Source organism: Babylonia areolata, chromosome 35 (assembly GCF_041734735.1).
Source record: "Babylonia areolata isolate BAREFJ2019XMU chromosome 35, ASM4173473v1, whole genome shotgun sequence".
Lineage (NCBI taxonomy): Eukaryota > Metazoa > Mollusca > Gastropoda > Neogastropoda > Buccinidae > Babylonia > Babylonia areolata.
The window spans coordinates 1,653,884-1,725,526 of record NC_134910.1 but is presented as its reverse complement, the minus strand read 5'-3'; the positions used below and the strand labels follow the sequence as shown (position 1 = coordinate 1,725,526).

Sequence of the window (71,643 nt, the reverse complement as noted above, 5' to 3'; positions counted from 1 at the left end):
AATAAACCAGGGGCCTATGTGCAGCATGCACTTAGCATACTTAGAATAAAAACTTTTTTAAAAACATGGCACCAAAAGGGGTTGTCCCTGGCGAAATTCTGTAGAAAAATCCACTTGGAAAGGAAAACAAATCCGCCTACTGGCAGAAAAAAAAAAGCAGGTGGTGGCGCTGCACTGTTCAGTTGCAACATGCTCTCCCTTGGGAAAGCAGCAGGAATTTCACAGAGAAATACTTCATGATACAAAAAAAAGTAATACAATATACTGCATGTACATTCATATATAATGTCCATGGAGTGGTGGAGGCAAAATGTTATCACCACACCACACCCCACCGAAGCATACTAAGACAAGAAACATCCTTGGGGTCATTTTTCAGTGAATGTTGGTTCTGATGCCAAGATTCTCTGCCAGTGCAGCGCGACTCACCTGTTTGAGAGACATGACTTGATGGAAGAAAGCCAACGACGCCTTCCGCACCCGACAACACCTGTGCCTGCTCTGCACCTGCCATGCAGGAAACCACCATCAACATCACGCATCAAACACAATACAAGATACAACAATTCGTTTTTCTTTTTCTTTTTTTTATCATTGCAAAAAGAGACACTGTTGACACATTCGCTGACAGAAAGGCAACATATATATGCACAATGGTTGAGACGCTTACCTGCCAAAACAGTGTCCATGACAGGAGAGTCTGAGATCATTTCCCACTCTCGCTCTTTCTCCCAAATTTGACTGGAAAATCAAACTCAACATCTAGTCAAGCGAATGAGACAATAAACTGAGGTCCCATGTGCTGCACTCACTTGGCGCACAGAAAAAGAACCCATGGCAACCTAAGTGTTGTCCTCTGGCAAATTTATGTAGGAGAAATCTGCTCTGATAAGTACACAATTATATCTGCATGCACTCGAGGCCTGACAAGCGCGATGGGTTATGCTGCTGTCCGGCATCTGCCTGGCAGATGTAGTGGAGCATGTATGGATTTGTCTGATCGCAGTGATATTTCCTTGAGAAAATAAAACTGAAAGTGTTGCACATTTGCCAGAGTGATTCTTTATTCATGTCAGTAGGTGTTTGTAAACGAGTTTGCACAAGTATGTGCACATGGACGTGTGCATGTTCATGTAAATAAGCATGCACTTTTGAGTTTGTGGGAGTCTGTGCTTGCGTTTAAGAGAGTATGATTCACATATTCCTTCATGACTTTAAAAATAAAATAAAAATGTGTGTTGGTGTTTGTGCCCATGCTGTGTGAGTGACCTCAAAGGACAGGGAAATGGAAACCCCTTCAATGAACAGACAGTAACCAAAAAACTAAAGTTCATGCCTCATCCCAAACAAGACAAATATTCAGTTTTCACCTGCTGTCAGATTTGGAGACACTGCCATGTAGGTCTGGGGACCCTGAATATGCAAGCCATAGTTTCCATCTGAAAAGAAAAAAGCAGAGATGTTATTTGTTATTGAAAAAATACAATAATAATAACAATGATAAAAATAATAACAATCTTCCCCTTCTCCCTACTATTATCTTCATTATCATCATCATCATCACTGCTTTTGTTATTGTTATTATTATTTTCATTCTCATTATCATTATTACTATCAGTGTTATCATATCATTATCAACTTAGTTTTCTTCAGCGCCTTTCCATGTAAAACATGTTCAACAGTGCTGTACATTGTAAAAATTGATGAGTAAATCATGCATCCAAACAAGAAAATGACTCTTTGCAAACAAAACCCTGTAGTGTACAGACATCCAAAAACCAAACACTAACAGAAATTTATGTGCCAGTATATACACGCACACAAAACCATCACACACCACGCTAAACAAACATACATCAAAACATCTAAATGACAAAATCTCATACCACAACAACAATATCTTAACACTTAAAAAAAAAAATAAAAAAAAAACCCATCATTAATGACTAAATCTCTTATCACAAAAACATCTAAACACTTATGCTCATAAACCAAATCTGAGTATTGTATTGTATTTCTCTTTTTTGTCATAACAGATTTCTCTGTGTGAAATTCGGGCTGCTCTCCCCAGGGAGAGCACGTCGCTACACTGAGAGTGCAACCCATTTTTTTCCTGCGTGCAGTTTTTATTTGTTTTTCCTATCGAAGTGGATTTTTCTGCAGAGTTTTGCCAGGGACAACCCTTTTGTTGCCGTGGGTTCTTTTACATGTGCTAAGTGCATGCTGCACATGGGACCTCAGTTTATCGTCTCATCTGAATGACTAGCGTCCAGACTACCACTCAATGTCTAGTGGAGGGGGAGAAAATATTGGCGGCTGAGCCATGATTCAAACCAGCACGCTCAGATTCTCTCGCTTCCTAGGCGGACGCGTTACCTCTAGGCCATCACTCCACATTGTTCACAATTTAGCCAGAAGCACAGACCTGAGTTGTACAGAGAGCTGACTTGTGACTGTTGGATCATGGCAGAAGGCAGATGGCTGGCCGACATGGCTTTGAATGATGCTTCACTTCTGAGGACTTCTCATGTTCACTCTTTAAACATCTGTTAAATCAACATCTGCACACAAAACACATTCCCATTCTCTAAGTTAAATCAATTACCTGTTATCAACATCTGCACACAAAACATTATCAGTTTTGTAAGTTTAATTCAACATCTGTCATCAACATCTGCACAGAAAACACATTGTCATACTATATGTTTGATGAGATATTTGTTTTCAACATCTCCGCACAAGACACATTAACATTCTATAAGTTAAATTAAATACCTTTTATCAACATCTGCACACAAAACACGTCATCATTCAATAACTTTATGTAAAAACCTTTTATCAATATCAACACACCAAACACATCATTGTTCTATAACTTGTGTAAGTAACAAACCAAAATAGTAAGAGTGATACATGTATCAATACATGGTTTGTAAATCATTAATGCCAGATTTTTAATAAAAAAAATTATAAAATCAATTTAAAAATCAATGTGCCGTAATCAAGTAATATCATAGCCTTTATCAAGTATGCATTAAATTAATCTAACCTTGGTCCACATGTCTTGGTGAAGATTTGAAAATGTTTATCCCTTTTTTCTCTTAGTTTTGATCTAAGGGTTAAAAACAATTCCAGTCCGTATATGTGCAGTTGCAACTAAGCATCATAACATAATAATCAGTACTGATAGATATTTCTAAGAAGAGCAAAAATGGGCTGACAAGTTCATCATTTTGCTCTGCTTGTACTACAACTACTACTAATACTGATTTATAATACAGACTTTAAAAGGTCTTCGGCTAATACAGTTCAGTAATGTAAAGTTTTATATTACTGACAACATTTATCTGTATCTCATGAACTGATAAAGGATCAAACCTTCAAGTCTCTCAGTTTCAAAACACACACACACACACACACACACACACACACACACACACACACATGAACACAAACACATTCAACACACACAAAAACATAGACACAACACAGACACAAGATACTCACACACACACACACACACACACACATTCTTTGACACAGTGATAGTATTAAAAAAAAAATGTATTACCTCTATGGAAAATAGTTCACATAAATCTGTGTTTTATGTCTGTATCATAGTCATACTAAAAATATATGTACTTAAAATATTGTGTACCAAAGACCAAACAGATTCAAAAGTTCAGGTTTTGAAAACAACAAGAACAAAAATAATGCCCAATCGTAATTCTTTTAAACTGAAAATAGCCGAATCCCAACTATTTAGTCCTGGTAACTAATATTACTGTTGTTTCTTTCTGTCACACAACTTACATAGTTTTACATAGTGCTGTGCTTGTCTGTGTGTGTGTGTGTGTGTGTGTGTGCGCGCGCGCACATACATGTGTATGTGTTTGTCTGTCTGTATGTGTCGTCTGTGGCTATTGATCTGTCTGTGTTATTTCACCAGTTGATAATATTAGGGATGAACACTCATCATCATCATCATCCATAGTGTCCACAATCATCAGACTGATTATTCTGACACTTTTAACTCAGTAGTCAGCAGGGGCCCGTCAGCAGTACTGTAGTCGTGCTGGTCAACATTATCATTATAAATAGTAACAGATGAACACACAGGAGTAGTGTCGATTATCATTACTATCATTGGTTACAGCAACAGCAACAGCACGACCATCAATGCTGCTACAACAACGCCATCCTTGTTTATTTGCTCAACGCATTGCCCAAATCAGGGCACTCGCTGATTCAGTTTACTTACGCTGTTCTTCTTTAGATTTGTTTGTTATATTGCTACGGTTTGCTCTATACATATATCCGCCTTTCGGAAAAATCTTCATTGCATGGAATACATTTTTGCAAGAAACTGACTGCACTGCAATCAAGTTCCCCCACCTTTTCCCATGCGACAGTTGTGGAAAGTCGCCATCTTGGCTTTCAGCTTAAATGGGTATGCTCATTTGGTTTAGTTCGGATTATCTCCCTTGCCTACACTCTCCCAGTCTGCCACAAATACTTTCTCGTTCTCCTTCTTTTCTTCTTGCTGCAATGTCCATCGGCTGTTAGTCCGGCTACAATTGACATGTGGGAGGTGCACAGCGCGGAGAAGGAGAAAGAAAGAGGATGAAAATAGAAAAAGAAAAAAAAGGGAAAAGAATTTTGGTTTTAACCGTTAAGGCGCAGCGAAAAGGGATTTTGACCCTAACGGTTTAGTTAAGGCGCAGCTGTATGCAGTGCTGCACTCAGGCCTTCAGGCCCAAAGTGAAGCTGCAGGCCCGCAAATCGCCACACCACCGAAACAAAACAAAAAAAGGCAGATGGGATCAGTATTTACTGTGATCTGTACACCTTCGGGATGAAGGTGTCCAAGGAGGGGGACTGGACGGTCTCAGCAGGGAGGGCATTCCAGTCACGGATGGGTCTTTGGAAAAAGAAGACTTGTGGCTTGTTGTCTGTGGTCTGTTTCCAAGGCATTCATTGGATGCAAGTTATTATAAGCCTATTTAACTTAAGAATCGGTCATACTGGGGGGGGTTTTCTCACGATCCAAGAAATCAAGCAGTGATTGAACCTTATTTCCGGCTGGTTTTGTTTAGCATTGGGTTTATTTATTTGTATCTTTGTGTATGTTTCAGTTTTCATGCCACATACTGTAAACACACATTAAAGCACTATAACATTTCATCGACTGAAAAAGCATATCTCATACATGCACACACTTATGAGGTGGTTGTTTCTTTAAACCAAGACCATGGTGGATTATTGAAATTATTCATTTATTTTAAAGATTTGTATGTATGTATATATATATATATATATATACTATATATATATATATATATAGTGTGTGTGTGTTGATTCTCATTATGTACTGTTGTCTGTGAATTGTTATTTAGGAGGTGCTTACTGCTTACACGGACCCGATCACTGAAGTATAATCTCAGTGTTGTGACCGCAAAATTACATATCATCAAGTTATCACAGTATCTGTTGAGCCAGAAGAACTTGAAAAAATCGTCATTCTTCCAACGACCATGCACGTGCTACATAAAATTCAACTGAGCCGGCAAGACACTGGCACACACACACAAACACACCCGGCGCGCGCGCGCACACACACACACACACACACACACACACACACACACATACAGAGTCTTAGGGAGAAAACAAACGTTCGTAAGCGCAAAAGAAAAAAAACCGTTAAAAAATGGTTTGATAGTGAATCATGTTATGAACACAGCCGGGAAACTGATCTTAGATCAATACTTAACTTGTACCATAAATAGGCATCCATATGTATTCAGTTGACTGTTTCTGGGTCTTTGTGACGGAGAGGGACGTACTAACGAGCCGGGCCGGGACTATCGGGCCGCGGGGGACTATCGACACAGGGGACTATCGGGCCGCGGGGGACTATCGACACAGGGGAGTATCGGGCCGCGGGGGACTATCGACACGGGGGACTGAGTATCGGGCCACGGGGGACTATCGACACAGGGGAGTATCGGGCCGCGGGGGACCATCGACACGGGGGACTGAGTATCGGGCCGCGGGGGACTATCGACACAGGGGAGTATCGGGCCGCGGGGGACCATCGACACGGGGGACTGAGTATCGGGCCGCGGGGGACTATCGACACAGGGGAGTATCGGGCCGCGGGGGACTATCGACACGGGGGACTGAGTATCGGGCCGCGGGGGACTATCGACACAGGGGAGTATCGGGCCGCGGGGGGGACTATCGACACAGGGGAGTATCGGGCCGCGGGGGACTATCGACACAGGGGAGTATCGGGCCGCGGGGGACTATCGACACAGGGGAGTATCGGGCCGCGGGGGACTATCGACACAGGGGACTGAGTATCGGGCCACGGGGGACTATCGACACAGGGGAGTATCGGGCCGCGGGGGACTATCGACACAGGGGAGTATCGGGTCGCGGGGGACCATCGACACGGGGGACTGAGTATCGGGTCGCAGGGGACCATCGACACGGGGGACTGAGTATCGGGCCACGGGGGACTATCGACACAGGGGAGTATCGGGCCGCGGGGGACTATCGACACAGGGGAGTATCGGGCCGCCGGGGGACAGTCGACGGCGGGGACTAGTCGAGCTGACCCCGTTCAATATCTCTCCCCCCCCCCCCCGCCCCCCTCCGTCCCCCTCCCGGCTCCCCTTACTGAGTGATTTTTTTCAGTTTAGTCATTTCAGTTCAGTTATGCCCACAGCATTGCGGACAGCATGTCAATCAATTGACATCAGACATCACGGATTAAAGATTTACTACAGGCGCGGCAAATTTTCGGCAACGTACAGGTTGTTTGTTTTTTTTCCTCTTCCCCCGGCAGTCAAGGTAACATAAACTGCACCCGACAAGATAGTAAATTAACACTGTACCTATAACACGAATTTACACAGGGTAATTTTTTTAAAAATTTTATCTTATCTGATTTGATTTCATTTTTTTAATTTATATTTCAATGTCAGCGGGAAAACAACTTATTTTGCCGACGTTCAGTTGCCGGCCGGGCCAAAGTTTCGTTAGTCTTCACTTTGTCAACCTGTCGTCTGCGTTTCAAACAAAGTTTGTGTTTAAATTTTTTTTTTTTAATATATATATAAAAGGCTATTTTCTGAGAACGATGCACAAATTCATTTGACATATCGTTAAACTACAAGTTAAATCTCAGTTATGTTTTGTTGCATGCCGATACTCAAGTCCTCACAAAGCGGCGCGTTGGGTTTTCAAGTTCTGCCGGGTATCTGCCGCGCCAAGCAATGTGGTGTCGCGAATACGGATTTGTCCGAACGCAGTGACGTCTCCTTGAGAAACTGATACTGTTGTTTCAGGATCTCAGCTTTTTCGGTTTTGATCATATTCAAAGATTTCCAGAACTTTCTAAAGAAAAATACGGAGGAGAGAAGCAAATTCGGTTTCGATCGATTCCAGAAGGTTTCGGCCAGTTCCGGTAAGTCTCGGTTTACCTCGTGAAACAGAGGAACCGGTATGACGTCACAGATAATCGTGGAAGCTTTTTCGGCCTCGAATATTCTCGAGAGCACGAGGTGAAGAAGGAAGCTTGTTGCAAGCTTATTTACAAGTCATTTTGCCTTTTTGTGGGCATTCGACAGGTCAGGTATGTATGTTATCAGAACATACAAACTGTAATCGAGATATTTAGACGATTTAATTGTGTGGTTTCATTTGATAAAGGAATGGAATCTGTTGCTAAGATAACCTTTTCGGTTTTCTGTCGTTTTTCTCTCATGGTTGTGGTCAGTTCAGAGAGTGGATCTTCATAATAATAATTTGTTACCTCGGACAGTCAGTAGCAGTTGTTCAATCGTAAATATGTTATATTTTCTACGTTTAATGGGATTAACTTATTCATCTGATGAATAAATTTGATTTGTCATGAGATAATTTATTTCAGTGTTCCAAAGCCACGCCAAACGACACCGTCACACGCATTCATCCCAGTCAGCGTTTTGGGAAAATGCTTTTTCTTGCCAGACCCCAGAACATATGATGCTTGAAGTTGAAACCTCCGGAATATGTTACAATTATTGTTATACCATGTGGACAAAAATAAGCTGTGAAGCTTTTAAACCGTCCTTTTTTTCGTTAGATTTAGATAACCTTTTTTGTCACTGTGTGGTATGAATTAACATAGGTTGGAAACATACGCGGACTGATCTATAGTTATACACTTACACCCAAAATCGTTTTGGCTGGTTCTTTTCCACAAATGGTATTAAGGATTGATACATCTTGAACCTCAGTTCTCAAAGGTATGCAGTGTGTCAATCTGACATTGTGCATCTCACATATTATTTTCACAAAATCTGAAAATACTATGTTCACACACATATCTATAGTTGAAATCGATAATTGAATCCATACTATGTTTGATGAGAAAACAGAACAGTTCTTGTTCAGTGTTTATTCCATAAGTGTGATACATGGCAACTCAGCAGTTGTTAGTGTACACTACAAACTAAATGTCTCCATGTTAGTGCCATGCTCAAGACACCAGGCTTGTTGGGAAGGGAATGATGAATTGTGGGCTTACTTTCACTTTCAGTTTCACAACTAACATCAATTGCTGAATACATCCAAGTCTCTGACATAGGAAGGAAGACTTCACATTTCCTCATCTTGCGGTTGGAGAGTGATGTGGAGTTCCATAGGTCACAAGTTGTTAAAACCATGCATGCCAGGCCTTGTTGATCCATGTTTTGATGTCACCATCAGGTAGACAAGTTACATAGACAAATTTGTCAGTTCACTGATTGATGCTCTCACTTTGGATGAAGAGTTGTCTGACTTGTCATACACAGCTGTTTGATGATGATGAAGTTTGCAGGCATTTCAAGTGGTGCATTAACTTCCAGGTAACATGTCTGTCTTCACTGTCCAAAGATTTCTCAAAGTGAAATTTGTATAGGTATACTGCCACATTTTGTTATTGTTCAATGATAAAGCATAGTATATCATGGTTCGGTATGTGTGTGATTTGTCAAAACGGGCTTGTTCTTCAAGCAGTCTTTCTTGATAGTCTGTCAAGCCATTCAAGTATAATATTGATAATTATACTAGCCTACACTACATTTGGGTCAGAGAATAACAATGATATTATAATATGTTACTTTTTCTGGTTGTTTCACAATGAGTTGTTATTTGCATGTCTGCTTTTAGTTTTAGTGTTTGTTGTGCAGTGCCATCCGGGCCTTGCTACTTAGCCACTCTTCAAGTTTTGGATTGCCTTGGAAATTCAGTCTTGGTTGGTGGATTGAGGTTCATTTCCAGTGGTGGGATGTCTAGGGGTTCTGTATAGGAGGGATTTCAGGATTTCTGCAAGTGTTGGGTCATCATGCTCTCTGACAAACCACTTCTTTTTTTTTCACTGGTTGAGATTGGTTTTTGGTTTTGTTGGACAGATTCGTTATCTCATTCACTGATGCATCCTTTTCATGTTTTTTTATCCAGCAGTTGTTTTTTTTCCACCTGTGGACTGGTCTTTGATCAGATCTCATTTATCTGTTCCACTTTTGCTTTTCTCAGAAATCAAATTCTTGATGATTGGCCTCTCAGTACAGTGTTTAACTAAATTTTTACTTGTCTTCGTCATTTTAGTCAGTTTGTTTCTGCTTTTTAGTCTAGTTTGTTTCTGCAACAGTTTGTTTCCTTTCATTGTGATTGATTTTTTTTTTTTTTTTCTCTCAAGGCCTGACTAAGCGCGTTGGGTTACGCTGCTGGTCAGGTATCTGCTTGGCAGATGTGGTGTAGCGTATATGGATTTGTCCGAACGCAGTGACGCCTCCTTGAGCTACTGAAACTGAAACTGTGATTGAGTAGTGAAAGCCCATGTTTCTGTAGTCATTAGTTACTTTATTCTATTGTTTTTTTCCCCAGAGGACTTGGAAACATGATTTTGTTGTCCATGATATTCAAAGATCTTCCTGTGTGCGTAATCCATTTTCTCTGTCAATCTGGAAAAAGCGTGTAACATTGTTCTTCATTTCAGTTTGGTTTCATTTCACTCTGACAATGTCTGATATTCAGAAGCCTTATCTGTTTTTAATTGATAGTGATGTGGTTTATAAATCTGATTTTCTGTCTTTCCATCTGAAGAAATCCAGGTAGGCTTGTGGATTTGCTTGTGGGGAAAAATAGCCCTTTCACTCTTCCAGTGACAAAGTAATTGAAGGCGCAGATCTCAGTGAAGAGTTGGAGTAAAGTGTTTTTCCCAAGGACAGAACACTAGGCGGAAACAGGGGATCAAACCCTGACAATTGGATCCGAAGTCCAACGCCTCACCGATTCTGTCAGGGCACCTCCATAGCACAGGCTATATGTACACTGCCAAAGCCCGATTCAAACTGCTGTCTTTAACGTTTTCTTTTGCAGTAACTATGTGTACATATGAAAAGTGTACCGTATGCACCATGTAAAGAGGATGAAAAGTACACATTTATTATTTGTATATGTAGGCTTGTCACTGGGAAGTTTGTTCAGTCAAAAGTATTGCAGTGGTATCGGTATTCATAAAATGTTATTGTAGGTACCTGTAGTTGTACCTTAGTTTTATTTGGTTTGTTTTGGCCACTTCCGTACCATGCCAGATGCTAAAGCCAGGATGGGTTTTATGCGGTAAATTAAGTTTCTTCTTTTCATTCACTTTCTCTGCTAATGAAATTTTTTTTTTTTTTTTGTTAATGTTAGTCCATCTCCTCATCTTTTTTTTTTCTTTCTTTTTTTTTTCCTTTCTTTTTTTTTGTGAATTAAAAGAAAAGTATGCATGCATTTACTGGTTGTTGGCAGTGCAGCCAGAAACTGAGATTGACTTGATTATTGATCAGGTGTGATGGTGATATGAATACTTATAATATAGCACTATCGTCGGTCCAAGCTCTTTCCAAACACGGAACCTTTTGCTCGAAGGGCTATCTACCTGGGTAGAGATGACCTGAGAGGTGTCTTTTGGTGCTTATCATTTGTTCTTGACAGGTTTCAGTCATGTACACACTGACTCAGATATATAACTTTTATGTGTTTGCCCCCTTCCTTTTTTTTGAATTTTTTACCCTCACCATGTAGGTAGCCATACTCTGTAGTCTGTTTACGGGGATGTGCGCACTGGGTATGTTCTTTTTTCCATTACCCTCTAAACACTGGTATTGATTTCTCCAGGATCTTTAATGTTTGTAAATGATCTGCTTCTTAAGTATAATTTCTTGAACATGTCAACAGCCTTAGACAGACTAGAGTATTGACATGGCAGAGGTGGACGGATGATATCAAGCCAGCAGCCTGTCAGAAAAATACCTCCTCATCTACCTTGTTCTTTCTAGCTGCATCTTGTCAACTTGAAATTATTTTGAATTTTTATTTTCTGATTTCAGAACCACAACCTGGGAATAAGAAGCGACTGCACTATCTTTGAGACCAAAGTTTGCATCCAGAGTCACTCAAGATGGTCAAAGAAACTGCGTATTACGAAATCCTGGGAGTCCCTCCCACTGCCTCTGAGTCGGAGCTGAAGAAAGCATACCGCAAAATGGCACTGAAGTACCATCCTGACAAAAACCCAGGTGCTGAAGCTGAGGAAAAGGTGGGTGGTTTGAGCTGGGAGCGCTTACAGCTCTTGTGTGTCTTTGTCAGTCTCCTGTATCTTACAGTGCACCTTAGTTCACTCACTGAATGGTTTGAAGTTTTATTGTAGTAAATGATTGGGAAGGGGGAACCAACAGCAGGTGGAGAATGCTTCAGTTTAATGGACAAATTTAAGTTTATTTATGGTTACACAATCTGTTAATATCTGTAGATCTGTGACATGATCAGACCGCCCCTACACCCCTTTGTTCTTCCCACCCCCAAGACACGCACACTGATGAAGAGAACAGTCTACTGTCAGAAACCTTTTGACACAGGATTAATTCCAAACAGACTAGAAAGGAAAGACCCATCTTTGGTAAACACTAAAACAGGTATCTTTGCTGGTCAATTTTTGTTCTTGTTGTTTTGTTGTTTTCCCCTTAACAGAAGTTACTTATGCTTTTTATGATTGGATTAATTGAAACATTTTTCAGGGTACGTTAAGTTTCTGCCTGTGTGTGCACAAAGGAGATTCATGTTCAGGTTGGTCTGCTCATATGTTGACCTGGGTGATAGGAAAACAATTATCTCAACCCTTGACCTCCTGGGTGCAGAAACAGGGATTTGAACCAAGAACCCTCAGATTGCAGATGTTATCACATCAGCCGCTCTGCTGTTTTGCACATTATAAAAACTAATGAACTCTGCCCTCTCCCTATCATCTTCCTCTCTTGTATTAGTCATAGTGTTTTTTTTGTTGTTTTTTATCGTCCTTGCACAGCTTGCTGACTTCATCTCACAGTGACTTGTTTTTGATGAGAAATGGAATCAGATTGTGACTATATCAGTTACTACAAATAATTGTCACACACTCACACTGTCTATATACCAGCTTTACTTCTATGAAAGATGCCTGGCACATTCATAATTTATGTATGTGTCAACATGCACATTTCACAAGAATACTCACACAATATCAGTATGACAAACAATATTGAAACATATACATACTTTTATCGGTACACAAGAAAGCATTCATGATATTAATAGCTGTCATTTCAGTATAGTAATGATAATAAACACATGCACACAAGTTTGCTGGCACATGTGCACACTCGCACACTCTCTTACACACAGACACACATAAATAACCCCACCCTTCACTCACACATTCCAAACATTCAGCCAGTTGCATAAAAATGGAGTTTTGCCTCTGTTTAACTGTTTTATCTTAGTTCTTGTCGCTTCCAAAAGCATGGAGTTGATGAGTAGAACTGCTTTTATTGGTTTGCTCACTTTTTGCTGACTTAAGTTTGTCATGTTAAAAACAAAAAGCTTGCAACATGTTTATGACTGTCACATAGTCTCAAGTTACTGGTATTGTCTGTTCATGACCCTATTTTCATAACTTTTTATTGGCATACTGGTATTGTCAGATTGATGTGGCAACACTCCAGTTTTTCCTTCACAGCAACAATGAAAAGATTTTTTTGGCTGCATATGTATCTGTTCATGTATACATAGATTTGATGAATGGTAATAAAACATGAGATGGCTTTATTCAGATATTGTGATCATTACAGAGATGTTACAGGACTGGTACAGTGCAAGTTCACAGATGTATACACATGATTGCCCACACACAGTATAACAGTAGTGACACTTCATACTGCACAAGAATACAAACATTATCCTGCAAGTAAGCACATAGGAACATATCAAAGCAAAGCATTCGTACCTACACGGTTATGTGTAATAATGTAGCTGCATACACGTATGCAAGCATGCACAGACACAGAGCTGGCACACATTTATTATTATTTATTATTCTGTTTATTCTTTGTCATTACATAGTATTATTTGATATTGAATGTAAATAAATTAAGTAACATGTCGTTGGCTTTTTGGCATCACTTTTTGAAGTTTGACATTCAGTGTCCATAACTCTGTAGGGTGCTCCTCTTCTCTGGACCCTGGTCAGAACTTGAACAGACCACGCCTGCTACCCCACCTGAGATCTTGAGATTGGACTCCTGCCATCACTTTCAATTTCAAGTGTCAGTATTGCTAAACAAAGTTATGATGGGCACAACAGCTGAGTGGTTAAAATGCTGGACTTTAATCTGAGGGTCCCGGGTTTGAATCCTGGTCACGGTGCCTGATGGGTAAAGGGAAGAGATTTTTTCTGTCCCCCAGGTCAACAGATGTGCAGACCTGCTGGTGCCTGTACCCCCTTCTTCATGTGTATATGCATACAGAAGATTAAATATGTTTCTGAAAGATCCCGTAAACCACGTTGGCGTTTGGTGGGTTATGGAAACAACATACCCAGCATGCACCTCCAGGAAATGGAGTATAACTGCCTACATGGTGGGGGTAAAAACAGTCAAAAATTTGAAAACCAGCTTGTGTATAAGAAACATACAAGTGAACATGGGAGTTGCATTCCACCAATGAAGAAGAAGAAGAAGAAACAAAGTTTCCACCCATGGGAATCAGCAGGGTGGTGTGTTTGTGAGTTTTGTTGCCCTGCCTTGCCATTTGGATGTTGCGTGTTGTCAGTGTTGTGTTTTCTGCTGTGTTTGCAGTTCAAAGCCATCAGCCAGGCATACGAAGTCCTGGCCGACCCCAAGAAGCGGGAGATCTACGACAAAGGGGGCGAGGAGGCCATCAAGGGGGGCGGTGGAGGTGGCCACGGCTTCGACTTCCACTCACCCATGGACATCTTCGACATGTTCTTTGGGGGCGGGGGCCCACGGCGGCCACAAGGGCCAAGGAAGGGCAAAGACGTGGTGCATCAGATCAAGGTCAGCCTGGAGGACCTGTACAATGGATCCACCCGCAAACTGGCCCTGCAGAAAAACGTCATCTGTGCCAAGTGCGAGGGTCAGTACTGGGTGTGGGTGTGTGTGTGTGTACATGTGTTCTTGTGGATTGGTTTTCTAGTTCACTTGGCTTTGTTGTTTGTGATTCTGTAGCATAGTAGCTGCAGAAATTGTATCCCTACCCAGGAACTGGTTGAATTAAAAAAGCAGTGGCTTCAGTGCGTGTAATAACGCTCATTATCTGCAGGGTTTTCCTCCATCCCTGTACCCACTATACCTCAAGACATTGCCAGCAATTTGTTTGTATCTAATACTGGCTAAAAGGACCCTAGATTACAACAAATCTATCCAGTTATTAATAATAACGTACTTATTATAATATACTGTGATGAAAGTAATCATCTTTTTCAAACTGGGCCAAATTTTCAAGTTGTGGACCTTCTTTCACTTCAAGTCAAGGCTTCTATAGCTAGGGCTGTGTATGCGATTATACCGTGTGCCGCACTGGTACGACAGGAATGTTTGATGCGCTTTGCTTGATGTTGGCATGCCCAATGATCAGGTCGCGGTGGCAAGGAGGGGGCAGTGCAGAAGTGCGGCAACTGTCGGGGGACGGGGGTGCAGGTGAGGATCCAGCAGATAGGGCCAGGCATGGTGCAGCAGATCCAGTCACGCTGCCACGAGTGTCGGGGGGAGGGGGAGGTCATCGACCCCAAGCTGCGCTGCAAGACCTGCAATGGACAGAAGATCATCAAAGAGCGCAAGATCCTGGAGGTGCACATCGACAAAGGTGAGGTGCTGCCATGGCTGGGGGGGGGGGGGGGGCTATGCTTTTTTCTTTTTTTTTTTTCTTTTTTTTCTCATCCTCTCTTTTTTATTAAGAATGATGAAAGATGAAATGTAATATAATTTTAATTTAGAATTTTGTTTGTTTTGTACTGTCCCCTGAGATATCTGATTGATGACAGTGAATCTTTCATGAAATGGCAAACTGGGTTTGGGATGTTAATTTTGTTGTAGTTGTTGGAATTGTAGCCTCATTTTGTGTATGGTGTAAATTGTTTATCAAAGTTTTCTACCAGCCCTCTTGTTTTTATGTTTTACTGCATACTTACTGTCTTCACCTTTTTTTTTGGGGGGGGGGGGGGGAATATAATCTCGCTCGTAGAAACAAAGAAAGTCCAGCAAGACATAGTTGATAGTGTTTACATGGTTAAATCTAATATATAAAAAAAATAGTTGGGCAGTCCTGGTGTATGGCAGTGTGTGGTCAGCTTGACTGTCAGCTGAACTCTGTCCAATGCCATTGCCTCCCAAGCACTCCCTGACAGTATTATCTGGGTATGAAGGATGGGCAGCACATCTGTTTCTAACCCATCAGCTCTCCTGCTGTTATGTTGTTTTGGTTCTTTTTGTCTTCACCTTTTTGGGGGGAGTGGGAGCAGTGAAAGCAGATTAAGAAGTAAACACCATTGCCCCCTCCCTGGCTCCTTGAACATGTGTATTTTGCAGATACGAAGGACATGTAGCAGATTGAGAAGTGAATGTTGCATCCTCCCTGAACAGATGTTTTTACAGGAATGAAGGACGGACAGCAGATGAAGAAGTAAACACTGTTGCTACCTGACACTCACTGTGTTTTATCCAGGAATGAAGGACTGACAGCAGATAAAGAAGTAAACACTGTTGCTACCTGACACTAACTGTGTTTTATCCAGGCATGAAGGACGGACAGCAGATGAAGAAGTAAACACTGTTGCTACCTGACACTCACTGTGTTTTATCCAGGAATGAGGGACAGAGCAGAATAACAAGTAAACAGCCTCCTCCATGACTCCAACACTGTTGACAAACTCACGAAATGTTTTTATCCAGGCATGAAGGACTGACAGCAGGTGAAGAAGTGAACACCATTGCAACCTGACAGACTGTGTTTTATCCAGGCATGAAGACAGACTGTGTTTTATCCAGGCATGAAGAACTGACAGCAGGTGAAGAAGTAAACACCGTTGCCCCCTCCTTGACTGACTCACGAACTGTGTGTTTTATCCAGGCATGAAGGACGGACAGCAGATCCGCTTCTCTGGGGAGGGGGACCAGGAGCCTGGGCTGGAGCCTGGGGACATCGTCATTGTGCTGGATGAGAAGGAGCACGGGCAGTTCCAGCGGCGGGGCACGGACCTGATCATGCAGAATGAGGTGCTGCTGGTGGAGGCGCTGTGCGGCTTCCAGAAGACCATCAAGACCCTGGACAACCGTCAGCTCATCATCACCGCCCTGCCAGGTAACCACCACCGTTGCAATGATCCCGTTTCAGTACAGTGCCTGTCCTCGGGCAGAGACCTGGCCCTGAGCGCGCGGTCTTGATCTGATCTGATCGGATATGCTGTCTTGATCTGATCTGATTGGATGTGGGTACTTTGGGTTGTACAGCGCCTTTCCTCTGTAAGACACCAAGGTCTAAATGCTTTACAGACACAGCCATTTGACTGATTGGTATGGATGCTTAGTCAGACACCCAGGTGGATCTCAGAGCTGCACAAACAGGCTGCCTGTGTACCTGCCCTCAGTCAGACACCAAGGTGGATCTAAGAGCTGCACAAACAGGCTGCCTGTGTGGGTAGAGCTGTCTGAGAGCTGCTCAAGGCACCCATTCATTTCCTGTGTTATTCTGTCAGGCTTCACACACACACGGACTGTTCGAGTCCCAGACCCCAGACTACCTGCAGAGGGTCACAGAATGCTGCAGGCTCTGATCAGTTGTGGATGGCTGAACACATAGAAAGCAAGTCAACCTTCCAGTCATGATCAGGTTTCTGGGCTAAGAAGTTAGAGGCAAACAGACTGGCCAACCTGGTCACAATCATCTGGGTTTCTGGCCTTGGCAGTGAGAGGGGAAGGGAGACAACTCCTCTTTTTAGCAGCTGATTGTGTCGGGCTGAAGCTCTAGGAAATAGTTTTCACTGTTTTTGTGTATTTGTTTAACAGAATTTTTAGAGCATCGTGGGGACCTGTTTAATGAACATACAGTGCGTCTTTTCTGTTTTGGTTGCGAAAGGCATGCATTTTTATGTCTTGTCAGGAACGACCACTCTCAGAGGCCAGGAAACTTTATTATTTTCTGTCCTTGACATTTCTCTCCATGCTTGCTTGTTTGTTTTTGTGACTTTGTTCTGCGTTTCTTTTTTCATGATCCACAGTGACTTTTTAGGTAACAGTGACAAAGGATTGTTACCTGTTGCAAACAATTTGTTTCTTCATATTGTGGTCTTTTCGTAAAGTTGCTGCTTTGAAGAAATTGTTCCGCAGGTTTCCTTGTCTTTATCTATATCCCTCTCTCTCTCTTTCTCTCTCTCTCTCTCTCTCTCTCTCAATATATATATATATATTTTTTTTTTTTTTATATAGAAATTTAGATTAAAAATTCATTAGTACCTTATCAATATTCACATGAATTTTTTTTTTTTCAGGGGAGGTAATAAAAGACAAAGCAGTCAAGTGCGTGATGGGCGAGGGGATGCCCGTGTACCGTGACCCCTTCGAGAAAGGTCGCCTGATCATCCAGTTCAGCGTTAAATTCCCAGAGAAAATCGACCCAGGGATCATCCCCAAGCTGGAGTCGTGCCTCCCTGCGCGCGAAGAGGAGATAATCCCTGATGACGCGGAGAATGTGGTGATGATGAACTACAACCCTGAGGCAGACCACGCAGGACGAGGTCGGGCAGAGGCCTACGACTCAGATGACGACCAACCAGGAGGGCAGCGTGTGCAGTGTGCTTCTCATTGATGGCTGCTTTCTGCGTAGACCTCTCACTCCATTACCTGTCTGCCAGTCTGTGTGTGTGTGTGGTGGGGGGGGGGGGAATGTGTGTGTGTGAGACTGGTCTGAGTGATGTCATTTGTTCGATTTGTTCTCATCTTAGTTGTCAGGAAGTTTCCAGCATTAGGACCCTGCTTTTGAGTCGAGTATTACAGTCAAGTGTGTGTGTGTGTGAAGACCCCTTCTCCATGCTTATCTCTGGGCCTTTTTCACTACCCCCCTCCCTCCACATACCTTACCCCCTTTTCAGTTTCCATCCACACACACACACACACTTATGTTCTTTTTTGTTGTTTTTTTCTTTTTATGATTTGTTTATTTTTTTAAACAAGGGATGAATGTGTCTTGGGCAGAGATTACATTTAAAGGTGTATTTAACTGATTGTTTTAAAGGTTCACATTTGACAGAATAACTATTTGACTTTTTTTCCCCCTAAGCACAAGAGAACATTTGGGAGGAGGGAGGGAATTTTAATAGGAAATCCCTGAAATTTATAAACCCTGTGCCTACCATATCGACGGAGGTCAGTTGCAAAATTTTCTCTATCTTAATACTGGATCGACCAGGATGGACCGAGGAATACTAGGTCAACTACTTTCACTTTTCTAGAATGCATTTGCGGCTGTGTTGTCTTCCAGTAGTGCTGTTTCTGGCCACCATTTTTGGCTTTGTTGCATTACTTTGGGTCTTCTATTTTCTGCTGCTGTTTAAAGTCCAGCTTATTTTTGCCAAGATATTTGGCAGAATGGCAGATAAAGAGACTATGCAACACTTGGAGATATTTATTTTTTAAAAAAAAAAAGCGAGACAAGTCTGATGTCAATCTTCACCCAGTTATAAACAATGATCATCTGCTGTCCGATATCGAGGATGAAATGGATGCTGATTTGGATGATGATAACAGAGGTGTTGAGTTGCCAATTGCTGCTTGACCCAGGTCTAAAAAAAAAAGAAAAAGAAAATTTAAAGAACAAAGGCCGCTAGAGATTAAGTAGTCAGCAATTTCAGTATTGTTTTTTTTTTCTCTGTAGTAAGAAAAATATCATCCCATATTTGAAGCACTTTCAGTTTCACATATTTCATTGTTAAAGTTGCTTTTCTTCTTAACAAAAGTAAACCAAACGGTGCTCACAGAATGTGAAACAATGACTGTAATTTGTTTCTCAAGGTTTCTGTGCTTTTGTTGGAACTTAGAAAATCACTGTGTACCCCTGAGCCATGACTTTTTTCCTTTTTTTAATGATATTTTTTTTCTTATATACATTTTTGAGAATCAAGAAATGGGATTTTGTCTGTGTTTGATTTTTTTCTTCATCAGTTCATTTCAGGTAGAAAAAATTGGCTGAGTTGGGTGAAGTGATGTCTTCAGAATTTTTTCATCACATTTCTGCAAATGGTATATAAAAAAGAATTCTGTTATTGACTTGACTTTGTGGTCAGTGTGTGTGTGTGTGTGTGCGTGTGTGTGTGTGTGTGTCTTGTGGAGTTTGTTCCCTTGGCATGGCATTCTCAGTCTTGGCTACAGTACAGCATATTGTCGAAGGCACAGGGTTAAAGGTAGGAAAATAATTTTCAGAAGGGAACTGCAGTAAACACCCTGTTACATATACAGCTTACTTAAGCTGAAAGATTGTTCTTTATATATTGAAATATTATGAGTTGTATAGATTTAAAAATAATGCAGTTTTATGAATTTAGTCTACCTGTTTTATTGTCTGTTGCAAACCTCAAAATGATATAGTTATGTCGACTGACTCCAAACAGAGTTTGAGTTGCAGGTGTTGATATTTCTTTTGTTTGTTTTATTTTTATTTATCTTGGTAAATTAACAAATTTCCTATGTGAACACAATAATTTTGATGATGATGATGATTATTATTACTGACAGTCCATCCTGGTATTATAGAAAAACATTGCCACTCCCAGAAGCCACAAATGTGTGGGAGCCCTCTCTGATGATTAGTATTGCTGTATGATTTGTTACCTACGTAAGGAGAGAGGTTGACCAGCTTTGTTTTCAAACTGGAACAACTGTCTGTTAATTTTAAGGTGGTTCTTACTGGAAGAAACTGTATGTTGATTATAAGATTCGTACTGGAAGAAACTGTGTATGTTGATTATAAGGTTCAAACTGGAAGAAACTGTGTGTGTTGATTATAAGGTCCTCGTTCACTGTGAGTATGTGTGGTGGTCTCCCTGCTTTACGTGGCCTGCTCAGTGTGTCCAGTCTCTGTGACTTGTGTTTATTCCTAGACAAGACTCTTCCTACTGGCTGATCTGTACGCTCTGTCCACTTTCCTCCCTCTGTCATACATGTAAATATCTGTAAAGCTGTTATCCTCGTTTTTACAAACCAATCTAACACACTTTTTGGTATAGGTGGTGACTGTGAGTGGATGCCCAGCCTCCCTTTTATTATCTTCACTAAGTTAGGTGTATGTAAAGTGTGTGTGTGTTTTCTACTTTTCCGTGTTCCTGATGGTGTTGGCTGTTCTTTTCCCAGTTGTGTTTTGATGGTAGAGTGCCTGCAGAAATTGAGTGGATGTTGGAATCATTACGACCAAGTTGACCTATGTTTATCATTTTGCAAACATGGGTGTTCCTTTAGGTTAAGATGTATTATTTTGTTTGTTTGAAATAAAATTTGGTTTTGCAGTACACAATAAACTAGAGATGACCAGACTTGTCTTTTGCCTGTTGATTATGTTTGGTGGTCAGCTGTTCATGTTTTTTGTTTATTTATAAAGAATACAAATGCAACAGCTGAGTGGTTAAAGCATTGGACGTGAAATCTCTGTTCTGGGTCTAAATCACAGTCACAGTATCTGGTGAATTAAGGGTGGACATACTTCTGATCTCCAAGTTCAAGAGATATGTGGACTTGCTAGTGCCTGAACCCAATTTGTCTGTATATGCATACAGATGAGATACATGCATCATAGATCCTATGATTCATGTCAGCATTAAGTGGATTCTGGAAAAAGACAAAACCCAGCATGCATACCCCTGGAAAGGTGCCTCTATGGTGGGGTAAAACTGGGCATGTATGTGAACAGCCCTCTCATCTTTTGAAGTGAATCAATGTGGGAGCTGCCAGTCACAAATGCGGAGGAGGAGGAGGAAAAAGATGACAGAGAAGCAACCACAGAAACTGAAAGGGAAAATGCACTGCAAAATGAAATAGTTTGATTTGTTTTTTAATACATATGATGAAAATGCATTGCAAAAGGAAATAGCTTGATTTGTTTTTTAATATATACGATGAAAATGCATTGCAAAAGGAAATAGCTTGATTTGTTTTTTAATATATACGATGAAAATGCATTGCAAAAGGAAATAGCTTGGTTTGTTTATAATATATATGATGAAAATGCATTGCAAAAGGAAATAGCTTGATTTGTTTATAATATATATGATGAAAATGCATTGCAAAAGGAAATAGCTTGGTTTGTTTATAATATATATGATGAAAATGCATTGCAAAAGGAAATAGCTTGATTTGTTTATAATATATAGGATGAAAATGCATTGCAAAAGGAAACAGCTTGATTTGTTTATAATATATATGATGAAAATGCATTGCAAAAAGAAATAGCTTGATTTGTTTATAATATATAGGATGAAAATGCATTGCAAAAGGAAACAGCTTGATTTGTTTATAATATATATGATGAAAATGCATTGCAAAAGGAAATAGCTTGGTTTGTTAAAATGACAAGCAACAGGGGAAAGAAAGAATTTTAACTAACTCCCAACGGAAGCTAAAGTTTTCCCTGGACCCTCCATGTAGAAGGTAGTGTATTGGTGACCACAGCTTGGTGACCACAGCTAACGTTACATGAACTTATTTTGAGAGAATGTTTGTTTTTCCCTTAGCCGTACTTCAGACAAGACCCACAGCAGTGCGAGTGTTATCCCCTGGCAAAATTCTGCAGAGAAAAAAACACATTGTGATAGGTTCACAAATGTGTATGCACACGTTCAAGGCCTGACAATGCGTGTTGGGTTATGCTGTTGGTTAGACATCTGCCTGGCAGTTGTGGTATAGCATAAATGGAATTGTCCGAACACAGTGATGCTTCCTTAAGAAACGAACTGAAACAAGGACAAGATTTGTGACGTGTAATTCAGGACAGTAAAAGGGAGATAAAAAGTTGAGTACAGTCACACAGAAATATTAGAATAATACATAATAACAATAGTAGAAGAATAATACATAATAGAATAATAATCACACACAGTATTCTGGATCAATATGTCGCTTACATCCATTTACTGGCATTTCCTGAGGAAATGTGTAAATCAAGAGGCCTTTACGTTTCAGCATTGAGAGTATTCAACATTTTTGTTTCAAATATACCAGACAAACCCACAAAAGCTACCGATACCAGTAAAAGACAACCAGTTAATGAGTCGCCCACCAAACACGCTCGGAATAAAAAACGGAAATGGCCGCCACGAATATGACATGGTAAGGGAGGCAACTGCTACTCCACCAAAAAAAGTGCTGTTTGCATTGGCTTACTGGATTCATGATGCATGTCCATGATTTAAAAGTAAACGTGTTTGATCATAAACTCTCGGATATTCACTGCCCTGTCCACACCAGTTCCAAATTTGTCACACGCAAATGTATAGAGTACTGCTCTAACTAGAACAACCACATAATTTGTGTATCAGTGCGGGCCAACACTACACAAGACCAGAGGTGATACGTGTGTTAACTCTTGTCAGTTCGTGGACCCACAAGAACATTGAAGTAGTCAGCATTCCCCAGGCTCAGAATCGAATGCCTGCATTTGTGTGTGTGTGCGCGAGCGCGTCAGTGTGTGTGTGCGTGTGTGTGTGTGTGTGCATGCGTGTGTGTGTGTTAATATATTAATTGGCTTGCTAAGCAGCAACAATTTGTGAATCTTTTTTTGTGCGTGTTGAATTATATAGGCTCGGGGGCAACTGATACCTTGTATCTTTTTGTTTTTGTTTTTTTTACGGAAGAGTGCGTGAGAATGAGACTGAACTCGCATGTGAATGTTTGTTGCCTCCTTTTAGTCTTTCATTCTCTTGCGTAACAATGACATTCTTAATCAAATTTACAGCTGAAAGACCTTCAACAGACACCCAATGTGTTAAGAACACTAAAAAGGCCAGGCCACTTGACCAAACATGTAAACTTAAAGAGAAAGGTACAATAAACACAGAAATGCTCATCTGAATGACAGGGACAATGTTATTCTGAAACACTGAAGATGAAACCAGCATGTAAACAGTACAAATCTACAATTCCAAAAGCTGGGTAGAAAAAATGTATATTTATGTATAGTCATTGACAAACAGAAATAAAAACACATGATCCAGAAGGCTATAGGTCTCTCATAAATGGGAAAAATCAAGCAACAACACTTGCACTAAAAAAAATAGAGGATCTCTTTGAAAATTTGTCCCAAAAAAGTAGAGTTGTCCGACTGAACTTACCGAAGAAGAAGAAGTTTACAGATTATTAAGATGATTTTCTGAATCTGATGAAGGAAAGAGAAAACTTCACAGAAACCGAACTCTGTTGTGTTGTGAAAGGGTGACCTCTGTGGGCGGAAGGGTCAAGAAAAGATTACCTCTGTGGGCGGAAGGGTCAAGAAAAGGTGACCTCTATGGGCGAAGGGTCAGGAAAAGGTGACCTATGTGGACGGAAGGGTCAAGAAAAAACGACCTCTGTGGACGGAAGGGTCAAGAAAAGGCGACCTCTGTGGGCGGAAGGGTCAAGAAAAGGCGACCTCTGTGGGCGGAAGGCCGTGTCAAGAAAAGACGACCTCTGTGGGCGGAAGGTCGTGTCAAGAAAAGGCGACCTCTGTGGGCGAAGGGTCAAGAAAAGGTGACCTCTGTGGAAGGAAGGGTCAAGAAAAGGTGACCTCTGTGGGCGGAAGGGTCAAGAAAAAGTGACCTCTGTGGGCGAAGGGTCAAGAAAGGTGACCTCTGTGGACGGAAGGGTCAAGAAAAGGTGACCTAAAGAAAGCTTGCCTCAACCCATCCTGTCAGCACACCGCAGCTGACTGGATATCTACACCCGTGGTTGAAACACAAAGGAATCATCCAAGATGGAAACCGAAAGATCCACCCGCACCTACACCCGTGGCTGAAACACAAAGGAATCATCCAAGATGGAAACCGAAAGATCCACCCGCACCTACACCCGTGGCTGAAACACAAAGGAATCATCCAAGAAGGAAACCAAAAGATCCACCCGAAAGAAGCACACTTCAGGGTCCTTTGCTGCCTGGAAGGAAGTGTCTGAACCCTCCACAAGGACCATGGCACCTGTGCGTTCAGCTGGCAGCACTTTGTTCACCGAGATGAGCAACATCATACCGCGCTGGAACCATCGCTTCTATCAGCCTCCTCACGTCGACCAGCAGCTCTTGGGTGGGTGGGTGTGCGTGTGTGTGTGTGTGCACAGTGACAGTGTATGTGCAGTGTGTGTCAGTAAACGCTGGCGCGGCTCTGACGGCGAGTGTCACGGTGTGTGTGTGTGCATGCCAGTGTGTGTGTGTGCGTGCGCGCGCGCGCGCGTGTGTGTGTGTGACGGTGTGGCAGTGTGTGTGTATGCCGGCTGGTGTCTCTGTATACGGTCACGTGTGTGTCAGTGTGTGTGTGTGTGTGTGTGTGTGCGTGTGTGTGTGCAGTGTGTGTGTGTGTGTGTCACTGAGCGTGTGTGTGTCTCCGGCTGTGTAGTACGGTCACGTGTGTGTCAGTGCCGTGCCAGCGGTGTGTGTGTATGTGTGTGTGTGTGTGTGTGTCTTTAAACTGAACCCACAGTCGACATGAGTTTCGTTCACAGATGTCAGCCGTTCAAAGGGCCCCGGATTCAGTGGTCGGCACAGTGGCCGTGTCCGCCATAGACATAAATGACTGATATATAAATGATTCACTCAGTGGTTTCTGATATATATCAGCCGGTCACAACTGACTGAGTCACAACTAAGCCGGAGAGCTAAACGACTGCCGTGTGGGTCAGTCCAGCACTGCAGCCGGTCTGGATGCAGACGGCGGTCCATGGCACAAATCTGCCCGCTCCAGGAACTGTATAAGTCCAGAATGCTTCTCTTCTCTTCCAACACGCCGGGATTTCGAGCCTTGTAGTAAGTATAGTAGTTGTTATAGCAGCAGCAGCTTAGTGTTTTTGTAGGGTTTTTTTCTGTTTTGTTTTTAAGTTGTGTGTGTGTGGGGGGGGGTGTGTGTGTGTGTGCCGGTGTGCGTACCGATCTGTGTCGTTTCGGTTTTCTGTCTTAAATGTTTATCTGTTTGTTTAGAGGCTAATTAATTGTAATTAATTTGTATTTCATTGCTATTGTTTGTTATCTTGCGTTGTGAATGTAGAAAAGCACACGAGTGTTCATCTGTTGTCCTCGAAAATGGAAGATTTTGTTCTGTCCTGTCCTGTGGCTCGTATCCAACGAAGAGCAATAACAGGTGAGATTGCTTTGGGAAGGAAAGGCAACTCTCGTCAAATTTTGATTCTTTTCCCTTTATTCATCCAGTTTCGGAAAATCCAACCTGGTATAGTATGCGCTGAAATGGTACGGGATGTATACTGGTAAGGGATACTGATTTAAAAAAAGAAGAAGAAAAAAAAAGCCCCATACTAAGATATAAGTCCTGTGTCGTGCATCGATATTGGGTGGGTATTTTCTGATTTGAGCGGAAGTGATTCCCTTCAATGTCGATTGTGTTTTATTCTGAAAAGCGTGCCAAAATCAGTACACTATTTCCGGATTCCTAAACCAGCATCATTCCACAATAGGTAAGAGCCCTGCCCGAAAATCTTGCCGCAGAAATCTGTCGATGTGAACTGACAACAATAATAAGCTAATCAAAAGGCAATATACTTGAGGTTTTCGTCGGAACAAGCGTTGGGTCGATAACATGGCAACTAGTTCGGAGAATGTGGATAGCGATGATGGAGATACACCAAGAGATTTAGTTGTGAAATTGGTCAAACTGGAGGATCAACTTGGCCTAACGAGATGGACAACATGGTCGGAAGGTTGGTAACTTTTTCACGATCATTTGCATTATTAGTGTTGGTCTGGCTAAATTCTCCAAATCCATCAGTAACAAAAATGCTGAGTTTGTGTCTACCTGTGCGTTGTTATTATTGTTTTGCCTGGATTGTTTTTCTTCACTCAGTCACTGTGCCAGGATTTCCCGCAAAAACCAAAAACCACTGTGTTGGTTAAAAAATAATGTGGTTAATATTTTAGTTCAGGGGGCGGTTGTTTGAAATCGACTTGCTTTCTTGGTAGAGCCGCTAACATCGAAGACTGCCACCAGAATATTCTGCCACCAAGTAACCATTTCCAAAAAATTCCAGAACACACCCGAAAGATGAAAGTAATATAACATATTGTTTTGTTTCATTTTAGTTAAGTTTACTTTGACTAGATCTAGTTTGAGTAAGATAGAAAGCGCACATGATTTATAAATCCTGTGAACATTATAAGCATTTTGATACATAAGACGTTTTAAGTTGAAAGGTTTGCACTTGAGCCTGATCCTAATATACAAAGTCTTACCATTTGTGTCATTCGTTTACAGTCAGTGGGAGTTAATATGTTTTGAACAGTTAACAAAGTCTTTGCAGGAAAGTTGTTGGAATATAATTTCATTTTTGTTCTAGGACTTGGAATTCTCCCCTTTCTGTTGTTTTGTCATAATTTTTATACGCTGGAATTAGGTAACAGACCGCTGGAGAGTTCCGTGCATACATGACTTATGCAAGAGGCACATCACATGATCTGTGCTCTCATAGGTGACTGGCTCTCTGAAATTCTGAGCAACAAAATGATCGAGAGAGGCAAAACGTGTAAAACAGCAGACTTTTTTTTTTGTGTGTGCTCTTTTGTGTGGTCTATTGTTTCTGCACGTATATAAATTGTAATACTAATAGTGGTTTAGTATTGTTCAGAATTAGATTATACAAGTTTACAACCATTACACCCAGTAAACTACACTACAGGTTATATAGTGATTTCTAATATGTTTTTCATGTTAAAACAAGTAATGATGTTAAATTTCTGTTAGACTAAAGTAGCACTTGTAGTACATCGGCACACCTGCAATTAAATAAAATTCACTTCAAGAATATACTATGATAAAAATATTTAAAAAATAAAAAAAAAAGTTTAGTTGTTTAAACGTGTGGTAGGTCAACAAAATTCTCCTTACGTGTTTGAGATGGTGTCTTTGCGAAATCTTTGGCTCAACAAAAACAATTGTGGACATTCACCATCATCATGTCAAAAGAGAAGAACATTTTTTTAAAGCTTCCACAGTATGCAAACATGCATACGTATATATACTACTTTACTAGTACTAAATACTAGTGTTGGATTTGGAATTCATGGGAGTGTTGGAGGGGAGGGGAGGGTGGATGTTGGATGGAAGAATGGAGGGTGGGGGTGGGCTGTGTACAGGGAGGAGGGGCTAGGTCAGGTGAGGCTGGAAAGCTTCAGTTGAGGCTGGTGTTGACAGGTGCAATAGCCGAGTGGTTAAAGCGTTGGACTTTCAGTCTGAGGGTCCCGGGTTTGAATCACGGTGACGGCGCCTGGTGAGTAAAGGGTGGAGATTTTTACGATCTCCCAGGTCAACATATGTGCAGACCTGCTAGTGCCTGAACCCCCTTCGTGTGTATATGCAAGCAGAAGATCAAATACGCACGTTAAAGATCTTGTAATCCATGTCAGCATTCAGTGGGTTATGGAAACAAGAACATTCCCAGCATGCACACCCCCGAAAGCGGAGTATGGCTGCCTATGGCGGGTTAAAAACAGTCATACACGTAAAAGCCCACTCGTGTGCATACGAGTGAACGCGGGAGTTGCAGTCCACGAACGCAGAAGAAGAGGAGGCTGATGTTAGTGAATCTGGTCTCTGGTGCTGGATCCGCTTGCTGATCTTTCTTTTTTAAAAATTTTTTCTCTTTCGTTTTTTTCCTCAAGGGAAGAGCATGACCACCAGGTGTTTAGATTAGACTTTGAGCATTGGACTTTTAATCTAATGGTCCCGAGTTCAATCCCACTGGTGGGTTGAGGGTTGATATTTTTCTTTTACTTTCAGATCATATTCTTCCAGGTCAGCAGACAGGCAGACCTACAAGTACAACTTGTGCTAGTGCCTTAACCCCTTAAGTTCGTCAGTTCATATGTATACTGTTTTACATGATTAATACAAATGGTAGCATCATTGTGCACACAGAAGAGATCTAATACACTTTTAAAACCCTGTAACTGATAACTGTACTGATTAATCCATTATTATGCACCAATCACAACAAGCATTATCTTCAAATTGATGTTGTTCATGTTCTCATGATGATGTTATGAAGAAGCCTGGCATAATCCTGTGGCTTGTTTTTTTCTTCTTTTTTTGCCAGTGAGTAGTTTTTGTTGTTTGGTGTGGTTTTGGGTGTTTTTTTTGTGTGTGTGTTTTTTTTTTTTACAATAAGGACATTATACTTTATGCTGCCTGCTTAGACTGGCAGCTCAACTTCCTTGTGCAGGAAAAAAAAGATCAAACATTTTCCAAGGGTGTACATCAGCATCAGATAGAGACTGATAAAGAGTGTGAATCTCCAGTTATGTTTGGGTGGATGAGGACATTTGTCCTAATTATTGTTGTCCACGTGGATGTACACCTCCGAATTTCAGCACAGGTCTAGCAGTTGTGTTCTGTTTTTCATTTTATTTATATAACTTATTTATTTTAATGAAAGGTCATACGTCTGCCAGCCTCAGGAAAAAAGAAAACCTAGTATACTTTTATCCTTGTATATTTTTCCCCATTCCAGTGTATTAATCTGTTACATATATATATGCAACAGTTTTTACCGAGTTTCAGTATGCTGGAAAAGTAAAACTCTGCTTGTGCCTGCTTTAGCTGCCCTTTTTTTAAATTTTTTTATTTTACTACTGACATTATATGATATATAGGTAAAATACATATGCATGCTCTTATCACTTTATCAGTGATAGATAAGGAATGAGTGCAGATACATTGTATACTTGTATTATAGTTGTAATGTATACTTACATGTATGTCAATATTTATAATTTTTACTGTAATAATATATCTCTAAGTATATATTTGAGTGCATCTATAGTTCATTAGATGGTGTGCATTCAGCTTCAAGCATGCATGCACACATCCAGAATAAATGTTGCAGTGCATTTTCTGAGTACTTGATTGATGGACACCTAATTTTACCCTTTGACTTTTGACTGAAAACTTTTTAAAAAGGGGTCGGGGGGAGTAGGGGAGTTGTTGTGTCATTAAAGGGGAGGGGGATGATTACCATTAAAGGGGTAAAGTGATTGTGGATACCTTTTTAAGATATCAAAAATGAAAGAAAAAGGTACTGTTATCAGTGTTGATATAATTGTTAAAAGCTCTTAAAAATCAGAAGTTGGCAGTGACAGTGTGGCAAGGAAGAACAAAGTGGATTGTAATGCTTGCATTATCCAAGCTTCTGTGTGAAAAACACTGCCCTGCACCAAATATTTTAGACTGGACACCCTCAGTCACACAATTCAGTTCTTGTCAGAACAACACAGTGGACTTACATGTTCGCTTCAGTCTCAGGGGGGGAAGGTTAATCAATTTCCTATTGTTAGGGGAAAAAATTGGCTGCAGCTGTCAAGCTCTGCTACCACGTGAAAAACTGTCCTTTAACCATGACCCCTTGATCATAGTTGATATCAATTTAATGTGATGGTGAACTGTCTTGTCAACTAAAGTCATCTGTAGCGGTGAACTGTCTTGTCAACTAAAGTCATCTGTAGCGGTGTGTCTTGTCAACTAAAGTCATCTGTAGCGGTGAACTGTCTTGTCAACTAAAGTCATCTGTGGCGGTGAACTGTCTTGTCAACTAAAGTCATCTGTGGCGGTGAACTGTCTTGTCAACTAAAGTCATCTGTGGCAGTGAAAGTTTATAATGATAATGATATTAATAATAATAATGATATTAATAATAATAATGATAATACTGATTTTTGCCTGCAGTGAAAATTGAGCCGCTAGATGACTATGAGTATGAAGACGGCAGCACAGCCATGACGGAAGACGGAGGCATGGAGTGGGCATCGGTGAAGGAGGAACCCCCAGAAGAAAGTGGAGCATTCGCCCACACCTGCGTCAATGGAGCGGACACGGAAACAAGTGCAACGCGACAGGAAGGTGTCATAGCCAGAGCCGATGATGCTGAGAGGACAGCTGCAGACAGGTTGTCTCCCCCTACTACCTGTGTGCCATTGTCAGTGCTGGTGAACAACGCCATTGCCACAGTGTATTCCCAGGTAAATAGTGCTGGTGAACAACGCCATTGCCACAGTGTATTCCCAGGTAAATAGTGCTGGTGAACAACGCCATTGCCAGTGTATTCTCTGGTAAATAGTGCTGGTGAACAACGTCATTGCCACAGTGTATTCTCTGGTAAATAGTACTGGTGAACAACGCCATTGCCACAGTGTATTCCCAGGTAAATAGTGCTGGTGGACAACGCCATTGCCACAGTGTATTCTCTGGTAAATAGTGCTGGTGGACAACACCATTGCCACAGTGTATTCTCTGGTAAATAGTGCTGGTGGACAACACCATTGCCACAGTGTATTCTCTGGTAAATAGTGCTGGTGGACAACACCATTGCCACAGTGTATTCTCTGGTAAATAGTGCTAGCGGACAACACCATTACCACAGTGTATTCTCTGGTAAATAGTGCTGGTGGACAACACCATTGCCACAGTGTATTCTCTGGTAAATAGTGCTGGTGGACAACACCATTGCCACAGTGTATTCTCTGGTAAATAGTGCTGGTGATCAGTGCCATTGCCACAGTGTATTCTCTGGTAAATAGTGCTGGTGAACAACGTCATTGCCACAGTGTATTCTCTGGTAAATAGTGCTGGTGGACAACACCATTGCCACAGTGTATTCCCAGGTAAATAGTGCTGGTGAACAACGCCATTGCCACAGTGTATTCCCAGGTAAATAGTGCTGGTGATCAACACTATTGCCACAGTGTATTCCCAGGTAAATAGTGCTGGTGGACAACACCATTGCCACAGTGTATTCTCTGGTAAATAGTGCTGGTGGATAACACAATTGCCACAGTGTATTCTCTGATAAATAGTGCTGGTGGACAACACCATTGCCACAGTGTATTCCCAGGTAAATAGTGCTGGTGAACAACACTATTGCCACAGTGTATTCTCTGGTAAATAGTGCTGGTGGACAACACCATTGCCACAGTGTATTCTCTGGTAAATAGTGCTGGTGATCAATGCCATTGCCACAGTGTATTCTCTGGTAAATAGTGCTGGTGGACAACACCATTGCCACAGTGTATTCCCAGGTAAATAGTGCTGGTGAACAATGCCATTGCCACAGTGTATTCCCAGGTAAATAGTGCTGGTGGACAACACCATTGCCACAGTGTATTCTCTGGTAAATAGTGCTGGTGGACAACACAATTGCCACAGTGTATTCTCTGGTAAATAGTGCTGGTGGACAACACCATTGCCACAGTGTATTCCCAGGTAAATAGTGCTGGTGAACAACACTATTGCCACAGTGTATTCTCTGGTAAATAGTGCTGGTGGACAACACCATTGCCACAGTGTATTCTCTGGTAAATAGTGCTGGTGATCAATGCCATTGCCACAGTGTATTCTCTGGTAAATAGTGCTGGTGATCAATGCCATTGCCACAGTGTATTCTCTGGTAAATAGTGCTGGTGATCAATGCCATTGCCACAGTGTATTCTCTGGTAAATAGTGCTGGTGGACAACACCATTGCCACAGTGTATTCCCAGGTAAATAGTGCTGGTGAACAACACTATTGCCACAGTGTATTCTCTGGTAAATAGTGCTGGTGGACAACACCATTGCCACAGTGTATTCTCTGGTAAATAGTGCTGGTGATCAATGCCATTGCCACAGTGTATTCTCTGGTAAATAGTGCTGGTGATCAATGCCATTGCCACAGTGTATTCTCTGGTAAATAGTGCTGGTGATCAATGCCATTGCCACAGTGTATTCTCTGGTAAATAGTGCTGGTGAACGCCATTGCCACAGTGTATTCTCTGGTAACTAGTGCTAGCAGACAACACCATTGCCACTGTCTCTTTCACTCTTCCCTTCCCTGTGATGTAACCCCCACGCCCCCTCCCTGTCTCTCTCCCTCCTGTGATGTAACCCCCACCCTGTCTCTCTCTCTCCCTCCTGTGATGTGACCCCAACACCCCCTCCCCTATCTCTCCCTCCTGTGATGTGACCCCCACCCCCTCCCCTGTCTCTCTCTCTCTCCTTCCCTGTGATGTGACCCCCACACCCCCTCCCCTGTCACTCTCACTCTCCCCTCCCCTGTGATGTTACCCCCACACCCCCTCCCCTGTCTCTCTCTCTCTCCTTCCCTGTGATGTGACCCCCACACCCCCTCCCCTGTCTCTCTCTCTCCTTCCCTGTGATGTGACCCCCACACCCCCTCCCTCTCTCACTCTTCCCTTCCCTGTCATGTGACCCCAACACCCTCCCCTGTCTCACTCTCCTGTGATGTGACCCCCACACACCTCCCTCTCTCTCTCTCTCTCTCTCTCTCCTTCCCTGTGATGTGACCCCCACACCCCCTCCCTGTCTCTCTCTCTCTCTCCTTCCCTGTGATGTGACCCCCACACCCAGGAACTGTCCATATGCCAATGACAGCACTGGTGTTGCTGATGGAACAGGACTGGTTGCAGGCACCCATGGACGGCACCAGTGCCGAGGAGTCTGCTAGCGCTACCTCCCTCATCGTCGTGTCCCCAGGCACCTGTGCTGTTGACGGCGGCGCCATGGTATCCACCTCCCATTCCCAGGTAGCTGTCAGTGAGGCGCCCAAGGCATCGTCCCATTGTGAGGTGGCCACGAGGGAAGTGGGCGTGTCGTCGCCCCAAGGTGTGGGGCTGGACTCTCTCCACATTGGATCACCGCCAGGCAGTGTGGTGGTGGTGGGGACGGGTGCTGGAGACCTGGCCCCCCTGGAACCAGACAGTGCTGTGGACCTGATGGACATTGGCTCCTCACAGCTGACAGCGGTGGACGAGCAGACGGTGAGGGGGTTGGAAGACGTGGTGGTGGCCGTCTCCACACCCTCCCCTTCCAAGATGGCGGTAAAGCGGGCTGATCGCCACGCCCACAGGAAGAGTAAGAGAGGCCGGAAGCCGAAGAAACTGCCTGGGGAGGAAGAGCCCTTTGTCATCATCAAAAAGACTCACGGGAAAAAGAGAGGCAGGCCTCCCAAGAACAGCAAAATCCATGTGAACGGTGCGGACAGTGTGGGTGCCGTTTCCAGTGTGGGTGCAGTTTCCAGTGTGGGTGCAGTTTCCAGTGAAGGTGCCGTCTCCAACACAAACAAAAACCACGTGAAAGTTGCAGACAACGCAAAGACTGTCCCGAAGGCGAAAACAAAAACGAAGACAAAGAAGAAGGCAGATGCTGTGCCGGACACGAAAGAGGGGGGAGTGTTTCCAATGCACCCGACCATGGGCAAACGTTTACAGGCTGGTTCCAGCACGGCCTTCAACTTGTTCCGGCTGGCGCTGATGTTGCAGAACGAGGAAGCGGCGGTGGCCTTCGCCCAGCACTACCGACTGCTGCCTCGCTACCGGTTCTGCCCCTTGTGCAGCCAGCGGCTGGAGAAGCTGTACAGGATCGTGCGCCACAACAAGAGGCCTCTCTTCCGCTTCCAGTGCAACAAGCAGCCATGCAAGATGGGGAGGAACCAGGTCCCGCTGAGGTGGGGCACCAAGTTTGTCAGCTCCAACCTGTCGCTGAGGAAGGCCATCATTCTGGACTATTGCTTCGTCAAGAAGTACGACATCCCCACGGCCAAGTCGGAGAGTGCCATGCCAGAGTGTGAAGAGTCGGACCGCATGGTGTCCACGTCCACAGAGACGGTGGTGGACTACTACAATCACTGTCGGGAGATCTGCGCTTACTCCATCATCAAATCCCCGCCCATCGGTGGGCTGGGCTACACGGTGGAGCTCTTCGAATCGTTCTTTGTGGGCTCCAAGAGCCACAACCAGGGGGGCTCGAAAAGCCACAAGGTCCACGCGTTCCAAGGGCAGTACATCCTGTCGGGGATCTGCATTGAGAACAATGATGTGCTGTTCGCTGTGGCCCCTGACCTGGAGCCCAACAACATCCTGCCGCTGCTGCAGAGCAAAATCGCCCTGGGCACGCACATACGCACGTCCTCGTGCGACACCTACCGGCAGCTGAAAAAGTTTGGCTATGAGCACACAGTGGTAAAGGACACTCAGCTCTTCGTTCACAATGACCTCAACTTCAGCGGTTGCTCCAACGTGTCGCAGGCAGGTACCATGCGACCTTTGGCTTTCCACCGGCGCAGTGGCACCTTCAACCTCCACCTGGCGGAGTACCTGTGGAGGAGGAAGCACCGCGATGCTGCCGACCTGTTTGTGGCCTACCTGGAGACGGTGGCTGCTGTGTACCCCCTCAACCTGCCTGCTGCAGAAGGTAGGTACACTAAGGTAGACTTTCATGGTCCTGGACACCAAATGTGGGGGGGTGAGGGGGGGCTAGCCCTGCTGGAACTGCAGGTCATGATTTGTATGGTAAATATACTCTTTTGTCACTCACAACTGATTTCCCTGAAATTTGGGCTGCTCTCCCCAGGAGAGCATGTTGCTACTGTGCAGCATCACTCTTTTTTTTCTCTATTTTTTTTTCTGGCCTGCAAGTATATTTGTGTTCCTATCAAAGTGGATTTTTCTACAATTTTTTTGCCAGAGACAACCCTTTTGTTGCCATGAGTTATATTTCAGTGCGCCAAGTGCATGCTACACACAGAACCCCTCGGTTTATCATCCCATCCAATTCCACATGACTGGACGTTCAGTTTGATTTTCCAGTCAAACTTGGGAGAAAGGTGGAGACCATGATTCGAACCCACACCCTCGTAGACACAGTATTGGCAGATAAGTGTTTTAACCATTCTGCTATAGTTGGAGCAATAGCTTGTGATTTGCCTTGGGAGAGGCAGGTGAAAATAATATGGGTTGTTGAGAAATTGTGAGGTTATCTTTCATTTTGTTGCAGTATCTGGACTGTAAAAAGTTTCCATTTATAACACTGTTGAATACCAGTGGTTCACATTGTTCTCAAATGCTGTTACTACAAGACCGTTCCAGATCCTCTTACTTGTACAAAGTCCATATAACTAGCAATACTGTTTGTACTGGTGATGCTACTAGTTATTCTGTTTGCTTCAGTGACTGGTAGCCAACACACGTTCATCATTCTTTTGTTGTTGTTTTTGGATTGTTTTTGCTATTCTCTGTATTTAGTGTAAGACAGACAGCTTTTTGTCAAAACTGATGACTTCACTTGACTAAGTTGACAGTGCAAATTTGAAAAAAACAAACTTTGCGAAGAAGTTTTGCCTGTCTAAAGTGTCTTGTAAACTTGTATCATTTTGCCTGTCTAAAGTGTCTTGTAATAATGTAAAGTTGTATCATTTATTGAATTTATATTGCTAACACTGTATAATTTCATATCATTTGGTGACAGTTTCAGGTGAATTCTAAGTGTTGCTATTGATAAATGCAGTTTACTGCAATCAAGACAGACACAGCATTTTCCTCTACTGTTCATCATTAAGTGTTATTCAGACTGAGTTCCCTCCCACTGTGAAATATTGCAGTCATTTTTAGAGGGTTTCTTCCAGAAGTTCCTGAGTGCCAGTCACCACACACCAGCAGGACTTTCAAGAATGGAACTTACAACACTGAAAGCAAAGATTCTGCGGATTAAAAGGGTAGTGCTCAACCACTGTGGACTCTGAAAGTGGAAACTTTTGTGTCTCTTGGGTTTCACTTTTTAGGAGCAACTTAGGTGTGAGATCTGTGTTACTCTTACACAAGTCTTAGTTTTAGTAATATGACTTTTACAGATAGTGTCACTGTGTGCATCCATTGTTTTGGGGGTGTTCCTAGGACACTAAATACATTCCTACTCGCAGTTTGGTTAGTAACTTGCAAAGTGAAAGCATGTTTGCATGTTCTCATATGTAAAAAAAAAAATGTACATGCATGAGTGTGTGTTTGCATGTGCATTGTATGTGTGTGAGTGTGCGTGTACATGCAGTGTGTGTGTGTGGGTGTTGGTGTATTAATCAGTGTACATGTACACTGATTCTGTTTCTAAGTTGTAGCTTTTAGTTTTATTGTAAATCACGTTTTATCTTTATCCTAAACTTAAAAAAAAAAAAAAGAAAGAAAAAGAACAACTTACAAAATAATTTTGTTTCTTTTTTTTTGTACAGGTGAGCAAATGGATGGTGACAACCCAGATTCAGTCCTGAAGTGACGTGGATTAGATTTTCCCAAACTGGTGTCTGTTTTGTGATACATGTGTTCATGCCAACAAACTTTCAAAGACAGTGATTGATAGAGGGCTGCAGATTCTTCTTTTTTGGGGAGCGTGGTTCAAACAATTATATGCAGCATTTGCTGGTAATCCAGTCTTCTGGAATATTCCCAGTTTTCCAGATCGTAGAGGTGTTTGTTTAGAGATCTGGAGGTGGGGAGAGAAGAAAAGACAAAATCAGTGAACAGTGAACATTGATTTATTTCATTCTTATAAATTTTGAGAAATTTTTAGCCATTAATTTATGTTTGAGAGGATTAATTGTTTATTTGAATGTAAGGAATTTTTTTTTTTTTTGAAGAATAGTCTTGAAATTTTTCAGCAATGTTGATGGCAACTGATCTGGTGAATTTCAGTGATTGAATTCAAATGAAATTAGTTTTCTTACCGTCTTACTCTTAGTTTATAAGTTTCATCTCTGTTTTTTGATATTGCCGCAGTGCCAGAATAATGTTGATTGACAATTCAATGTGAATGCCAGTCAAAACCAATTTTTAATAAAACTTTAGGGCGTCGTTAGATTTTTATTGCATTTTTATTCTTATTGCTGTGATTTGTCGTGGTATGTGTGTATAAGTATCTTTGTATGGTGTGTGCATCACTCTGTATGATTCTTTGAAAGTTTTCTTTGCAAAGGGCTTTCATGAACACAATTGATCCAGCTTCAGATTTAGATCAAACGTTACATCATTCGAAATCAATGAATGTGAACAAATTACAAAGTGACACTACTCTAACATTTTGTCCAGTCAGCAACATGATGTGGCGTATAACTAGTGAGTTACTGCCCCTGAATAAAGGAAAAAGCATTTCCACCAGGCATTGAGGTCAATTAATCTGTGTTTAACTTAAAGCTTTCCAGGGCAGGAGGATGCAGGATATATATATATATATATATATATACACACAGAAAAAGCTGTTTTTTCTTCCAAACTGATGTGTGTACACAGCCTGAAATAGTGCAGTAGTTTCTTCCCTTTGCATGTGGTTTATGCACCAGACCGTTGCTTGGGTGCAGGGGCTAAATGAGTTAATGTCAGCCAGGTAAATGGATTTCCCTTTGGCATGACCAAAAGGGCATGTGAACTAATCAAATCAATCAAATCAGAAAAATAATAAAAGGCCTAATCAACGGAAACCCAGCAGGTGTCTCATAGTCTTGAAATTTGTTTCTGCTTGGTCAAGTACAGGTCTACAAGTGTGTGGTCACTGATTCTGCTCGGTCAAGTACAGGTCTACAAGTATGTGGTCACTGTTTCTGCTTGGTCAAGTACAGGTCTACAAGTGTGTGGTCACTGTTTCTGCTTGGTCAAGTACAGGTCTACAAGTGTGTGGTCACTGTTTCTGCTTGGTCAAGTACAGGTCTACAAGTGTGTGGTCACTGATTCTGCTCGGTCAAGTACAGGTCTACAAGTATGTGGTCACTGTTTCTGCTTGGTCAAGTACAGGTCTACAAGTGTGTGGTCACTGTTTCTGCTCGGTCAAGTACAGGTCTACAAGCATGTGGTCACTGTTTCTGCTTGGTCAAGTACAGGTCTACAAGTGTGTGGTCACTGTTTCTGCTTGGTCAAGTACAGGTCTACAAGTGTGTGGTCACTGTTTCTGCTTGGTCAAGTACAGGTCTACAAGTGTGTGGTCACTGTTTCTGCTCGGTCAAGTACAGGTCTACAAGCATGTGGTCACTGTTTCTGCTTGGTCAAGTACAGGTCTACAAGTGTGTGGTCACTGTTTCTGCTCGGTCAAGTACAGGTCTACAAGCATGTGGTCACTGTTTCTGTTTGGTCAAGTACAGGTCTACAAGTGTGTGGTCACTGTTTCTGCTTGGTCAAGTACAGGTCTACAAGCATGTGGTCACTGTTTCTGCTTGGTCAAGTACAGGTCTACAAGTATGTGGTCACTGTTTCTGCTCGGTCAAGTACAGGTCTACAAGTGTGTGGTCACTGTTTCTGTTTGGTCAAGTACAGGTCTACAAGTATGTGGTCACTGTTTCTGCTTGGTCCAGTGTCTTGATCAGTAGATGTGACAGATCCTTCATCATTCAAATGTGAAACCAGACTCCTTCACGTGGTTGAATGCTTCAGACACCGTGTCCAAATACTTCAGTCTGGGTCTCAACCCAGCAGAAACAAATAGTGAACGCATACTTCACTGGCAACGACTAGACCAAGCAGAAACAAATGGTGACCAACATGCTTTGCTGATAGGTCCTAGACCAAGCAAAAACAAATGGTGACCAACATGCTTTGCTGATAGGAACTAGACCAAGCAAAAACAATGTGAACACATACGTTGCTGGCAGCTATTAAAAACCCCAACAAAACACTATAAAACCAAGCAGAAACAAAGTAAGTACATATTTTACAGGTAGTGGTAGAGACCAGACCAAACAAAAAAAAGTGAATGTGTTTCACAGCCTCCAGTGACTTGTGCAGAGTCTCCTGTGGAGGGTGGCCTTATGTCAGAACAGATCTGTGTGGAGTTCTGGCCGCTCTCTCCTCAGGGACTACGCATCACTACAGCACAGTGCCACCCATTCTGTTCTTTTTGGCCTTTGTGTGTGTGTGTGTGTGCAGTTTGTTTTCCTATCAGAGTGGATTTTTCAACAGAATTTTTGCCAGGGACAACCCTTTTGTTGCTGTGGGTTCTTTTACATGCCCTAACGGCACGCCGTACCCAGGACCTCTGTCATCTCGTCCATATAACTAGCGTCTAGACTACCACTCAGTGCCACCCTAACAGCACTGTGCACTGCCACAGGGACCATGACTGAACAGTCTGTTTTTCAAGATGTCACTGAGATAAGACAAATCCATAAGGAGATGTCACTGAGATAAGACAAATCCATAAGGAGATGTCACTGAGATAAGACAAATCCATAAGATGTCACTGAGATAAGACAAATCCATAAGGAGATGTCACTGAGATAAGACAAATCCATAAGATGTCACCGAGATAAGACAAATCCATAAGGAGATGTCACCGAGATAAGACAAATCCATAAGGAGATGTCACCGAGATAAGACAAATCCATAAGGAGATGTCACTGAGATAAGACAAATCCATAAGATGTCACTGAGATAAGACAAATCCATAAGGAGATGTCACTGAGATAAGACAAATCCATAAGGAGATGTCACTGAGATAAGACAAATCCACAAGGAGATGTCACTGAGATAAGACAAATCCATAAGGAGATGTCACTGAGATAAGACAAATCCATAAGGAGATGTCACCGAGATAAGACAAATCCATAAGGAGATGTCGCTGAGATAAGACAAATCCATGTACACTACACCACATCTGTTAGGGAGATGCCTGACCAGCAGCGTTAACCCAACGCACTGAGTCGGGGCCCTGAGTGCATGCATGTATGTGGTTGTGTAGCTATCATGGGGGACTTCTTCCACAGAACCCTGCCCGTCATGGATTCTCTGTATTGGCAGATAAGTCTAACATCTCCAGGGCTGTGGATATGTAGGGCAGGTTCAAGGACGATATCTTGGGGAGGTGGGGGGTAACTTTAGTTTGATGCCACCAAACAGCATAAAAGATTCAGCCAAAAAAAAACAAAAAAACACACACACAAAAAACCCCCAATGAAAAACAATTTCAGCAAGTGGCAGCTGCAAGAGCAACTGAGCTGAATGAGTCTTTTGCTCAGAGTTAGAGCGATAACTGGGAATATTGCTACTGTGAAAGACTACTGAAGCTGTGAAGGTGAAAACTGAGAAGTGCTGGTACACAATTATCAATGCCTTTTTCATCCCTGTAGACGTAAGATTGGAGGTGATCTGTGTGAACTGATGGCAGTAAAGCGTTTTAAATGTGCTCTCATTTGCAACAGATTGCACCATTTTGAACGTGAATTTCAGGGATTTTTTTAATTTTCCTCAGTGGGAGCCTTGAAAGACTGCACAACCCCCTCTCCTCACCCCCCCCCCCCCACCCTGTTCAGTGTGTATTGTGGCATGATGAGAAGGGGAAAGTCTTAAGGGAAGTTTGGATGAAATTAATTTGTCAAGAATACATCATTATACCAGAGAGAAGGAGTGTATTAATAAAATAAACAGATAAAAAGCCAACAACAAATTAATTATTCAAACCTAAAGCAGACACTTGTTTTGCCATTTCATATGATGGTTTCATTATCATTATTATTTGTTTTTTAATTTCACATCATTTTCCAACCTTGACCTTTCAGATGACCTCCTATTTCATGTATTGTCTGTATTGTGCGTGTTCGGCTGTGTGTCTCATTGTGTGTGTGTGTGTGTGTGTGTGTGTGTTAAATACTTCAGAGCTTGTGTGTTTGTATATTGTATATACTTAAGAAGTGTATGTGTGTGATATACTTCAGAAGTGTGTGTGTGTGCTTTCTATTTCAAATTGTTTCATGCTATGGTTGTTACGGTGGTGATGGTATTGTTGTTGGTGGGTTTGTTGTTTTTTTTTTTTGGTTGTTTTTTTTTTTTTTTTTGTTTGTTTTTTTACAAAGAAATTGGAGATATGTCCAATCTCAGAAGGCAAACTGTATTATTATTTTGAAAACACTGACAATACTTTCAAGAAATAAATGAACAGAAAGTGACTTACAAAAGACGTTATGCAGGTAAATGGATGTGTGGTTTATGCATCAGCAGTTTATGGACATGTTTGTGTGTGTGTGTATGCACGTGTGCGTGTGTTAGCATATGTAAACGTGTGCATGGGCATGAAAGCTATATATTGTATGTGTGAAGCAATGTTTATGTGAGTGTGTGTGTGTTCAGGAATCCACATCGATTGGTGTTGCTGCGATTCCTTCAACTGCTCCCCTGTAAAAAAGAAAAAAGAAAAAAGGAATAATAATAAAATAAAATAAAAACAGATAAACATTACAATGATGATTATCTTATCCTCTCTGTCTGTCTCTCACTCTTGCATATGCTTGTCTAACTAGAAAGTATGCATCCCCAAACAGTACAGAGTAAACTGCAAACTTGAGCTTAAACAAAACACTCGCACACACACACACACACATTCTCCCCCCCCCCCCCTCTCTCTCTCTTTCCCCCCATCATCTGCACCGTTTCAGTGGCATTACTCCCACACGGCTCACTCAGCCACACAAGGGTTCGCCTGTCACAGTCCCACTGCAGGCAGTCCACACAAAATTATCGATGCCAGGTCGAGTCACCAGGAGGGCACACACCAGAGGAGACCCAGCACTGCTACCAAATCACTTCGGTGGTGTTCAGTAGTGCCCGTTCCGATTTAACATTACAATAATCGCTTAGTCGCGGAGCCAGACTGAGTGAGCGTCCCTCGCAGAGAGGAGACAGCCACCATGTCACTCCAACGACAGTCTTCTGTGAACCGACACCACAGAATTGGAGATGGATCAAAACTGTACTCTCTCTGTCTCTCGCTCGCTCTCTTTCTCTCTCGCTCCACCGACTATCTAAAAAATAAATCTACCTTAGTATCATTCAAAAAAAGAGTACCAAAAATACCTCATGGAACAATTATAAACAATTCTTATTTTCCATGTTTTATTTGAGCTTCTGGTGAGAACTTCTACATATATCTCTTCTCGTTTGCTCTCGGACAATGTGTGAACATGGAAAAGAGCTCAGAAGTATTAGTGTATATTAGTGCGTGTATGCATGCGTGTGTAAGCTGGTGCGTATGTGTGCGCGCGCGCGTGTGTGTGTGTGAGAGAGAGACTGAGTTATATTCCATGTTATTTTTTTATATTTTGCGGTTTTTTTCGTTTTTTGTTTGTTTTTTCGTTTTTGTTACTGTCTACTGTGTCTGTACCGATTTTTTTTTCTTTTCTTCCTTGTTGTTTCAGTTGTCCTTGTCATTGTTTCCGTTATTCTTGTTTCCGTTGTCCTTGTCGTTGTTGTCATTGTTTCAGTTGTCCTTGTTGTTTCAGTTGTCGTTCAGTTGTCCTTGTCGTTGTTTCAGTTGTCCTTGTTTCAGTTGTCCTTGTTGTTTCAGTTGTCGTTCAGTTGTCCTTGTCGTTGTTTCAGTTGTCCTTGTTGTTGTTTCAGTTGTCCTTGTCGTTGTTTAGTTGTCGTTGTTTCAGCTGTCCTTGTCGTTGTTCAGTTGTCCTTGTTCAGTTGTCCTTGTTGTTTCAGTTGTCGTTCAGTTGTCCTTGTCGTTGTTTCAGTTGTCATTGTTGTTGCTTCAGTTGTCCTTGTCGTTGTTTAGTTGTCGTTGTTTCAGCTGTCCTTGTCGTTGTTCAGTTGTCCTTGTTCAGTTGTCCTTGTTCAGTTGTCCTTGTCGTTGTTTAGTTGTCGTTGTTTCAGCTGTCCTTGTCGTTGTTCAGTTGTCCTTGTTGTTTCATTTGTCCTTGTCGTTGTTCAGTTGTCCTTGTTGTTATAGTTGTTTCAATTGTCTTTGTTGTTGTTTCAGTTGTCCTTGTCGTTGTTCAGTTGTCCTTGTCGTTGTTTCGGTTGTCCTTGTTGTTTCAGTTGTTGTTCAGTTGTCTTTGTTGATGTTTCAGTTGTCCTTGTTGTTCAACTGTCCTTGTCGTTTCAGTTGTCCTTGTTGTTGTTTCAGTTGTCCTTGTTGTTTCAATTGTTGTCGTTGTTTCACTTGTCCTTGTCGTCGTTTCAGTTGTCCTTGTTTCAATTGTTGTCCTTTTTCAGTGTTTGTTGCTGTGGGTTTTTTTTTCAGTTGTTGCTGTTGCTGTTTCAGCTTTTGTTGTTGCTGTTCTTGTTGCCGTTTGTTTCAGTTGTTGCTGTTGTTCTTGTTTCAGATGTTGCTGTTTCAGTTTATATTTTGCTGTTGCTGTATATTGTTGCTGCTGTTGTTAGAACTTCAGTTTTTGTTGTCATTGCTGTTGGTGTTTCAGTTGTTATGGTTTTCATTACTGATGGTGGTCAGTACCCTGAAGATGCCCACCACTCACCTAAAATCACAGATTAACCGAAGTCTACAGGCGGGCCAACAGCAATGTGAGAGCTGACTTACCAATGGTTTCTCTATTGCAATCGGAAATCATTTACAGCTTAGTCTTTTGTGAAAGACTGTGACTCTCAAACTTGGAGGCAAAATTGCACTGGCTCTTAGTGCTGCGGCCTTGGGGGGAGAGGGGAGTGCGGGAGGGGGGGGGGCTTGTTGGCCTTTGGGAACCATCCCCAATGCCGACTGTTCTAAAACCCTCTTGGCTGAGAGAGAGTGGGGATGTAACTTGGGCATGAAAGACATTCTCTACTGTCATCGAATTCCAGCCTAGGTGGTCGGGACAGCAGTTACCTCCTCTGCCGTTCTGATGGTCATAGTCGAACACGACTCGGTGACTTATATCATACATACCCGGAGGATGCATCCGAGTGAATCCCGTGAGCCGTGGCAGCTGAGAAAGGCTCCGTGGTGACGTCGATCGTCCACAGCACAAGGCCGCCCTCCCGTTCTCCCAGAATGCCCGAGTGCACGGCCGCCTTGCAAACGGAGGAGCTCTGGCGAGAGAACACACTGTGTGAACTCCGACCTTTCTTCTGCTGCTTCTTCAGTCATCGTCGTCATCTTCTCTTTCTTCCTCTTCTAGTTCTACTACTACTACTACCACCACAACAACTACTACTGCTTCTTCTTCTTCTACAACTACTACAGCAACTACCAACTACTACAACTACTACTACTTCGCCCTCTTCTTCGTCGTCGTCTTCTACTGCTACCACTTCATCATCTACTTCTACTGCTACCACTTCATCATCTACTTCTACTGCTACCACTTCATCATCTACTTCTACTGCTACTACTACTTCTTCTTCTACTAATGCTACTACTTCTAATGCTTCTTCTTCTTCTACTACTACTACTACTGCTTCTGCTACTGTTTCTTCTTCTTCTATTGCTTCTTTTTCTTCGTTCAAGGGCTGCAATTTCCATGAAGATGTTCTCTCGTATACATACAAGCGGACTTCGACGTGCATGACTATTTTTAAGCCTCAGTGTCACGAAGGCGGATGTTCTCCGTGTTCGGGGATGTGCATGCATGCTGGGTACAGTAAGTTCTCGTTTCCACAACCCACAGAATGCTTTGAAAACAGCTGGCGGGATCTTGAGGTTCAGGCGCGATCAGATCTGCGCATCTTTTACCTGGGAGATGGGAGACAGACAGACAGACAGAGACACAGACACACACAGACTGTGTGTGAGAGAGAGGGGGGACCAACGGTGCTCACCACAGAGTAGGAACCGGACCCGATGACAGGAACCGCAGCGAGCTGACAGTTGTCGGGGCAACGGGCTCTGCACACGAATAGTGGGGGGCACGCGCGAGCGCGCACAAACACACAGACACACGTACACACACAGACACACACGCGCGCGCGTGCATACACACGCGTCAGTGAATGCACACACACACACATACGTGCATGCGCGCGCGCGCGCACACACACACACACCCACACACAGTGTATTCCACGTCTTACTCGGTCCACGTAAAACCAATGAATACAAGCATCGGTTTTTTTTTTTTTTTTATGGGAGGGGGTGGTGGTGTTCTGTTTGTTTTCATATATGTGTGTGTGTGTGTGTTGTCAATATTTTACTTCATGACGGGAAATTGAACTAGCAACAATTGCTTTTTTTTACATCAAGCCATCAGTGAAAAAATCGAAAAGACATGAGAGAGAGAGAGAGAGAGAGAGAGAGAGAGGAAAGGTAACAACAACAAAATGCAGATATACATGAATATTGTGATAATGAAATACACAATTGCATTTCTATTTCACACACACACACACACACACACACACACACACTGGAATTCATGCATGTGCGCAAGACTGTATGACTGTTTACGTGTTTGTGTGTGATTATGATTTTGGTTTGATTGTTAGCTCCTTTTTGTTCATTGCCATTTGATTTTTTTTCTTTCCTTTTCATCGCTTGCATTTGTGGAATTGTTCCCTTGTAAAACGCTGTTTGCGAAGAAAATAAGGTCATTGCTGTGTGTGTGTGTGTGTGTGTGTGTGTGTGTGTGTGTGTGTGTGTGTGTGTGTGTGTGTGTGTGTGTGTGCGTGTGTGTGTGAATGTATGTGTTTGTGTGTGTGCGTGCGTTCACGCGCCCGCGCGTTTGCGCGTCTGTAACGAGCATGCACGCGTGCGAGCATCAGTGAGTGCTCACAGGTGGGCTGACCTTGGCCTGTGTGTTTCTGCACTGTTCACCGTGTATCTGTTCTATTCTCCATTTCATCTCACAACAGTCTGTCTGCCCGCGCACGTGCGACACGCCCGTGACCTACCCGCACAGCGAGTTGTTGCACAGAGAGAACGTGTCCCTGCAGGTGACTCGCTGCATGTCCTTGTACACTGCGGGGTTCAGGAGCACATGGAAACGTCATCAGACAAAATGTCACAGCTGAAAATAAAGTCACTACACAACAAGATACTAAAACATGATCAAATGAAATGTGGTAGCTGAAATAAAGTCACTACACAACAAGATACTAAAACATGATCAAATGAAATGTGGCAGCTGAAATAAAGTCACTACAAAACAAAGAGAGAGAGAGAGAGAGAGAGAGAGAGAGTGCGAATGCGAATGGTTTATTCATCAGGCCATGGCCCCTCCTAAAGGAGTAAATGAACAAATACCATCACAAAATATTCAAAAAGGAAATTAAACTTCAACGAAATAGTACCAGAAACGAGCAACAATAGTTCATGACCTACTACGAGGTTACAATTTCCCCGGCTAAGTTTAACCGCTTTACATAAGAAACATGACAGATTACACACGTCACACCGTCCAGTTGATGCACACCAGAAGACTTAAGATTAAATGTGCATGGATATCGGTAGCACTTGGACGGGACAAACTCGAGTCTGATATCAGTGAGGGCGGGGCAGCACGAAACCAAATGCACTTCATTTCAGACTGACTTTGTTCACACAGAGCATACCGTAAGACTGATCCCGTGCCGTGCCGTACAGGTTGTTGACCTGGCACTGGTAGATGCCCACGTCACTCTCTGCGGCGCGTGTCACCAGCAGGCGGTGTGACCGTGTGCCCGGCGTTCCGGCGTCCGTTTCGGGCAGGTGGATGAACTTGCCCGGGTCGGACACGTCCAGGGGTGCCCCTGATTTCAGCCACGTCACCTGAACGGAACGTGTTGTCGGACTGAGATACGTGTGTTCACACGAAAAAACAAACAAAACCAAAAAGCCTGCACGTGTGCTTTAAATTCATGAGGCGTCACACACCTTCACGTAACACGCACGTGCCGCCCACAGTCTACCCCCCCCCCCCCCGCCCCCCACCTCCTCCTTCACCCGCGCGCGTGTGTACTGACGCACACGCGCACACACGTTCGGACACCGAGTTCTGTTCATATTCGCTTCTGGTTGTTGTTGTTGTTGTCGTTGCTTGGTTGATTTTTATCGTCTGATGTCATTCATAAACCTGAGAGCGAGCATGCACACATACACACAGTTATGAACACACACGCGCGTGCACACATACACACGTGCGCACATACGCTACACACACACACACACACACACGCAAACATGCAGAGTCTGGTCGCACGCTCACGCACACAGGCACGCACGTATGCACGCACACACACACGCACGCACACACCACACACACACAAACATACATGCATAACACACACACACACACGTGGCACACACAAACATGTAGAGTCTGGTCGCACGCACGCGCACACACGCACGCACGTGTGCACGCACACAGACGCGCACGCACCACACACACACACACACACACCACACACGCACATACATACATGCATACATACATACATAACACACACACACACACAAACATGCAGAGTCTGGTCGCACGCACGCGCACACAAGCACGCACGTGTGCACGCACACACACGCGCACGCACACCACACACATACACACACACACACACACACACACCTGTAGAGGTTCGTCGCCACTGACCAGACAGTCGAACAACAGCGATGACTTCAACGGGGTGAGTTCCGGTTTTAGCGACGCCTGTGGTGGCACTGCAACATGCAGCATGCTGCTTTCTTCACCGCTACATACTGCCGACAGTGGCGACGGCTGACCACACGTCAATGTCATGGAACAGAAGAGGCATCAGCCCGGAGATCAAGCTGAAAGTGTTCCTGGCTGATGTACTCCCTACGCTGCTGTACGCCTGTGAGACCTGGACAGTTTACCAGCACCGTGCCAAGGAAGTGTACCACTTCCACACAACCTGGCTCACGAAACACCTCGGGATCAAATGGCAAGACAGGGACCCAGTCACTGAGGTTCTCTCCCGTTGGGGTCTGCCCAGCATTCACACCATCATCATGCACACCACAGCTTCGCTAGGCAGGACACGTAGCTCACATGCCAGACCATCGGCTGCCAAAGAAACTCTTCAATGGCGAGCTACAACACGGCAAGCGCTCCAGTGGAGGCCAGAAAAAGCGTGTCAAGGACACGTTGAAGTCTTCCCTGAAAGGTTTCAACATCAACCCAGACACATGGGAGCATGCAGCTGTGGACAGGTCCGCGTGGCGCTTCAAAGGTGTCCTGACCTGTGATACCACCAGGACAGCTGTTGATGAGCAGCGGAGACAGGCGCGGAAAGCCCGAGTTTTGGAACCCCCAACTGCCGCCACCACGCCCCGCCCATACTGCCACAGAACCTTCAGACCACCACCCCCTGTTCACACTGCCACAGAAGCTTCAGGACCCCACCCCCTGTCCACACTGCCACAGAACCTTCAGGGCACCACCCCCTGTCCACACTGCCACAGAACCTTCAGGACACCATCCCCTGTCCACACTGCCACAGAACCTTCAGGACACCATCCCCTGTCCACACTGCCACAGAACCTTCAGGACACCATCCCCTGTCCACACTGCCACAGAACCTTCAGACCACCACCCCCTGTCCACACTGCCACAGAAGCTTCAGGACCCCACCCCCTGTCCACACTGCCACAGAACCTTCAGGACCCCACCCCCTGTCCACACTGCCACAGAACCTTCAGGACACCATCCCCTGTCCACACTGCCACAGAACCTTCAGCACACCATCCCCTGTCCACACTGCCACAGAACCTTCAGGGCACAATCTGGACTGACCAGTCATCTGGGCACACACTGACCCCAACAACCCCAGCTCCAGGATGACTAAGATGGTCCTTGTCGTGCTGACGGACGAACAACAGGTACTTACACTGCCCTTTATTCAGAAATCAGACTGAGCGCTTTAGATACACGCCCTTTATTGAGAAATCAGACTGTGAGCGCTTTAAATACACTGCCCCTTTATTCAGAAATCAGACTATGAGCGCTTTAAATACACTGTGTGGTGGTGTGGTGGTGTAGGGTGTGGTGTGGTGTGGTGTGGTGGGGCGGGGTGTAGTGGTGTGGTTTGGCGTGGTGTGGTGGTGTGGTGTGGTGGTGTGGTGGGGTGGGTTGTGGTGTGTGGTGTGGTGTTCAAATTATTGTTTAATCGTTATGATTAAAGAAAAGTTTAATCGTCACGATTAAACTAGAGAAAAGCTTAATCGCCGTGTTCAAAGTAAAGTTTAATCGTCATGATTAAATCAGAGTAAGTTTAATCGTCCTCTTGAATGTAAAGTTAAATACGTCATCCGCCAAATCCAATCAGCATGTGCAAAGTTTAATCGTCAACTACGAAGTACACTTCAGTCGCCCCTTGCACTGATCAAAATTCGCGTACCTTGCACCTCAACCCGAAGAGTACGGCTGTCCGCACCCAGGTTATTAGTAGCGGTGCACGTGTACTCTCCAGCATCCACTTTTCGTACATCCACAATGTGCAGTCGTCCTTCCGGGTCCTCAAACACGTGAGAATCGTTCCTCTGGGGGGGAGGAAAGTATAGTATGTAATTCATTGATCTCTTGATATCACCTACATACTGTCAAACAAACTTTGAGCGCATAACATTACACATAATTATGTTCGTACGTACATTGATGCGCGCAGGCGTTCGCGTTTAAACACACACACACTCTCTCTCTCTCCTTCTCTCACCGAACCCCCCACACACACACCCATCACACCGCCCGCCCCCACACTCACCCTTCCCCCCCCCATACCCACACACCCCCACCCCGACACAGACCCACCCACCCACACACACACTCACACATACACACACTCACACACACACACGCTAACCCCGCCCCGCCCCGCCCCCCCGACACACACACACGCACACACACACACACACACATACACTCACTCACACCCACACCCACATCGTGGTTCCAGCGGACAAGAGGGGTGGGCAGGGAGTCAGTGGAGCAGCTCAGCACCACGTCCTCTCCCTCCCGGGCCCTCACCGTCGGCCCAGACGTCCCGGTGATGTAGGGTCGGGCTGGGTGCACACAGAGACATCACATGGAGCAGTCGGTTTCACGTGCTGCCAAGTGTTAAAACGCGCGGAACACGGAATGACATATATATAGTGGAGTGATGGCCTAGAAGTAACGCGTCTGCCTAGGAAGCAAGAGAATCTGAGGGCGCTGGTTCGAATCACGGCTCAGCCGCCGATATTTTCTCCCCCTCCACTAGACCTTGAGTGGTGGTCTGGACGCTAGTCATTCGGATGAGACGATAAACCGAGGTCCCGTGTGCAGCATGCACTTAGCGCACGTAAAAGAACCCACGGCAACAAAAGGGTTTTTCCTGGCAAAATTCTGTAGAAAATCCACTTTGACAGGAAAAACAAATAAAACTGCACGCAGGAAAAAATACAAAAAAATGGGTGGCGCTGTAGTGTAGCGACGCGCTCTCCCTGGGGAGAGCAGCCCGAATTTCACACAGAGAAATCTGTTGTGATAAAAAGAAATACAAATATATGAATGACTGTGTGCAATGACGTGTGTGTGTGTGTGTGTGTGTGTGTGTGTGTGTGTGTGTGTGTGTGTGTGTGTGTGCGTGCGAGTGTGCTTGTGTGTGTTGTGGGCGTGTGTGTGTAAGGGGAGGGGGGATTAATATCTGGTTTTTAATGTTTGGTATCTGTGTTCAATTTTTCCTTTCTGATATCTATGTATGTGTTCTGTTTGCCCAGGGCCCTGGGCTTAATTTCAAGTTTAGGCGTAAAAGCTAATAATAATAATAATAATAATAATACATATACATTATATATCTATAACTATATGTATATCTATATATGTATGCCTATGTGCTTTCATAGGGCACAGTGAGCTCAATCAGAATCGATTGTTTCGCTGCCTTGGGGTGGAGTACGATGTCAGTTCTTGCTGAAGATTTCCGGGTGTTTTTGCCCTCTGGTAGGTCGAAGAAATCCACTCTGATAGGTACACAATCTATCTATCTATATATCTATCTATATATATATCGTGACGCTGACGTGGACCGAAGGGTCAAAGGTCTGCTGCTGCACGCGACACTCCAGGCGTGTCGTTCTCCGTATATACATATACATATATTCCGTGGAAGAAATCCACTCTGATTGGTGCACAATATACATATAATAATTGTGTGTGTGTGTGTGTGTGTGTGTGTGTGTGTGTTGTATATTGCGCGCGCGATCACACACACACACACACACACACACACACAGAGAGAGAGAGAGAGAGAGAGAGAGAGAGACTTAGATTGAAAACCGACTATTTAATCACAGCGGGTGGTATGGACACACAGTTTAAAAGGAAACACAAACACACGTTTGATTTATAAACACTGACGAATAAACTGCTTCTTTCTTTTCTTTGTGTATGTGTGTGTGTGTGTGTGTGTGTGTGTGTGTGTGTGTGTGTGTGTGTGTGTGTGATCGTGCGCGCAATATACAGTACACACACACAGAGCACCAGCACCAGCACCAGCACCACCAAACCCCCCTGGGCCCGGCGGGGGCAAACAGCACTCACACAGCACGGTGACAGTCTCCGTCACGTTGACCGTCTCCAGCTCATCGCGGACCTCGCACACATACACCCCCCTGTGGCGCACGGCTGTCTCCGGGATCGTCAGCACCACGCTGCCACTGCCGCCCGTGGTGGTGGACACGCCTGACGTCACTTCCGTGCGCGCGCCGCCCGGGGTCACGTGGTACCACGTGACGCTGACGGGGTCCGAGGTCTGCTGCTGCACGCGACACTCCAGGCGCAGCGTGTCGTTCTCCGTCACGGTGACGTTTCGGGGTAGAGGGGCGAGGACCAAGTGGTCTGTATAGGACGGGATCCGGGCATGGTAAAGTCCTAGTCTTAGCTTTCTGAATTATTCACACACACTCACACACACTCACACCACACACACCACATACACACACCACACAGACAGACAGACACACACACACACACACACCACAAACACATATACACACACCATACACACACCACACAGACAGACAGACAGACAGACACACACACACCACAAACACATATACACACACCACATACACACATCACACACACACACACCACATACACACACCACACTTACACAGACACACACCACACACACATACACACACCACATACACACACACAACCACATACACCACACACACACACACACGACACACACACACCACACACACACACCACACACACACAGACACACACACGCACACACACACAGACACACACACACACACACACACACACACATACACCACATACACACACCACACACACATACACACACACACCACGACACACACACACACACACACACACACCACAAGACACACACACACAAATATAAGCACAACATACACACACACACACACACTCTCTCTGTCTCTGTCTCTCTCCTCTCTCACACACACTGACACTCTCTCTCTCTCTCTCTCTCTCTCTCTCTCTCACACACACACACACACACACACACACACGACACAACCACGCACGCAGCACACGAATGGTAAAGCTCCTCCCGGAAGTTCCTAAGGCGTTGGAAGCCACGCAGGTGAACCTCCGGCTGTCCCCCAGGGCGGTGGTGTTGAGAATCGTCAAGCGTCCGCCCGAAACCCGGAACCTAGGGCTCCCCTCCAACGCGGCGCGGGGCTCCCACCTCACCTGGGGGGGTGGGAACCCCTGGGCTCCGCAGGTGAGGGTGAGAGAGCTACCCTCTTTCACGGTGACTCGCTCCTGGGTGTGAGCATTGAACGTGGGTCTGGCTGTGGGGCAGAGAGAGAGTTTCCGGTTGGGGAGGCTCCGCTTTCGTCCCCAACCCCACCCCCCACCTCTCACGCCCCCACCCCCAACCAACAAGGAGGCGTCACTGCGTTCGGGCCAATCCATGTACGCTACAGCACACATGCAGCTGAGGCTGGTATCTTGGACTGACCGGGAGCTTGATAAGCCGACGCCGCTTCATCGTGCTGCCGAGTGCATTGCATACATATTTTTGTGGGCCTTTCCGAGAGGGTTATTTTCTTCCACAGCTTATTTTCTGCCAGAGGACAATGCTCTCGTTGCCATGGGTTCTTTTTCCGTACGCCGAATGTGTGTTGCACACGGGACCTAGGTTTATCGTCTCATCCGAATGACTATACGCTTAGTTTGAGTTTCCAGTCGAACTAAGGAGAAAGAGCGAGTGCGGGATTCGAACCCAGACCCTCACGGATTGTCTGCACTGGCAGATGAGCATCTTAACCATTTTGCCTCCTTACTCCTTGACAGCAACAAGTCAACACCAACAACTTATCAACACCACCACCATCACCACCACCATCACCACCACAACTACCACCACCATCACCACCACAACCACCACCACCACCATCACCACCACAACCACCACCACCACCATCACCACCACAACCACAAACACCACCATCACCACAACCACCACCACCATCACCACCACCACCACCGCCACAAGCACCACAACCACAAACACCACCATCACCACCACCACCACCACAACCACCGCCACAAGCACCACAACCACAACCACCACCACCACCACAACCACCGCCACCACCACCACAACCACCACCACCATCACCCACACCACAACCACCACCCACACCATCATCATCCACCACCACCACCATCCAGCACCCCGAACACCCCACGTTTGAATCGGAGGGCAGTTCGACTGACGGGCGCAATAGCCGAGTGGTTAAAGCGTTGGACTTTCAATCTGAGGGTTCCGGATTCGAATCTCGGTGACGGCGCCTGGTGGGTAAAGGGTGGAGATTTTTCCGATCTCCCAGGTCAACAAATGACCTGCTTGTGCCCGAACCCCCTTCGTGTGTATACGCACGCAAAAGATCAAATACGCGCGTTAAAGATCCTGTAACCTATGTCAGCGTTCGGTGGATTACGGAAACAAGAACATACCCAGCATGCACCCCCCTCCCCCCGAAAACGGAGTATGGCTGCCTACGTTGTGGGGTAAATATGCAAAACGGTCATACACATGTCTGCCTGAGCGTGTATGTGTGCGTGCCTGAAATCTGATTGAATGACACAGGAAGCGAATGATGAGCGCCCAATGGCAGCCGTCAGTCGGCTCTACTCAGGTAGGCAGCCTGTTGTGCAAATGACCCCGTGTTTGTAAAGCGCCCCTCCCCGCCCCCCCCCCCCCCCCCACGGCCCCCCCCCCCCAACTCACTGAGAGCCAGACAACAGCTGTCCATCCCGGGCTGCCACACCCCGGGTTCCCCCTTCTGACCTCTGACCCCGGGTGTCCCTGCGTGGCCCATGTCCCCCTTGGGGCCCTGGGAACCACTGGGCCCCGTGAAGCCACGTTCGCCTTTCTGGCCGTCCTGTCCTGTGGACACACGGTTCGGGTCTTGGCTGTGTGGGTGTTGTCAAGGTGGTGTTTTTGTTTGTTTGTTGTTGTTTTTTATTATCTAATGTGCGTTCTCTCTGTCTCTGTCTCTCTCTGTGATGTGCGTGTGTATATGTATGAGAGAGAGAAAGAGAGAGAGAGAGAGAGAGAGAGAGAGAGAACTGTTTAAATGAAAAGGCCATTGGCCCATGTCAATAGGGGTGGTTACAGGTAAATGCATAGGCGCAACACAAACATAACACTATAAGCAACGAACTTTCAAAGCTTTGTCTAGGAATATAGCCAAGCGCATAACCAATGATTTGTTTTCACTTGCAAAAAGCAATGTCATATTAAACAAGGACGGAGTATTATAATACTTAGAGGGGATATACTGTTGTCTCAGGTCAGCATATTGAGGGCATTGTAACACAAAGTGAACTTCCGTTTCTTTTTGAAAATCACAAAAAGGACAAGACAGCTCATCATCTGTTACATTACGTTTAAAACGTAATTTATGTGTATTGAGTTGTGACACACCAAGTCGTAAACGTGTTAAGCTAATTCTGGCTTGAATATGTTTCAGCTCCAACAAAAATGGTGATAGTACAAGACTACTTTTAAAAGTACGATATAGTGAGAAACGCTCACTGTCTGATAGCTGTAAAGACCAACGTTCTTTGTATTCATTTACCAGTCTGTTTTTTAATGTGCTTAGAAATTCTTTTTCATTTCCCACCCCCTGATTCTCCCAAACCTCCTGAAATCCATATTTATGTAACAAGAAACAAACAGATGTGGCCCATGTATTCCGATTCTGCTGATGGATAAATAGTAACATTTTATATGCTTTCAGTGGTAACCGATGCTCTGGCATTTTGACAATTCTTAGCCAGTACTTGATGCACCTCAAGTATATATTAATATACAAGGGAAATCTGCCCAGTTCACCATAAACCATTGCATTTGGTGTTCTAACACTCACATTCAAGAACCGTTTTAGCGCAAATGTATGCACTTTCTCTATTACATCAAGATTTGCAATCAGACCCCAAACTTCCGCCCCGTAACTAAGCATTGGTTGAATTTGCGCATCAAATAGTTTAAAAAATATTTTTGGGCATTTTTCACCAACTGATCGGAATAACTTGAAAATACTAATCACCCCCTTTTTTGCCCTGCCAGCCATATCATGTAATGTATGGGAAAAAGTTAGTTTTGTTGACAAAATGACACCTAGATACTTATACATGTTTACAACTGTCATTTTTGCTTTTCCATAAAACCACCTTTCATTTTCCGATAAGTACCCACCATTTCTAAACACAACAACGTTAGACTTGTCAAGGTTCACAATCAAGCCAAGATTCATGGCCGTATCATATAGCACATTCAGCTGATTTTGCAGACCAGTTACAGAGTCAGATATCAGAATTATGTCATCAGCAAACATAAGAATAAGTATTTCTAGTACATCAGGTATCAGCTGAACACCATGCTTTCCTTTGTTAATAATCTCAGATGCTAGTTCGTTGATAAATAAAGAAAATAAGACAGGACTGCACACTTCACCTTGTTTAAGGCCTGTGGGACACATGAAAGCATTACTTAATTCACCGCCTGCTCTAACTCTGGCTTTCACAACATGATACATGCTAGTTATTGCATTATACATTTTTCCGTGTATACCTCTTTTTTTAAGGACATTCCACAAATTTATTCGTACAACTGAATCAAATGCTTTTCTAAAATCTATGAATGCGACATATAATTTCTTATGATAAGACAGTTGTTTTTGAACCAATGCAAACAGAGTAAAGACATGATCGATTGTACTGTATTTCTTCCTAAAACCTGCCTGACTTTCATTTATAACACTGTTCTCTTCAATCCACTTACTAAGTCGTTGGTTTAAAATGTGGCTATAAAGTTTACTGCAAACATTCAAAAGGGATATACCCCTATAATTGTCGGGAGAGTTCTTATCACCTTTCTTGTGAAGTGGCTGAATAACCGCTTCTGTCCACTGGGATGGATATATACCTGAAGTGAACAGTTTGTTGAAAAGAATAACCAGAAATGGCACAATAACAAGAGCTGCATGTTTGAAAACCTCCCCTATTATGCCATCGGGGTCTGCAGCTTTTCCGTTTTTCAGAGCACGAATAGCTGCGAATACTTCGCCTTCAGTTATGTCTTTTTCAAGAACATCAGTATCATACTGGTCATGTTCATCACCAGGTTGTGTTTAGAGAGAGAGAGAGAGAGAGAGAGAGAGAGACAGCAGACTCTCTCTCTCTCTCTCTCAACTGTTTTGAAATAAACGGTAAATTTCACACCTATCTCAAACACCTTCTCAGTCTCCCCTTCTGACGGCTAGCGGACGGACTGAAAACAAGGCGCGTATGCAGGCAGGCAGACAGACAGACAAAAAAGCAGACGAACAGACATACAGACAGACAAATAGACAGACAGGCGGACAGACAGGCAGTCAGACATAGAAACAAACAGACAGACAGTCAGGTAAACGGACAGACGGACAAAGAAACAGATAAGCATACATGCAGACAGGCAGGCAGACAAAGAGACAGTCGGACAGACAGACAGACAAAGGGACAGACAGACAGACAAACCGGAGTGACGCTAACCTGGAAGACCACGAAGACCCGTGTCACCTTTCGCTCCGCCCGGTCCTTTCTGGCCGGGGTGTCCCGCCTCTCCCGTGTCACCTTTGTCGCCTTTTCATCCCATCGTCACGGAACAGCAACAATCATGTTTTTTTTAAATTTTTTACATCACTTCATTTTATAGGTTACTACATATTCTCGATTGCAAGTTAATAAAAGAAAGGAACCCGCATTGACCACCTGACATTGACCCGCATTTCATTGCCATAGCGGCTTTTAGTTGACTAGACAGTGCACCGCCATAGGCGACTTTTGTCGACATTGTGAGGTCATGTTGATAAGACCTAGTGCACCGCCATAGGCGACTTTTGTCGACATTGTGGGGTCATGTTGATAAGACCTTCTTTTTTTTTCTTTTATATATATATATATATATATATATATATATATATACATACATATATATATTGTAACAAAACTCGACAGCTGCAGCCAGTTTCCTGCCAACAGAACGATGACTAACCTTTGCCCCCCTGGCCGAGCTGGAAGTGATGAAGTCCATTTTGACATGAACCGAAACCTGTGACTGGGAGCATCGTTTCGAAAATACTTGGCCCTGGGGAGTGTTTCTCACACAGAAATCTGCTGGTGAAAGAGTTAACTCACTCAGGACGGCCAGTCCTCTCCCCTGCCTTACAGAGACCGCCTCGGACTTCCACTGGATGTCTGAATGACCAAACCTTTTGCTTCCGTCGTTAGAAATGCGGTATTGGTTCTCTACAAACACCTATTCAGTATAAGAGCCTTCCGCTTGTGATATTTTGATGATGTTAATTACGGTGAAACGATGTCATCCTCGTCTTTTTCGCCGTCCGTATGGAGAGAGTTAAGCTTAACCACATACCACAGTTCTTGAAAGAACATAATAACAATGTGTTGTTATTGTTGTTACTGTTCTAATCACTCGCATTCTTTAGAAGTGAAGAACACAGATTTTTGTCCCCATTGAAATGGTGTCTGGATCAGAAACTGATACAAAGTAGGGGTTGAGGGGTGGGGGCGGGGGGTGGGTGGAGGGGGTGTGTGGCCCATCTAGTAGGTTCCCCCTGCCCTTCTGTGCTTTCTCCTCTGGAGTGTGAATCAATTTGGAACGACTTGAGCTCTCTCTCTCTCTCTCTCTACACACACACACACACACACACACACGACATATGTTCTGGTGGTCATGGTTGGACACGGCTGACAATCATGATCCGTTGTTCCAAAAAGACAAAAAAAAAGGGGGGGAGGTGGGGATGTCAGATGCATGATTACATGTCGTACCCAACAAAACAGGAAATGAAATCATATTCTTTTATCAAAACCAGTCAGCTGACCTTTGACACCGGGGGCCCCAGAAGCACCAGTCGGACCAGTGTCTCCTTTGGTTCCACGTGCACCTGCACTGCCCGCCTCTCCTTTATCTCCCTTGGCGCCGATGGACCCTGTGCGTGCAAGACAACAACAACTACAACTACAACAACAACAGATTACGTGTGGTGATAAACTCGCGTTCATTTGAACGAAACGTCCCCCTAGGTGCCGCTGAACCCTGTGGATGCAAGACAAGAAGAAGAAGAAGAAGATGTAACGTGTGATGATAAACTAGCGTTCATTTGAACGAAACGTCCCCCTAGGTGCCGCTGAACCCTGTGGATGCAAGACAAGAAGAAGAAGAAGAAGATGATGTAAGTGTGATGATAAACTACAACGAAGCAAGACCACCGTGCCTCTTAGTGCTGAATGAGGAAGATGGTAGAATGTTTCGGACGTGTGATGATTGTAACATCAGCGTTCATTACAAGCGATGTGCAACACAGCCGTTGTGCCTTTCTAAATTGTCCAACCGGTCAGGGAGATATGTAGCAGAACGGCTAAGGCGCTCGTCTGCCGATACAGTGTCCGTGAGGGTCTGGGTTCGAATCCCGCCCTCGCCCTTTCTCCCAAGTTTGACTTGAAAATCAAACTGAGCGTCACGTCATTCGGATCAGACGATAAACCGAGGTCCCGTGTGCAGCATGTACTTGGCGCACTGAAAAAATAGAGAGAAAAAACATGACAGCACAAGTGTTGTCCTCTGGCAAACTTATGAAGAAGAAATCGACTTTGGGCCTGACAAGCGCGTTGGGTTAGGCTGCTGGTCAGGCATCTGCCTAGCAGATGTCGTGTAGCGTATATGGATTTGTCCGAACCCAGTGACGCCTCACTGAAACTGAAACTTTTCAATCCATGGATATAAAAGGGGACAGTGTCTATTTCCTCTCGTGACTGGTTTGACTTTATCATATCATAAATATGGAGGGGGATAATATCTACTCTTCGTTAACAATTGGTCGCATTTATCATAGATATGCAAAGAGGGTGTTTGTATCTCTTTGAAAATCACCTTTATCATAGACAAGCAGGGGAGAATATCCATCTCCCTTTGTCACCCTCTGTCGTTTTCTTCATTGATATTGAGGGGGGCGAGGGGGGTGAGGGGGGCGAGGGGGAATATACGAGTATGTCTCTCTTTGTTGTCCAATGTCAGTTTTTTTCATAGATATCGAGGATACTTCTATTTATCTCTCTTTCTTATCTACTATCGCTTTTTTTTCACAGATGTGGAGGGGAGGATATCTATCTCTCTTTGTTACACAATGTCACCTTTTCCTCATAGATATTTATCTCGATTGTTAAACACTGTCGCTTTTTCTAGATATGGAGTGGAGGATATTTATCTCCCGTTGTCACACTGTCGCTTTTTCTAGATATATTGTGGAAGATATCTATCTCCCGTTGTCACACTGTCGCTTTTTCTAGATATATTGTGGAAGATATTTATCTCCCCTTGTCACACTGTCGCTTTTTGTAGATATAGAGTGGAGGATATTTATCTCCCCTTGTCACACTGTCACTTTTTGTAGATATAGAGTGGAGGATATTTATCTCCCCTTGTCACACTGTCACTTTTTCTAGATATAGAGTTGAGGATATTTATCTCCCCTTGTCACACTGTCACTTTTTCTAGATATAGTGTGGAGGATATTTATCTCCCCTTGTCACACTGTCACTTTTTCTAGATATAGAGTGGAGGATATTTATCTCCCCTTGTCACGCTGTCACTTTTTCTAGATATGGAGTGGAGGATATTTATCTCCCCTTGTCACACTGTCGCTTTTTCTAGATATGGAGTGGAGGATATTTATCTCCCCTTGTCACACTGTCACTTTTTCTAGATATAGAGTTGAGGATATTTATCTCCCCTTGTCACACTGTCACTTTTTCTAGATATATTGTGGAGGATATTTATCTCCCGTTGTCACACTGTCGCTTTTTCTAAGAGTGGAGGATATTTATCTCCCCTTGTCACACTGTCACTTTTTCTAGATATAGTGTGGAGGATATTTATCTCCCCTTGTCACACTGTCACTTTTTCTAGATATATTGTGGAGGATATTTATCTCCCCTTGTCACACTGTCACTTTTTCTAGATATATTGTGGAGGATATTTATCTCCCCTTGTCACACTGTCGTATTTTTTTTAAAGCTATGGAGGGGGTGGGATATTTATCTCTCTTTGTTACCCACTGCCGCATTTTTCGTTTATATGGAGGGGAGGATATCTTTTTCTTAATGTTACCCAGTGTCGCATTAATTAGTGTCCAGCTATGGAGGACAGGATAATTTTCTCTCTCTCATGATTGGTTCGACTTTATCATAGACATGGAAGAAAGGATGTGTGTCTTGTCTCGGTTATCACTGATTGTCATCATTCACGAAGCCCCATACGCCACCCCACCCCCCACCCCATGCCCCCCTCTCACCACCTCCCTGCTTGTGAAAACTCTCAATCGTAGCTTTCGGTTTCCCCTTCCATGACAAGGCAAATTGTAGATGCTCTCGCAACAAATTAATGATAAAACATCGTGTTTATTTGTTTGTTTGTTTGTTTGCTTGCTTCTCTCTCTCTCTCTCTCTCTCTGTAACTCGACTCGACTCGACTTTAAAAAAAACCTTAACAAAGGAAATGTGTGTTCATAGTTGGCGAGTGTTTTCTGACAGTCGTCAGAAATTGATTAAATCACTAGGGTTCAGGATATTGTCTTGTATCTTTCTATAGATCACATCCGATAGATGATTATATTGCTGTACGGTCTTAATTAGATGGTTTGGCAAATTATGAAATAAAATACACGTATCTAAGAAATGGAACTTATCTTCAACAACTATACGTATATTACATACTCTCTCTTCTCTTGGAATGTTTTCAACTCTTCCTCGTTCAATATTTAAATCGTGTGCGCTTATTTTGACTTTACAGAGAACTCGTTTGTGAGAAGGATCGCGCGCGCGCGTGTGTGTCTGTGTGTGAGAGGTGGCATGAGAGCGCGCGCGCGCGCACACACACCCACACTCACACACACCCACACACTCACACACCCACACATCCACGCCCACGCCCATACATCAGGCAACAGTACCTCCGGGTCCCGTGATCCCGATGGTGCCCCGGTCACCTTTGGCGCCAGCAGTGCCCTTGTCTCCCTTCAGGCCCTGGGATCCCGTGGCTCCTTTCTCGCCCTGCGAGCCCTTGGCACCTGTGGCGCCGGAACACGTTTGGTTTCGGTGATATCTCTCTGTCGTTCTCTCTGTTTCTATGTCTGTCTCCCTCTGTCTCTCTCACACTGTTTGTATGTCCGTCCGTCTTTGTCTCTCTGTTTGTACGTCTGTCTCTCTCTGTCTCTCACTTTCTCCTCTTCTCTCTTTCTCTCTATTTGTATCTCTCTCTCTCTCTCTATATATATATATATCTTTGTCTCACTCTCTGTGTGTCTCTCTTTGTGTTTTTCTGTCTCTCTTCTCTTTTTGTGTATGGAATTTGACCTGTCAATGACTGTTTTCATGTGTTTGGTGTTGTTGTTGTTGGGTTTTTTGGTTTGCTTGTTGTTATTGTTGTTGTTTTTTGGGTGGAGGTTGGGGGGTGGGGGTGGGGGTGGGGTTGTTTTGTTGTTGTTTGTTTTTTTCGCTTTTTTTTTTTTAGAGGGCTGGATGCAACAACAACAACAACAACAAAAAAAAAACAAAGAAAGAAAAAAAAAAGCAGTCCTGTCCTCTTGTAATAAATTCGTTTCGTCCCCCTCCCACCCCGTCTCTCTCTCTCTCTCTGGCTTTATAATTACACACACACACACACACACACACACACACACACCACACACACACACACACACACACACACAGAGATAGATAGATAGAGAGAGAGAGAGAGAGAGAGAGAGAGAGAGAGAGAGAAAGAGAGACACACAGAGAGGGAGAGACAGAGGGAAAGCAAACGTAAGCCCAACTACCACAACAGCTATAACAGCAAAGTGACAGCAGCAAAAACAAAATCAATGAAAATATGGACAACAAGAACAACAACGACGACGACAAAGTACACCACTGGTCGAAATGCTCACCAGGTAGACAAATCTTAGAGGAATTCCCACAGTACTTCTCAAAGATCTCGAGCTGCACATGTGAACAAAGGTAAACACGCACGTCAGTCGATAAATAACAAAGGAAGGCAGACAGTCGACGGAAAGGCAGGGAATTAAAATGTGCGCATGAACGGATAAACAGGGGAACGTCTTTGGAGGGAGAGCAAAGAGCTTTCTTCTTCCACCTCTTCTTCTCCTGCTTCTTCTTCGTTCGTGGGATGCACCTCCCACGTTCACTCGTGTGGACACGAGTGGGCTTTTACGTGTATGGCCGGTTTTTTTTTTTGCCACCCGTTACCCACCCACCATGTGCCGTTATCGATATTCGAACCCGGGACCCTCAGATTGAAAGTCCAACGCTTTAACCATTCGGCTATTGCGCCCGTCACAAAGAGCTAAACAATGGCAAATACATTATATTACAAGCACACACACACACACACACACACACACACACACACACACACACACACACACACAAATACTGCTGTAAATGCGTCAGCATGCATCCCCACACTTTCGACCGACGAGATAGGAATGGGGATGTCCACGTCTACTGCATTCAGACTGGGAGCTATCAAGGCCAGACCTGCCAGGCCACAGTGGTTAGCCTAACCGAAAAGGTCCCAGAGCCTTTTTCTTTCGACCATCTGTGTGAATTCACACCCACTGTGTCTGGCGCTCGGTGTGGGAAGGCGAGGCCCAGTCCTCTCCTTCCGCTGTGTGAGCCTTCCCGAAGTCAGGTACCGATACACGCCTGGGTGGAGTGAGTGAGTATAATCGGGAGTAAAAAAAATGTCTTTCCCAAGGACACAACACTCGTGCCAAAACGGGGCCTCGAACCCTGATCACTGGTGAACACTGGATCAGACGTCCAACGTCTACCTGTTTCAAAGCCTAACCGCAGCGGGAGCAATGGAAAAAATCTTTCTGGGTTTGGTGCTGCAGTGTTGTGGTTCTTCCACTGTGTCCTTTAAGGGTTTGGTGCTGCAGTGTTGTGGTTCTTCCACTGTGTCCTTTAAGGGTTTGGTGGCACAGTGTTGTGGTTCTTCCACTGTGTCCTTTAAGGGTTTGGTGCTGCAGTGTTGTGGTTCTTCCACTGTGTCCTTTAAGGGTTTGGTGCTGCAGTGTTGTGGTTCTTCCACTGTGTCCTTTAAGGGTTTGGTGCCGCAGTGTTGTGGTTCTTCCACTGTGTCCTTTAAGGGTTTGGTGCTGCAGTGCTAGCAGATGTGGTGTAGTGTATATGGATTTTTCCGATCACAGTGGCACCTTTCTGAGACAACGAAAGAGAAACGGCTGAAACCGATTCAGTGGTTGCTGAACAGGTTTCTCTGTGTGAAACTCCGCCTGCTGTCCCAGTGGAAAGCTCTGGTGCACAACCCATTTCGTCATGGGCAACCCTTTCGTTGCCGTGGGTTCTTTTACGTGCTTCACCGTGACACTGGACCTCGGTTTGTCGTCTCATCGTTCTGACTACAAATTCACAACAACAAAAAATACCGTGACTTGGTCTTTTCATTATCTGCGACTGGCTGAACAATGAAACAGCGAAACAGGCTATGTGTGGAAAACTGAATTCAATCACACCATATTACCTCCGCGTTGGCGAGGTCATCAAAAACCCCTTCCAGATCCCTCCTTCCGGTCGTCTGCCGTGTTTGCATGTCGTCTGCCGCTGTCGACACCCAAGCATCAATGCGCCTGCGCACAGCCACTCGCTCAGCCTCGTTTTGAGAACGAAGGCGAACATCGGCGACTTTCTTCAGCACCTGTCCGATCTCCTGTCTGCAAACTTGCTTGGCAACTTTCTCCTCGGGGAAAAAAACAAAACAAGAGAGGTAAGGCCTTCAAGACTCACTTGTGATAAATTAAGTCTCCTAGCATTAATTACAGAGTAATTTCCCTTTTTTACTAACTGCACCAAAACGTTTGCAAAATAAATAAAAATTCCATGCTGAGCAAAAGAAGTTCCTGTTTGAACAAAAAATGATAATAATGACTTGTTGTTGTGTCAGAATAAGAGGTCAAAGTGCCAAGTTTAGAGAATACAAAAAACATAAATATAACAGTAAATGCAGTTTGCATATAATTAGGCTTCTTTTTTTTATTTTTTGTGCCCATCCCAGAGGTGCAATATTGTTTTAAACAAGATGACTGGAAAGAACTGAATTTTTCCTATTTTTATGCCAAATTTGGTGTCAACTGACAAAGTATTTGCAGAGAAAATGTCAATGTTAAAGTTTACCACGGACACACAGACACACAGACACACGGACACACACACACACACAGACAACCGAACACCGGGTTAAAACATAGACTCACTTTGTTTACACAAGTGAGTCAAAAAACAGGGGGTAAGTGGGGGGGTAAATTATTCATTATCAAAGTTTAACACACACGCACTTACGCACACACAACACACAGCGGCACACACACGCACGGCACTCGCACGCATGACGCACGCACACACACACACACACACACACGCACGCACTCCTGCCGGGCACGCACGCACACACACACACACACACACACACACACACACACACACACACACACACACACACACACACACACCAGTCAGACCTACCTGGACCTGCCTGCAAGCTTGGAGCGGATCCTCCTCCACAGCCTCTCGTTTCTCGGGATTCGAACGTGAAACCCCATCCCCGTCTCCCGTAGGCAGAGACCCGGCTGCCCTCACCATCAGCTGCAACTGATGCGACTCCTTCACCGCAAAGGAAATGTGTTTTCGTGATGATTGAAGCGGGTGGGGGAGGGTGGTTGGGTGGAGGGGGGGGGGGGGGTGATGCTCAGGTATGGATACACTTACACAGTATTATTGATACACGTACACAGTATTATGGATACACTTACTTAGTATTGTGTATTATGGATACGCTTACACAGCATTGTGGATATACTTACCCAGCACTGTGGATACACTTACACAGTATTGTGGATACACTTACACAGTATTATGGATACACTTACTTAGTATTGTGTATTATGGATACGCTTACACAGTATTGTTGATATACTTACACAGTATTGTGGATACACTTACCCAGCACTGTGGATACACTTACACAGTATTGTGGATACACTTACACAGTATTGTGGATACACTTACACAGCATTATCTTATGGATGACTTACACAGTATTATCTTACGGATACACTTACACAGCATTGTGGATATACTTACCCAGCACTGTGGATACACTTACACAGTATTGTGGATACACTTACACAGTATTGAGGATACACTTACTCAGCATTGTGGATACACTTACACAGTATTGTGGATACACTTACTCAGCATTGTGGATACACTTACACAGTATTATCTTGTGGATACACTTACACAGCATTATCTTATGGATACACTTACACAGTATTATAGATACACTTACACAGTATTATCTTATGGATACACTTACACAGTACTATAGATACACTTACACAGCATTGTGGACACACCTACACAGCATTATATTATGGATACACTTACACAGCATTGTGGATACACTTACACAGCATTTTATGATGGATACACTTACACAGCATTATGGATACACCTACACAGCATTATATTATGGATACACTTACACAGCATTGTGGATACACTTACACAGCATTTTATGATGGATACACTTACACAGCATTATGGATACACTTACACAGCACTATATTATGGATACATTATGAATACACTTATACAGCATTATGGATACACGTACACAGCACTACATTATGGATACACTTACACAGTATTATGGATACACTTACACAGCATTTTATAATGGATACACTTACACAGTATTATGGATACACTTACACCGCATTATATTATGGATACACTTACACAGCATTATGGATACACTTACACAGCATCATAGTATGGATACACTTACACAGTATTATGGATACACTCACACAGCATTATATATTATGGATACAGTTACACAGGATTATGGATACACTCACACAGCATTATATTATGGATACACTTACACAGGATTATGGATACACTCACACAGCATTATATTATGGATACACTTACACAGCATTATGGATACACTCACACAGCATTATGGATACACTTACACAGCATTATGGATACACTTACACAGCATTATATCATGGATGCGCTTACAGGGCATTATGGATACACTCACACAGCATTATATTATGGATACACTCACTCACCATTATATCGTGGATACACTTGCGCATTATTGTGGATACACAGCATTGTGTATACACTTACACAGCATTATGGATCATGGATACACTTACACAGCATAATGGATGCTCGACGATTCGATACGATATGATAACTGTGTGTGTGTGTGTGTGTGGTGTATGGTGTGTGTGTGTGTGTGGTGTGTGTGTGTGTGTGTATGTGTTTCTGTACGAGTGTGGTGTATGTGGTGTGTGTGTGTGCGCGCGCGTGAGTACATGCGTGTGTGTGATGTGGTGTAATGTATACCGCGCGTGTGTATACTGCGTGTGCGTGTGTGCGTGCGTCTCACTGTATTTCCCACCTCTTGCATGGCCGACATCTGCAGATCCAGACTGTGCAGCCGACGCTGCGTGTGGAGAGACAGGGCGAGGAACAGTCCCGCGTGCACACACACTGCCCCCAGCAGCACCGCCACACACACTGCCCTAGAGCCACCGGTGACCCTCCGCGCGACAACAGCCTCGCTCTCGCTCTTCCGACATTTTGGGTTGTCTCCCGTCTGCATCTGTTTCAATTCGAAAGAGTACGCCCTTTGAGAATTTTGTTTTTGTTGATTTTTTTGTTTGTTTGTTTGTTTGCAACTGCTGATGGGTCGTGACGTGTTTAACTCACTCAGTACGGCCAGTCCTCTCTTCTCCTCTACACAGACCCCTCGGATGTCCAGTGGGTGTCTGAATGACCCAACCTTTAGCTTCCGTCGTCAGAATTGTGGTAGTCTTTGTCAACATTCACCTCTTCAGTACAAGAGCCTTCCACTTGCAATATTTTGATGATGGTGATTGGGGTGAAACGCTGTTAACGTCGTCTCTTTCGCCGTTCGTATAGAGAGAGTTAAAACAGGACGGCAGTGTGCCCCTGAAAGAAAGAGAAAGAGAATAGAAATTAATGAGTAACGATGATGAAGAAGATGAAGATGATGATGGCGATGATGATGATGGTGATGATGACGATGACGATGATGATGATGACGATGATGGTGATGACGATGATGATGATGATGGTGGTGATGGTGATGATGATGACGATGATGATGATGACGATGATGCTGATGATATGATGATGACGATGACGATGATGATGATGATGACGATGATATGATGCTGGGTGTAAAAGTTGTTGAGCAGGCTCACGGCGCTTTACAGAAAAACGGAAGTGATGTCAGCAGTGACATGAAAGGCCAATAATCCCGAGAATAGGTTTTTAATTGTACTGTATTGTATCGCATCAGTGGTGTTGTGTTATATTGTATTGCAAAAGCTCACGGTTGTTAGGCCAACAGCAAAGTGAGAGCTGTATGATCAATAGTTTCTCCATTGCAGTGGGAAGTCATTTACAGCTTCTTCTTTTTTTTCTTCTTTTTTTTTGTGAAGGGCTATGACTCTCAAACTAGAAGGCAAGATTGCACTGGCTCTCAGCGCTGCAGCCTTGGGGGGCTAGTTGGTCTTTGGGAACCATCCCGACACAGGAGGACTGTCCTGAAAAGCCTCTTGGCCAAGAGAGTGGGTATGTAACTTAGGCAAGACATTCTCCACTATAATCAGATGCTAACCCAGACAGTCAGGATAGCAGCTGCCTCCTCTGCTGTTCTGATGTGAGTCATAGTTGGACACGACTGACTGTCGCACATGTATTGTGTTGTATTGTATTGTACGTTTTTTTGGGGGGGGTTTTTGTGGGTTTTTTTGTCACAACAGATTTCTGTGTGTGAAATTCTGGCTGCTCTCCTCAGGGAGAGCACGGCGTCATGTCACAATGCAGCACAGCCATTGTTTTGTTTGTTTTGTTTTGTTTGTTTTATTTTTTTGCAACTCTCTCTCTCTCTGTCTGTCTGTCTGTCTGTGTGTGTGTGTGGGTGTGTGTGCCAAACCTGACTGAATGACTGATACAGGAAACGAATGACGAGCGCCCAGAGATAGCTTTCAATCGGCTTTGCCCAGTGTTTGGCTGGCTATCTAATGTGCAAACGATTCTGTCAGTGTTTTTCTGGCTACCTGATGTGCAAACAATTCTGTCAGTATTTGGCTGGCTACCTGATGTGCAAACAATTCTGTCAGTGTTTGATTGGCTACCTAATGTGCAAACGATTCTGTCAGTGTTTGTAAAGCGCTTGGAGTCTGGTCTTTGACCGAGGATATAGGCGCTGTGTAAGTATCCACACCATCATCATCATTATATCAATCATGTCAATCATTATATCATCAAAGTGAATCTTTTTCTGCAGAAGTTTGCCAGAGACAACCCAATTGTTGCGCTCTTTTACGCGCGCTAAGTTGCATGCTGCACGCAGGGCCTCACTCCATCCGAATGACTAGGTGTAGTGGAGGTGAAGAAAATACTGGCCAGTGTGGGATTCGATCCCTTGCTCTCAGCTTCTCTCGTTTCCCAGGCGGGCGCATTACCACGAGGTCACCACTCCACGCACAATGTCTTGTGATGGGGCTGCCATACCGAGTGTCCATATTCTAGAATCGGTCACACGAGGCTTTTGTACAGCTGAATGAAAAGATCTGGGCTTAGGAAATCGAACGTTGGTCGAATAATTCCCATCACTTGGTTTGGCTTTTTTGTTGTTTTACCGACATGTTCTTTGAAACAGAGGTCCTTGTCGACGAAGATGCCCAGGTCTTTTTCAACTGCACTCTCTTGTAGCCAGACATTGAACTCCTCCCCGTCCCTAGTCCCTTTCATGTAGTACACTGCCTCAGATTTCTTGGTCCCCAGTTTGAGGACATGGCATTCATCTGGATGGAAACACAGAAGCCATTTGTCTGACCATTCCTGTAGACTGTTAAGGTCATCCTGCAGTGCCTCAGTTGTGTCGCTGGCGATTAAAGACGTCAGTGTCATCAGCAAACATCCACACTGAACATCTGCACACTGTTGGGAACAACACCGCGAGCCTTAATCACTACTCGTGTTCTCAAGATCGCTTCTTACCTTATTCGTCGTGAATATTGCTCAGGGACCTGCACCATTTACATCAGATCCGTGCCTGACAAGCCGATTTTCTTGCCCACAAATTAGACGGTTCTGGTGCTTCGTACAATCACTGCACGTGGACAAATCTTGCAGAAAGAAAAACCTGGATTCGGGAGACTACCAGACAGATTTTGAGGTCAGTAGAATAAGAGATATTCTCAAGACATAAATAGATAAGACGGTGTGTGTGTGTGTGTGTGTGTGTGTGTGTGTGTGTGTGTGTGTGTGTAAGTGCGCGCCCGTGCATGCGTGCGTGAGAGTGTGTATTATCATCCGCATATTGCCCAGGGTCAGAATTGGTGTTTGCGTGTGCATGAAGGCGTAAAAAACTAAGCAGTGTTGGATGAGGGGGTGGGGGTGTTTGTGTGTGTGTATGTGTGTGTGTGTGTGGGGGGGGGGGGGGGTGGGGGGGGGTGAAAGAGAGAGAGAAAAGAAAAGGAGTGAAGTACATTCAGACAGGCAGACAAAAGCAAACGGTCATACACGTAAAATGTTACATGTCTGTCTGAGTGTGTATGTGTGTGCGTCTTGAATCTGATTGAATGACACATGAAACGAATGATGAGCGCCCAGTGGCAGCCGTCAGTCGGCTCTACCCAGGTAGGCAGCCTGTGGTGCAAATGTCCCCGTGTATGAAAAGCGCTTAGAGCTTGGTCTCTGACCGAGGATAGGCGGTATATAAGTATCCATATCAATCAATCAATCAAACAGACAGAAAAGACCGAGTTTGTATTGGTGCCTATGTGTGCCTGCGTGCGAAGTTATGCATTTAGTGGTGCGTGTGTGTGTGTGTGTGTGTGTGTGTGTGTGTGTGTGTGTGTGTGTGTGTGTGTGTGTTCGCACGCGCGCGCGCGCACGTGTGTGATTTTACGTGCGTGCGTTCGTGTGCATGTACATGTGTGTGCTTGTGATAGCTATGGTGTACACATGCACCCTCATCTGACAGTGTTCATGTCAGTGTGGCATGCCTGCAGTCTGAATCAAAGGCAGTATACTTCGGTGTTCATGTCACTGTGGCATGCCTGCAGTCTGAATCAAAGGTAGTATACTTCGGTGTTCATGTCAGTGTGGCATGCCTGCAGTCTGAATCAAAGGTAGTATACTTCGCGACTGCTTGTCATCTAGAGATAAGGATGTTGTTCAGTAGTCAGTTGTATAAATGTCAATATGGAATGCATTTTGAAATATGTGCCACTAGGTCGGCTTTGTGGGTTCTCGTCTGGTTTTGTCAAGTTTTGTTTGTTTGTTTGTTTTGGCTGAAACTAAACTGCAGGCGCCGAGCACATTGAGAAAGATTATCTTTTAATGTTGAACGTGTACTATTTGGGACGGATGAAAATGTAACTGTGGACCCGAGTGCTATATTTAATAATAATAATAATAATGGATACTTATATAGCACACTATCCAGAAATCTGCTCTAGGTGCTTTACAAAAACGCTCAGTTTTGTTAACATAAAACATTTCATCAGTGTTACATACACACACCAAAATGTGACCACACACACACACACACACACACGCACGCACTGCATAATACATTTTAACATACATGTGTATCTAACAGCTACTCTAACACATACGCGCACATAGGCAGGCACAAACTTACATAAACACATGCACACTATACACATTCATATACATGCATGTAGTTATGTAGACATACATTATGTATACACACATAGTCAAGCACAGCTAACGCAAAGGAAGTGGACCTGCCACAATTGAACTTATTGCTGAGGGGAAAAAAAAGATGGGTACAGAACAAAAGAACTAACTGAATGATGGTTTACTGAATTAAAGTGGGATAGACAAGAATCCCCGCGCAGGCCAGGA

General features: G+C 44.0%; 4 protein-coding genes across 12 annotated transcripts in view; 2 read left to right on the top strand and 2 right to left on the bottom strand.

Annotated features, from left to right (window-relative positions):
• Nucleotides 1-4,457, bottom strand: part of LOC143278052 (uncharacterized) — a 19,881-nt gene extending 15,424 nt beyond the window's left edge. Inside the window, exons 1-4 of one of the 3 annotated variants that reach the window (XM_076583065.1) lie at nt 4,396-4,457; nt 2,426-2,561; nt 1,371-1,439; nt 430-507 (exon numbers count right to left, since the gene is read on the bottom strand). In XM_076583065.1, coding sequence (XP_076439180.1) covers nt 430-507; nt 1,371-1,439; nt 2,426-2,492 — 214 coding nt within the window. In that variant the 5' untranslated portion in view covers nt 2,493-2,561; nt 4,396-4,457. The remainder of the gene's footprint in view (nt 1-429; nt 508-1,370; nt 1,440-2,425; nt 2,562-4,395) is intronic. The other 2 variants (XM_076583066.1, XM_076583067.1) reach the window with 2 other exon arrangements.
• Nucleotides 4,458-7,517: 3,060 nt separating this feature from the next.
• LOC143277737 (dnaJ homolog subfamily A member 1-like) lies at nt 7,518-20,930 on the top strand. Of its 3 annotated transcripts, XR_013053780.1 has the most exons (7): nt 7,518-7,642; nt 11,412-11,620; nt 14,193-14,490; nt 14,992-15,219; nt 16,483-16,713; nt 17,900-20,374; nt 20,412-20,930. XR_013053780.1 is itself a non-coding variant. In XM_076582638.1 (6 exons), the coding sequence occupies exons 2-6, from the start codon at nt 11,483-11,485 to the stop codon at nt 18,214-18,216; spliced, it is 1,212 nt and encodes a 403-aa protein (XP_076438753.1). In that variant the 5' UTR covers nt 7,518-7,637; nt 11,412-11,482; the 3' UTR covers nt 18,217-20,930. The 3 variants fall into 3 exon arrangements, 2 of the variants coding, with proteins under 2 accessions (XP_076438753.1, XP_076438752.1); XM_076582638.1 differs by having other exon boundaries at nt 7,518-7,637; nt 17,900-20,930; XM_076582637.1 differs by having other exon boundaries at nt 17,900-20,930.
• A 5,126-nt stretch (nt 20,931-26,056) lies between these two features.
• LOC143277850 (uncharacterized) lies at nt 26,057-40,547 on the top strand. Of its 2 annotated transcripts, XR_013053794.1 has the most exons (5): nt 26,057-26,285; nt 30,299-30,591; nt 33,032-34,814; nt 36,622-38,929; nt 38,979-40,547. XR_013053794.1 is itself a non-coding variant. In XM_076582777.1 (4 exons), the coding sequence occupies exons 1-4, from the start codon at nt 26,165-26,167 to the stop codon at nt 36,663-36,665; spliced, it is 2,241 nt and encodes a 746-aa protein (XP_076438892.1). In that variant the 5' UTR covers nt 26,057-26,164; the 3' UTR covers nt 36,666-40,547. The 2 variants fall into 2 exon arrangements, 1 of the variants encoding a protein (XP_076438892.1); XM_076582777.1 differs by having other exon boundaries at nt 36,622-40,547.
• Nucleotides 40,548-40,646: 99 nt separating this feature from the next.
• LOC143277849 (uncharacterized) lies at nt 40,647-69,904 on the bottom strand. Of its 4 annotated transcripts, none has more exons than XM_076582772.1 (18): nt 69,766-69,904; nt 67,130-67,333; nt 65,170-65,307; nt 64,172-64,387; nt 62,556-62,607; nt 61,578-61,694; nt 58,452-58,559; nt 54,290-54,448; nt 52,575-52,844; nt 51,592-51,888; nt 49,954-50,072; nt 49,412-49,553; nt 47,620-47,711; nt 46,631-46,826; nt 45,971-46,037; nt 44,903-44,969; nt 44,031-44,173; nt 40,647-41,539 (listed from the first exon to the last, which is right to left on the bottom strand). In XM_076582772.1, exons 2-18 carry the CDS (start codon nt 67,331-67,333, stop codon nt 41,491-41,493), a joined length of 2,436 nt encoding a protein of 811 aa, XP_076438887.1. In that variant the 5' UTR covers nt 69,766-69,904; the 3' UTR covers nt 40,647-41,490. The 4 variants fall into 4 exon arrangements, with proteins under 4 accessions (XP_076438887.1, XP_076438888.1, XP_076438890.1 ...); XM_076582773.1 differs by having other exon boundaries at nt 64,172-64,384; XM_076582775.1 differs by having other exon boundaries at nt 65,170-65,289.
• Nucleotides 69,905-71,643: the final 1,739 nt, after the last annotated feature.

Coding starts and splice junctions, on each gene's coding strand:
- LOC143277849 (XM_076582772.1), bottom strand. CDS start 67,333: ATGCAGACGGGAGACAACCCAAAATGTCGGAAGAGCGAGAGCGAGGCT. Junction 54,449..58,451: donor TGGGGCCCCCGGTGTCAAAG/GTCAGCTGACTG, acceptor GTGTGTCCACAG/GACAGGACGGCCAGAAAGGC. Junction 41,540..44,030: donor CACTCGGATGCATCCTCCGG/GTATGTATGATA, acceptor TCTTTTTTACAG/GGGAGCAGTTGAAGGAATCG.
- LOC143277850 (XM_076582777.1), top strand. CDS start 26,165: ATGGCAACTAGTTCGGAGAATGTGGATAGCGATGATGGAGATACACCA. Junction 26,286..30,298: donor ATGGACAACATGGTCGGAAG/GTTGGTAACTTT, acceptor TTTTGCCTGCAG/TGAAAATTGAGCCGCTAGAT. Junction 30,592..33,031: donor TTGCCACAGTGTATTCCCAG/GTAAATAGTGCT, acceptor GACTGGTTGCAG/GCACCCATGGACGGCACCAG.
- LOC143277737 (XM_076582638.1), top strand. CDS start 11,483: ATGGTCAAAGAAACTGCGTATTACGAAATCCTGGGAGTCCCTCCCACT. Junction 11,621..14,192: donor GTGCTGAAGCTGAGGAAAAG/GTGGGTGGTTTG, acceptor CTGTGTTTGCAG/TTCAAAGCCATCAGCCAGGC. Junction 15,220..16,482: donor GGAGGTGCACATCGACAAAG/GTGAGGTGCTGC, acceptor TGTTTTATCCAG/GCATGAAGGACGGACAGCAG.